At 28.4% G+C, this 58,744-nt stretch overlaps 1 protein-coding gene across 1 annotated transcript; it reads right to left on the reverse strand.

The window, feature by feature from the left end:
• Positions 1-1,331: 1,331 nt before the first annotated feature.
• On the reverse strand, positions 1,332-51,817 carry LOC129959492 (uncharacterized). The gene is made up of 4 exons (XM_056072346.1): positions 51,606-51,817; positions 25,941-27,867; positions 7,166-7,325; positions 1,332-1,710 (listed from the first exon to the last, which is right to left on the reverse strand). Exons 2-4 carry the CDS (start codon positions 27,590-27,592, stop codon positions 1,615-1,617), a joined length of 1,908 nt encoding a protein of 635 aa, XP_055928321.1. The 5' UTR covers positions 27,593-27,867; positions 51,606-51,817; the 3' UTR covers positions 1,332-1,614.
• Between the last annotated feature and the right edge of the window lie 6,927 nt (positions 51,818-58,744).

Genomic DNA, 58,744 nt, shown 5'->3' on the forward strand with positions numbered 1-58,744 from the left:
ATGTGAGTAGATGTATAAAGATCGAGAGAGAGAAACTCATGGAAAATGGCAGTGGGCAAACTGAAGGAAAAGAAAATATGAAAAAGGTTGATTTTCCTGAACTGTTAAATGAAATCTATCACAAAATAACAGCTTCAAATATAATGAGTAGTTTTAAATCAATGGAAATTTATTATTGTGAAACAAATTAAAGGAGTAAAACAAGCAAATAGGAATGCCTTCTGTGAAAAATATATTCATACCAGATGATCTTATATGCTAATGCAAAAACACAATTATGTGTAATAACACAAAGTAACTAATAGGATATTTATCAGATTTATTCATTTCCTCTATGCAAATAAATTGATAGTATCTGAAACTCTCTCAGGCAGTCTACTGTAGAGACAGAGATCAGAGTCACTTTCACTTGCAATAAAAGTGTTAAATTAAAAAAAATAACCATGAAATTAGCAAGTAAATATTTTTAATTAACACAAAAACAACACATCAGCTAAAATTATTATCTTTTGCTCTTTACTATTTCTAAATATTACTGAGAATATACTCATTTACTCCGAAAACTATTTTTGTATTTAAAGAAGAGATTAATTTCATAAAGTTTTATATACCAGTTTAAAGAGTAAAATGCACTGAACATTTTTATATATTACAACAGTACAAAAATCAAAAGCTGGTACCTTTTTACTCCACCTAATATTACTCCTTTTTTTAAACAGTCTTATCATATACAAGACAATGGTCAAAAGTTTTTGATTAAACACTAATACTGAAGTTCTTTGTTGGTTTGAAAGAGATAAAACGTACTTATTTTTTCAGAGTCTGTTTTCAAAAAGAATATTGTCAAGTGTTTTTAACTAAATCTTATACTGATATTCTCTATTGGTTTGGAAAAAAAATATTTGTTTCCACAAAATTAAATATCCCTATAATCCAGAAGGTGTTCAATTACTCCCTTCATAGAGTATTTTCATGTGTGTGATGAAATTAAAACCAGCAAGGATTCATACAGCTTAATAACTGAGACATAAGAAAATTATTATTTAAAAAAATTACTGCCTTCTTCATAAATTTATAACAGAATTGTCGAATGTGAAGACATAGTGAAAGACCATAATTACTTTTTACATAATTCTGTAAAACAAATTCTATTCCAGGCATGTTGTTTATGTTTACACTTCGTATTAAGTAGATTATTAAATCTGTTCACTAAAAATTAAATATTTACAGTTTTTCATGCATTAAAGTTCTGAGTCAAAGAGTAAAAAAAAGTTGCTCAATATCTGTTGTTTTAGAAAATAACAATATCAACAAAAAAGATATCACAAATGTTGAAACAAAACATTTATTTCGATTTGAATAGCTATTTCCATGATACCACAAGAATGAATAAACATTAAATCATTCATCATTACATGAATTTTCTTTTAAAAAATAAGCATCATATACTTTTACCATTTTGTTAAAAATCACATTTTATAGCCTCAGTATTAAGAAAAACAAAACAGAAACAGCTTAATAAAAATAAATTTAAATGGAAAAATAATCTCGTAGGTGTGATCAAATCATCTGGAGGTTCACTTTCGTCGATGCCGATGTAAATTACACTATTTCTCATACTTGAACACCGGAGTTCTGAATTCTGCGTTCCCACTCTTCGATCAGAGTGCTGCGTCTTCTAGTTTGGTTCAACGCAATTTCCTGCATTTCCTGTAATAAAGATAGGATAATTATTTGCTTATTTATTATATGATAAGGAATTGCAACACGCAATTCAAATAGACAATGAGGCATATTATATATATATATATATTATAAAACAATTAAAATGTAAATTCCCAAAAGTAAAATGAGTAACATTATTGCTTAGGACATTGGGAAAAATCGTGGCTCTACTGTTTCATGCATTTTGGCGAGTGACGCTGAGATAACGCTGTTTTCATAAAAGTAGTAATTCATTTCTTTGCGAAAGTGTTAGAAATATTCACAGTTTTTGTATACCATTAGTGATAAGAGATAATCTTTTATTTAATGTAAACAAAGTTGAAGATAAATAAGAGGTTGTAAAGTTAATGAAAGACGTATCAAAATTATACTTCAAGCTCCTCTTTTCTAAAAAGAAAAGAAGGACTGTAATGCTTTTATTTTATTCTATATAATTTTCTGGATTAGTTCTGCATTTTAGAACTACAAGATCTGCTATCAAGACTTGCTATATTGATCCCCTCCAGTTTTTATTCAGTCTACGCTTATTTCAAAGGCAATGGTGTACTTATGTGTATTGCTAGCGAATGGGATGATCGAAAGACAAGTCAGGCACTGATCCAGAAAGAACTGATACAGCATATACGTAATTTTAATCAGCGATTAATTGAGAGGAACATATTGCTTTATTTTCTGAACTTGCATTTAAAAATCTGAGAGTGCAACTGAGCCACGATTGAGTTAACATATGTGCAAGCATACAAATAACGTGCATCATAGATGGCTAAGATAAGAAAAAATGAACATCTAAGCATGAAACTCATGATGCTTGAGAAAGTCGGAACCTTCCTGAAGAAATAAAAAATAATACTTGTTTTATCCAACTGTGATGATTTATGAAAGAGAAATTCTGAGTATTATAGAGAAACTCCGAGTAGAAAGCAAAATTATAAAGTAGAAGATCATTGCCGAATGGGAACGGAAGCAATTTTATGGAGTTGCTCAGTTGTTGTTCTGTAGAGCTGTTCAGTTTTAACTGATTTGGCTCTAAGTCTGATAAACATTTCAGAGTTTTCAATGAAATGCTTTAGAAACTAAAGACATTTATAGTACACTGGTGTTCTTAAATTAAAATTGTAAGTGGAAAAGCTACAGATATATAAAGCTTATAAATTTCTGATATACTGTATGAACAGTATCTTAAAAAGAAAGTTGTGTGAATGACTCATGTAATATATTTCTTAAAAAACACTGATAATAAATAATTTAATTGTGGTATTTTATAAAATTGGATCAAAATTTTGTAAATATTTCATTTATTTATTGGGTGAGTAATATTCAATGAACAAACGATTTTTAGGTGTTCTCAGAATCCAGAATGAGTTTTTTTAAAGTACATTCATGATGAACTTAATGATCATTTCTTCTTTTTCAAAAATGTACAAAATGCTCTCAACTAGAATATTAATAATTCACACACGTTAGCTGAATATTAATTATTCAAAAACTAATTTAAACATCGTGAATCATTTCGAACCGGTATTTGAGATTTTTTCAATTTCGTAAAACAGCAGTGACTCACATTCACGATTATGGAATAACAAATCTTATCTCAAGAGCACGTTAAAAAAACATGTCTTGTATAACAAATTGTGCTAATTGGTTCTATCAGTGTAATTAAATATCTGAGAATGTTGTTGGAATATGCTTATAAATTTAAGTAACATAGCTTTATTTATTACATTTGGAACATTAAAGTCCCAATAATATTTTAAAGAAATATTTTTCTGAGAGGTTATCTTCCAACTACAATAAAATAAAAACGTGTATAATATAGTATATTATATTCAGATATTATGTAAAAATTAAAAATAATAGCGGATAAGGTATTCAAATAATTAAAATGGTTTGTCAGAAATTTTCAAAGACAGAATATGATCTCACAACATTATCAAAAAATAAAATTTGGGGATTTATGCAAATGTATCTAAAACATGATTTAAAAATTAAAATATAAATAAAGATATGCTATTATCAGAAAAATTTCTATATACGCTGATGATATTTGTGGTATAAATTGAAAATATTATAATATTTAATTATATTTTAAGAGTTTTTCACGTTTTCTTTACCGACTGATTTATTATCATTCAACAGCTGTAATCATTTACTTTGAAATAAAAAAAAAGAAAACAAAAAAATCGCTATAAAAAAGATGTTTAAATATAATAAAAATTGAAAAAATATATACATTGAATATTTTGTTTCAACAATATATAGCTGTATATGAAGTTACATTCTTTGATATGTTTCAGTTAAAATAATTTACTATTCCATTTTCCTGCTGACAAATGTTTGTAATAACCAAAATTAATGGATAATTTATAATGTCGCTATCGTTAAAATGGAAGTTTTACACAAGAAATAACAATAAATTTTTTCGTTTAAGGATATTTATCGACGCCATAATTGCATAATAGACAAAAGATATTTGAAACTGCATGAGTAAATTAAATAGTCATTTGAAATGGCCATGGAGATAATTTGAAATTTCTTTTTATTTAATATGAGTTATATGCCAAGTATTTTTTTTGACACCACACCTGTATCAATGTCTAAAAAAGGGAACCAACCACACCTTTTCAAGAGATTAGTCACGTTTCGAAAGTTCTACTCTTAATAAGAAACAAATGGACTTGAATTAAGTTCGAAGTATATTTGCTATTTTAGAAGCTCATACAGTTAATAGATATTTAGTCGAACGTAGAAAGCATTTGAAATTTATTAATGCTTTCAATGAAGATGTAAAAAATAAATAAATAAAGAGATAGAGGCGTGCATTAAATGAAATTCAATGGAAGGAAAGCTCGAAATGACTTTTTATGAATTGTCTAAATCTTAATACAGTATATATGATACCTTAATATGGGAAAAGTTCTTTTTTTTACCGTTATGAAATTCAATTAAACTTTAGCAAACAGAATAGCAATCACGCCCTAAAGATATATAGTTGAATTAAGATATTTGAGGCGTTCAATATATGCGGTCAAAAGTTGTAGCCGTATATGGACTGGTTATACATGCACTTAAAATTTTATTTTAAAATTAAGTGACCCATTGTTTCGCTTTATGGTATAGAAATGACTTTCATATCCAAAGTTTAATATAGGTTAACTAAGTTTACCTATCTCGTTTTGTTATTAGACCAAAGTTCAAAAAATAATTCAAACCCTGTTTTCTTTGCAATCCAAGTTTTATTTTTTGGCATACTTTTGAAATGAAACTGTATAATGTAGAATAATTGGTTTCTCATATATTTTGGCATATATGCTAAATAATGATTGCAAATACCGAACAAATGTGTGAAAAGGCATTTAAACCTACTCAACTAATGTAGTTATTTATTATTGAAAATCAGGTTGCTTTTCGATACAATATTTCAAGTTATTCTTTCTGTTTCATACATTAGAAATGAAGCGATAGATTTACTAAAGCATGTAATTCAAATTTAAGTACTTTTATGACAATAAAAAAAATAAAAAAACCTCATTGATCCTTGATTTTTTTTAAAGAAAATGAACTGTACAGCATGACACGTATTGGTGGAAGAAATCTATGCAGTTTCATAATGCCAAGTGGCGATAGTTAGTGCGCATCAAAAATCTATTAGAAGGAGGAAAAAAAAAAAAAAAAAAAAAACCATTAAGAGTGATACATGCAAGAATTTGTTGTTTGAGGATTAAAATTCATTTTTTTTTCTTCAGATTCATGATGAGTTCGGTTGCAGATAATGTATAATTACAGCTTAAAATTGAATAACGTTCGTATTTGTTTGTTTTTATATTTCCTTTCCCTGAAGTCTTTCGGCGAATTCTTGTATATCCAAGTGAGTGATTAATGGGGATATTATTTTAGTTTTGCTATCTGACTCTCTGTCTTTAGATTTACAGTTATTTGTGATTGTGAATCAAAATTAAGGCGAGTCCATAAAATGAAGATTTCCAGAGGAGTTTTCATTTTATGGATTCTCCAATTTCTGAGGAGAGTCCATAAAATGAAGATATAACCTTTCAGATTCAATGATTGTGACTGTCAAGTGAAATGACATGTCCTCTGAAATTGATTCTCGATTCAATTCAACTCCTTTTAGACTGATCTTAACTTTTTATTGTTAGAATGGAGTGCACCTGAGAAAATCTTTCTACTGACTTTCTCTGTGGCTACTTTACATTTACAGCAAAAAATACACATCTGTAAAAAAATATTTTTTTCAACGCATATTTGTGTTATGACCCAACGATAGTAACTATTCACTGAATATAATCCTCTGTATAGTAAAATATGCAGAGATTCACTATGAGATTTCGTAAAAATAATTAATGCAATTTTAAAATCTTTTCAAACTATTACCGAAGTTCAAAACATTGATTTTTTTTTTTTTTTGCCTTTTATTTTAGGAATGAAACAGCACTACAGCTATGATTACAACCTTTATCAGAAAACAATTTTAATATTTTAAAAATAAACAAATTATTATAATATACTCAAAAATTCAGATTTTAAATTAATATTTTGAAGCCACAGAAGATTTCGAGATCAGGAAAATGCTACTAAAGATATAAGTAATGCACTTCAAGGCATTAATAAAGGTTTCGGGTTAACCATCGTAAAGTTTAGGAATTTAACTGGTGAAAAAGTAACAAAAATTAACAAATCTTAAAAAAACAGCATGAAAAAAGTAAAATTATCATGCATAGACTTGGTTCACGGCGTAGTTTAAGAAGTGTTAAGTTAGATCAATGTTTTATAAATTCTTATTAATGCTTTATCTAAATATTATTTATTGTTTTATTGCTCGAATATCGGTTTTACTTTTTTATTTTCATGCAACATCTTTCGTGTATTAAATTCTGAAATTATTATCATGTTATATATGAATTGTAATAGAGATTTTTATTCATAAACAGAATGATAAAGAAAAATAAAGTTTTCCAGAGATTAAATAAATATCCATAAATTTGCATCATCTTTTTTTTTTTTTTTTTTTCAGAAATATCAGTTCTTTAGAATTTAAAATGATAAAATAATTTTTCATCGTTTAATCTCAGCGTCCTCTAAATGTTTTGATATAGCAAATGTAAATTCTTCTGTATGTGATGTAACAAAATAACAATAACCTTTTTTGCAACCAAACATATTATTCAATACTTATCACTTTTTTCAAGTATTTTGATCATACTTTTTAACGTATATCAAATACTAAACATTATAGCAAACAGAAAACTTCAGATAGTATTCGAATCACCCGATATCTACTGCGTCATGGTTAAGAACGAAGCGTAGTAAGGATCCTTCCCCACAACAGTTGCTTCATCAACTCAAGTGATAAAACGTCAAAAGACCTTTCGTAACTTATCAGAAAAGCAATTTCGGAGTGATAAGCCAAGAGTTATCGACCTACCTCTTTTTCGATTTCGTTTGGAATTTCTTTGTCATTCTCTAGGAAATCTGGACTGGAGCAGATATCCGTCGAGGAATTTGTATTATGATTCACGTCTTTTGTCTCTGGTGTTAGATCCGTAATTTGTCCGTTCAAACCCAAGAGCCGTGCTCGTTCTTTCCTGCAGAAATTTAATGAAAATTATTAAAAGAAGGATATTTAATTAATAAATGAATGATAAAAATAAGTATATAAATACAAATAAAAATTTATATTAGGGTCAAATGCTATTATTTGATTGAAATATAGGATAATAAATATTTAATTAATTCAAAAGAAATCAATGGCGAAGACTGAAAGCTTTGAAGCTAACAGAGCACACAAATTTTAATATTTCAAACTTAAATTATGTGATGCAATGTAATTTTATAATTAAAAAATAATAGTATTTTTTTGTTGTACATTTACAGTTTTGTGTTGTACAACTGTACAGGATTACAGTTTTTTTTTGTTTTGTTTTTTGAGATTTGTTGCATTAACCTAACATTTTGAAATTACGTGCGGACAGAATTGATCATTTTGTACAGTACTAAAGAGACGAGACTGGACCTGCATCGGTATCCTACTCTCTTAACTTCTAAACTATATCAGACTAAAGAGATAAAAAAACCATCACAGCAATTGATCATTTATGACCCTGGATTTTTTTTATTTGCATATTCTGTTTCATTTTATTTGACTATTTGTGCATAAGAATCGGAATAAAAAAAAGTGTAATGGATGGAGTAGATTGAGTAATCAAAAGTTAGCATATAAAGGAAATTATTTTATGTTCAGAACTGGTTATACTAATAGAAGAATTTTCAGGTTGGGTTGGAATCAATTTAAGCTCACAAGATACAGGTGAAATACACTGAACCACTTTAATTTTTGAAACCATTGTACATCTTGCATGAGGATAAAGGGCATGGAGTCAGAGTAAGACAATGTGCATTTAAATGTTAGATGAGCAATAACTATGATATGTGAATGGATTTGATTATATTTGAAGTTATGTTACATTTTCATTGCATGGATGTGAGATTAAATTGCTTATGGTATGGTAATCCACAGTAATAGACTAATCTTGTATTTTAGACCGAAAATAGTTGATTTTACCGGACATGAAAAGAATACAAAGCTGGATCTTATTCACAACAATGTATTTCTACCTTGCTGTGAATAAGATTCAAGCTTCACATCTGCAATCATGTTTCCATTAAAAAAATCCTCTTTGTTCCTGTGAATATGTGATTTTAACTCATATAATGTTAAAATGAGCAATATGTTGTTTCAGGAACCTCAAGATATGAATTAATAGAGATCTAATAATTAGGGACTCGAATAGATACCTAATAAAGATAAAGAATATGAATGAATGTGATTCTGAAAGTTTCATTGAAAACCAATATTAATGTATTTGCTCATGGCTGATTTGACAATGCATACTGCAAAATTACAAAATGACATCGAGTTCCAATAACTATGCTTCATTACTCTGCATGAGATTACTTCAATTAAATGGAACTCAGATCACAATTAAATAATTGGGAAAAGATACAGGATAAACTTTCTGTCATTAATTACTGATTGATAAGACAGTTTTTATAACGAAGTTTCAAACTTAGTCGAAGAGAAGATATATAACGCTATAGAACCAGTATAAAATCAGGGAACATTGTTGCGAAAGTACGATTGTTTGAAATTGTTGTCTATTGCGTTTGAAAGAGAATATTTCTTATGACAATTTCATTGAGAATGACTACTTTGTTGTGGCATAATTATATATTTTGTTCCCCCTACTTTCAATAAAGAAAGTTTGATGGATGCAAGTGATTGATTTTTCGACTAAAAAACTCTCAAAATCCATTAAAAACTAAAATTAAATATTAAAAAATGGTGGGTCGTACCCTTTAAGTAGGGGGGGGGGTGATATATATAGGCTGCTCTGTAATGGGGGGTGTATTTTGTGACCCTCTCAGTGTCCGATTAAATGCCGTCATTCAGATTACTCTGGATGCGTCTGCACGGCGGAGGTATCTCATTTATGGTTATGGTTATGACATTAAAAACCTCCAGGATGTAATTGTTTACAGCTTTAATATTGAAATTAAATTGGATAAAAGAATTTTTCTTTTCCACGATAATTTTGATTAACTATTTTTGTGCAACCTATTTCTTTTTTCCATTTGCTGGACTCCAGATTGGTGAAACATGCACTAATAAATCTTGTTGAAATAAAATGAACTTATTTTTTACGGTTATTATGCCGTTTTATTCGATGAGAAAGAAACATGAGTAATATTAAATAATTAGTATATGGTGTTCTGTGAGGGAATAAAGTTTTAAAATGCACGATTATTTTATTATCCATTCATATTTCCTTTGTGGTCCATTTTCAAAAGAATTAAGACTTTATTAGTAATTACTGCATATGAATTGATTACATATCCTAATAGTTTAAAGTAGCATTTTACGAGACGAAGATAAGCAACAAAACATTTTCCCAAAGAAAATTCCTTTTTTATTTAATAGTTTAAGCAGTGTTAGACAGTATGTTTTTGCTTAAGGGTTAAGTCACGATTGTTAACGACTAAATTCAATAAAGTGGACTTCTGGTTTGGTATAGAATTCAGTTTTATTTTTATTTTCTCTTGTTCTCTCGAATACATCCGTGCCTGGAAACGTTAACACAAAAACAGGTTAGAGGTTTCCTTGAAATTTGAGTTAGGTAACGTCTACTATCTAATTAATGCCAAACCGTGAATGAATAGACTTTTTCATTCTTATTTAATATGTTTCAGCGGAAAAAAAGCATTATAGATATGAAATGTTTTGATTTAATAGAATTTTTCAAGGTCTTTTTTTCCGGAATAGAATTTTTAAAAAATTAAGCATTAACACAGAATAGTCATTCCGTTCAAACTCTAATGGAATAAAATGTTATCCATTAATATGAGATAATAATACTACACATCTTTTGCCATTTATAGTAACTTCAATAAACATGTTTTTCATGTAAATTGTTGTTGTGAAACATTTGTTTGAAACACGATTAATCACAGCATCGAAGTTTTGAGATTATTTCTTCTAAATAATTTTATTTTTGCTTCCTAAGCATTTTCATTCAGTATAGAAATTAAAAACTAAAAATTGTTTATGTTTACTGTGATTTAGTCTGAGAACCTCGCTGTTTCCTGGTACATCAGTTTTTTCAACTCTTATTTATTTTCTCCATATAAGGCGTGAGAATCATTGAATCGCATGAGTACTGATATCCCGAATAAATTTAATTTTAAATCTGGATTAGAAAAAACAATGGCCTGTAATAACCTTTATTTTAAAATAAAATACCTCGGAATTTTTTCTTTCTTTTTTTACTATTTTCATTTTTACTATATAAAGCGCGAGAATTATTCGCCCGTATCTGTATTGATATCTTGAGTTAATAAAGGAAGCTATGTTCAAGATGCTTGAAATCGTATCCAGGAACTCACGAATTTTCATCAAATATTTTTTTTCAGTTAGCTATGCTTCTGTGAACTTATTCGAAATGTATTCATCAAAAATTATACGATATCAATTTGAGACACAGAAAGAAAAATGGACAGATATGATTTGTTCCAGAGATAGATCATCCAAAAGAAGGTCGAAAGCGAGCTTCGTGATGATTTGTGAAAGGAAGTATGTGTCTGGGAGATACTATCTGTAGCACGTCTGACCACGGCACAGAAGAACGATAGTCAGAATTCAATTTTGGACAGAAGATGTAATAAGTGCTTTATATATGTTACATCCCCGAAGAGTGATTTTTACGATATTAAATTTTCTATCCATCTGAAATTTGTTCCACATCCGTCTCATAATCCAAAGCTGTAAAAATCTTATTTTCATCCCCCCCCATATTTTCATTTTTTCGAAAGACAAAAAAGAAACGATGAATATAAAACACAATCTATTATTATATTTAAAATCATGTGAGGTTTTGAAAGAATAATATTAAATACTAGTTAGTTTGATTTGAAATACTTTTCACTCCTATATAGATGCATAACTTGAAATTATTTATGCGTCATTGCATGAATGGTCTTTTATTTTTCTGTTTATCATCACCACGAAAAAGACATTAATAGCATAAAAGTGATAAGATTGTATAAATGGCGGATTTTACTCCCGGAAGATATTTGGAACTACTGCTTTTCATTACTTTATTCAGAACAATTATATTGCAAATCTAATAAGAAAATTTCTTAATCACTATCAATAAAAAATATCGATAAAAAATGGGGGAAAGTCCATGGCTATATCGTTGACTGTGAATTCTTCCTTATCTTAAAGTTTTATTTGATTAAATTCTTTATTCAAAATAATTAGTAATTGCTTATCTCCTTTCAGAGTTAGGAAACAAAGGAGGGGAAGATAATAGTAATTTATATACCACAAACCTATTAATAGATTTTCCAATAAAAATTTATTTACTACAAGCATATAAATAGATTTTTTGATGCCATGATAATCTAAATTTAACTAGTCTATTCGTTGTAATATATGAAATCACAGCTTCAACAAAATTCAATATAATTACAAAATCTCACATATAAGTGAAAATGAAGTCAACTTATGATTATTTAATGTACGCCAAAGTACATTAAATAAGCAGAATGTACTTCTGTATGAAGAAGGAGGAAAAGGATATTATGTCACAGTACAGTAAATCCTAAGACAACGAGCAGATAGATGTTAGAAGTTATGAGTAACTGCATTTATTATGAGATGATAATTGTATATCACGTGATAAATGCAGCTATATTTATCACATGATGTTTAGAAAAATCGGTTCACTTCGAATAAATCGAAAGAAAAAAATGTAATGCAGGGGGGAGGAGGGGAATGAGTTTGTCACTTATTTAGTTATACATCACTTCAAATTTTTGTAATCTAAATTTTTCGAAAATGTAAAACTGAACCATTAAATTCAGTCAATTAAACTATTGGATTAGTTAAGGAATATGATTTTTAAAAATATTTTGAAATGAAAAATACCCACTTTATAATCTTTGTAAATTGTTTTAGCTTAAATATACTACCATAAATGAGGGGGGGGGGGAACATATTCTGTAGAAAGATTTCAAAAGCTGCAGACAAGAAGTGAGGAGAAAAAAAATACTACAAATAAGACAAAAAATTTAAATAAAAACATAAATTCAGAAAGTTGAGGGAAACGCAAACTTTCAACTATCTCGAATCCAAAAATACAGAACTTAGAACTCATCGGTTCATAAATTGCATGAACCGACATTCACAATTGAAGAAGGGAAAAATAGCTCTATTGTACAAAATGATATTCAAAACAGCAGACATGAGAGGAGGGGAGGGAAAGGACTAAAATTCGCATAAATAAAGCGTAAAATTTTGCGCTTGACACTTGACCAGTTTACTGGCCTCGTTGGTTCAACGTGACAAAGTGAAAAACCTTCACTTGTCACACAAATTTAAAGCATTTTCTAGCTAAACAAGTAGAATGAAATATTGTGCTCTACTTATGTGAATTTTCTTTATTACCTTAGAAGCCTACATCTATGAAAAAGTAGAGGTGATTACAGAGAAAGAATAATTCATTTAGATAAAAGTGACTTTTAAACAAGTTACACACATTTTTATTTTCTCTTGTCAAAAGCCATCGCCGTTCTATTGTCAGAAGAGAATAATAGATTGCTCATGTGTTAGTTAGCATGAAGAAAGAACTGAAATAAAATACACAGCTGTAGTTGTTTGAAGATAGAAATGTGTAAAATTATGTTATACGTCTGTAGAATAATATTAATATCAAAATGCGGAGGATATGAATTTCAACTGTAATAAATCGGCTGGTCAAATAATACATGAAAAGTAAGAAGAAATAAATAATGTGATAAAAGATTTTGGATTGTATACAATTCCAAAATTTTGATGCTCATTATCTTTTGATTATTGAGCCGATAAATTCCATAATTAGAATTTTTTCATTGGAATTTTCTAATAAAAAAATTAAGAATGATGATTTCTTTTTCAAAATACCGTTACTTTTTTCCCTTAAGAAATGACACACACACACAAACCGCAACAATTTCTGATGCATTACGGAGTAGTTTTCTTGGATCACAAGGATCAAAATTCTTTGAAATCTCCTCAGGCTTTATAGTTTTCCCACGTTCTATAACGTTGAATAAAAACTTCTGATGAAAAAGTTTTCATTTCACCATACTTTTTCATTTAGATTCTAGTTTTTATTTACGATATTTTCAAATGATATTGACAGTCGATTACAGAAATGTTTAGACCTCTAATGCTTATCAAAGAGATACATAAATTCTGGAACTCATATATTAATATCCAAATAATGCAATCATAATTTAAATTATAAATATTATTTTAATAATTATTTTAATTTAATAATCATTAATTTAATATTTTACCAACATTTTCTCTGGTTATCACATTATTGCAGCATTCAGATACACTAATTTGATTGAATTTGATTTGCAAATCGGAACTGTCCTCGCTTGACTCCATATTTATATAATTAGATAACAAAACAGGCAATTATAATTTTAATTATATAATTTTATTTATATATAAGCATATATATATACACACACACACACACATATATATATATATTACCATTAGGCTATAATTAAATCATCAATATAATTTGTAGTTATAAAAATTGTTAAATTTTTAATATAGAATTAATTATACAAGTAGTATAAATATCATCTGAATGTTAAAAGTCTTAAAGGACATATCGACAGAACATCCTGTCTCCTTAATACTCCTCCGAATATATATACCTGTCCAAGAATCTCCAATCTTTAGAATAATCCATTATAATTTTAACAATGTATGAGTATTCATAACTATTTTATATTTCTCAATCTTTAATTTATTTGATTGATTACAGATGACTTATGAAAATGAACCAATTGAAATTACGGCCTGATGTTAATTAATGAATATTTTTTTAAAAATCATATTTAAACTCTGTATAGTAATTAAATACTTATAAATTTGATGGAATTTCTTAATGAAGAATACATACTTTATAAGCACGTAATCGAAACAGATTGTTATGATATCAGATATTATGTTTAATAATAATTTTATTTTCACTCAGCTGATGCGTGGAATTTTAAATGACAAAATAATAAAGAGGAGTATCTTCATTTTTAGTTGTTAACAGATTTAAGTACAGTTTTTAGCTAAAGTGGAATTCAAAGGTTCGATTAGTTACTTTTTTAATTTATTTATTTTACCAAAAAAACCTTTATTTATAATGAAACATTAAAAATGCATTTCTTTTCAATTGAATTAATTTTTAATGCACCCTTTCCTTTTTTTAATGCAAGTTTATACGTATTTATTTAAATATATCGTTCTTAAATTTTATAATACGTATTTTGTTTTGGAAACTAAGGAAAAAATAGCATAATAAAATAGCATAAATAAATTCTTCTAATAAATATAGCATAGATAAATTCTTTACAGACACAAAGCTTAAATAAGCGCCTTTTACAGTACACTTTTAAAATACACATTTCCTTGATTCTATGGGTAAAATAATATTGGAATTATAAATACTCATTAAGTATTTTTGTGAAGAGTATTTTTACAATGAAGCTCCAATGATACAAAGAAAAAAGAAATCACGTGATCTAGCTTATTTTTTTTCTTACTGGGGGAACAAATGCTTTACCAAAAGTTATCTTTTTGTGCAGACGATTACATATATCGTATACTAAGTCAGTAGAACTCTATTTTCATCGAGTATATAATTTTAGATCTTTTATCCTTTTTGTACATATTTCATTCCACTATCTTATTACAACGGCTCATGTATGATTATTAGATATAATTAGATATAGATCAGATATATAGAGGGTAGAAAAGACTAGGTAAGACGATTTTTTAAAATTCATCTTTTAAGAGAATAATAGGCAATTTCGTGAGTCCGTATTCTAAGGTTTAATGAAAAACGACATTAAGATTAAAAATGAAGAAAGGTGCAAAAATTCAAAAATTATTTTATTTTATAATTTTTTAATAATTTTTTTTATTACAGTAAGTGAACGAGTTTAATAATTGGATATTTAAAGGCAAATATCTAACAATCATTTAAAAGTCATTTAGGAATTTTTTTTATTCAATGAATTTGTAAATTTCAGCTCGGAAGTTTCAAGATTATTACCATATAGTTAAAATCTGAAATATTCTCTTTGAAAAGAAAGAAGTCATGGAGAATCAATGCTTGAATATATGGAAAAAACAAAAAAAAATTTAATATTTGATTTTTTTTTTCTGTCATTTGTATCACCAATAAAAATTAAACAGAAATAGAAATTTGGATGTTTGAAATTTAGATCAAGAATAAACAAGCATTTGAACTTTTGCTTTAAAGAAAATATGGAGAATTTAGAGAAAAAATGTAATTTAAAAGAAGATGTTCATTTGAACTGCTTATTTGTAAAGATTTCACATATTCCTTTCTCAAAATTGAAACACACACACACACACACTATTCTAAAGAAATAAAATAAGTAATACATTTTATAAAAATATAAAAAGAGAAATAAAGGGTGAGTTAAAAGCGACTTTAATTGCGCAATGTGTCGTTGTAAGCAAATATTATCTGTTACTTGTCGAAATAGGTAAATAAAAGGCAATTAATCAATAAAGTATTTTGCAATCCGATTTCATAATAAAATCTTATGAAAATCTGTTCAACGGTGAAAAAAATGATTTTCATTACACTTTCGGCATTTGTAGTTCCTTATATCATTCGATAGAAATTAGTTTTAGAAATAATTAATGAAAAGTCAAGTTTACAAATGATTATTACAATGATTACTTTTCTACGAAATTTAAATAAGGGATCACTACTAATTTATTTTAGTCATTTTCAAATTCGTTCTCTCAGAAATAATATTTTTTAGTACTCTTATTTATGAAATAGTCGAATTTTAAAGAAAATAAATGATTAAAGTCACTGTTAAATAAATTTCTTTCTTAAGTTTTCTTCTTTTAATGATATATGTCTTGCAGTAAATAAAGCTATGAAGTGCATAAAAATGCAGAGAAATTTGCTCCATTTTGTAAAAATCAAATGATAAAAATTACTAAAACACATCCTTGAGTGAAATTTGTTCAGCCGTTTTTTAGTGTGAAAGCAGATTGTATCTAAAGACTTCTATTAATAGACTAACACGCAAAGATCACATCTACGTTCAGAAACCTGCATTTAAATACCTCGACATGCAGCTCTATAATTCTAACCTCTTTAGTCGATGAAAAGCTATGTTTCTTGGTTTTTGAAACGAGCTGTAATAAGGCATATAAAGTTCATTCGTATAACGTGATTAAAGTTACGTGGGAGACTATTTTCAAAGAACCCTGCTTTCAAACCATCATAACACAGCATGCCAAAAACAAACAAAGAATACTTTACAACTGACCCGCAAAGTTTAAAAAAATCAGAAGGAAAAAAAATAATAATAAGGATCAGAATAGCATTAGACACGAACGAGTGATCTGGAGTTTGGAATCATGACATTAAGTCACGCAAGATGAAACAAACTGTTACTGAAAACGCGGTTTCCTGACAGAATTGGTAAACGGTTGAGGTTTTGGTTCCGCTTTTGATAACAGCAAAATTTTGACAATTCGATGAAACTAAAACACCATTTATCGCTTATAAATATTACACAGCTAATGTTCCTTACTAAAATATAATTACCAAGATAAATACGAAAAAAAAATTCTATAAAAGTTTTGTTAATTCTAAACTTACATTACCATTCAACCCTTCTGCTATACCTTCTCGACTTTCAACTATTTAAAATTGCTGGTATGTGAAAACAGAGAAATTTCTTTAATGACTTTTACCTTTCTCTATATTTAAAGTAAACTTAAATTTCTGCCTTTTTATAAAAGGTAAACAAGAATTATTGGGCAATTTCGTATAACGGAATAATTGTAAAATTTTAGAATCAGGTACTACTTCATTAGGAAATTCGTAGTTTCAAACATCGATATTCTGAGTTGAGGAAAGGCAATCCTTGGAGCCATTAGTTCATATCTGAGTGATGCTCAATTCGCGGGTGTTAATCATTATTTCTATGTTTTCATAACGACGAAGGCGTCCAACAGCGTTGTAAAAGTGAAATGATATCTGGAAATTGATTTTGCTGCAAAAAAACAGCAGAATCAATTCCTGGACCTTCAATAGCCTTCGAAAATACCAGAAAAGTTCATCGAAAAGAGACACGCACTATATTTGGTTCGATAGACTCGAACATTTTCACAAACGTGAGACAAGAACTAATTTACCGATGGTATATTTTTAGAGCAAGAAGGTTTATTCACGGTGAACATTTGTGAAAAAGGAATATGTTTCTAATAATTATGGATCCCTTCATATTTGGTGGAATTACTCATTTTTTAAATCATTAAAATAATAATAAATCATTTTTGGGCCCAGTTAATTTGTGTCAACCTTGCACAAAAAAACCTGCGCATAAGATACTGTCTGTAACAATTAACCTCCTATAGTGAAATTTTTTTTGGTCTAGGTAGAATTTTTATTTACTGAATGAATTTTGGAATCTATCTACAGCGATAATCATTTATTAGATTTACCTGACTGTATTGATAATTTTTTTGTCTTTAGAAAGCTGGTAAAGTGTAATTTCGATTTCCTTCCCCCTGACAATGGTACTTTATGATCCAGAATCTGAGATATTGTGGGAATTAGATAAGACAGAAATGGAAGCTTTCTGTCACAGGGAATCGAAGAGGCAGTAAGTGATTGAAATATGCATATATGTTTATATACTACATCGGACTGATCAATTGTACGATAGATCAACTTAATGGAATTTTAATAGAAGGTATAAATAATTCCGAAAATTATTTATATCTTATATTATTGAAAATATATTTTAAAACTCCAGTTATTTGAAATTATCTTTTATGATAGAAATAATTACAAACAATAGAAATGAATGATTCGGAAATAAGGATTCAATTATTGCATTCAGCTTAAAAATTATTGCTTACGTTTACAAAATAAATGATAAAAAAGCCATAAAAATTTCTTTTATTTTAAGATTTTATTCAGGCATTTTTGTAAAAGCCTGATCATAATTAAAAATGTTTAAAAGAAACGAAAAAACAGGCAGTATGATCATAACTTCACATTAGATCACATTAGAAAAAGATTTCCCTAAAGTGTTGGGGGCAATAATTCTTGATTTTCATAATGACAAGAGATTTGTTTTTAACTCTTATTTTGAGAGTTAAAAATTAAGTACATGTTAAAAAATCAAGTACATGTTAAAAAATTAAGGACATGTTTGAGAGTTAAAAAATTAAGGACATGTTTGAGAGTTAAAAAATTAAGTACATGTACTGCGAGTACGTTTCGATAGAAAATATCAACTTTGCATTGCAATTTACATCCTTGTTTCATTTTCAATTAATTTTGAGTACTTAATAATTGACTAATAAAATTATTTGGTTAAACAGTTTTGACCTGAAGATGGGAAGATTTTTTTTACAGATTCTTATTTAATCAAAAGAAGAAATAAAATTGTATTAAAACATATTGGGTAATAATTGGGTAACTATGACAACTATAATAAACGATATACCCTGTTAATAAAATATTTTCTTTCTTCACTAATTAATTATCCCCCAGGGGGCACCTCGTAATTGAGGATGAGAAGCTTCCGGCATGGTGGTTGGTTCTTGGCACTCTGGAGGGTACGCGAAAAGGTGGGAGTCCCAAAGGTGGGCTCATCCCATCGATGACGGGACATACTTCCTTAGGGAAGGGTTGCACCATGGCCAGTCATAGCCTTTAGGACTCAACCACAGTTCCCACCTGTGTTGCTGTAGCGGTGGTCCGGTCGTTCATCTATGTCCTTCGAGGCGGGTCGGAGAATCAGTGATAAGACTCCATTAATTAATTTATCCTTAATTAATTAATTTATTTATCAGAGATCAGACATCTTTCTATATTTTATGAATCAAATAAAAAGGGATAACGTATTTTATAAGGCATATAAAGTAGTTAAATAAAATTACTTTCTTTATCTTTTAGAAAAGGGCAACTGAAAAGGTAGTTTTTTATAACTTTTATATAAGCATTTAATATTATCATTTTATGAAACATTTTTTTGATAAGTTTAAATATAGTATAATGAAGTGTTAGTATAGGAAAAGCAAAACTGCTTTTTTTTTCAGTACTAGTTTAGTTTAAATGAATTGTTTATTCAGCTTACGTATCTTGATGGAAATAGATTCTCTGAAAAAATTTTCTTTCATATAAGATATTTTTTAAAGACAGATAGCGACAAGACAAAGATTTGTTAGAAAGCTTTCTTAGGAAAAAAAAGAAGAAGAATATAAAGACGGAGGAAAACATTTGTATGCTAAAGTAGTTTTAGTAAATGTTTCGATTATTTCAGAGTATGCAAACGTTGCCTTTCAAAATAAAGCAAACATATTATTTAAATGTGTTAAGGTATTTCAAGCACGGAAAGGAAGTTAAAGATTAGTAAATAACTTTTACTGCACTTTTTGACATAGTTTTACTTCCTTCAAAAAATACTTTTATTATCTTGTACCATCTATTTTTGGCATCGAATTTTAAAAATTCACCACCTTCATTCCTTATTATAAGATAAAGTACCTATTAAAGATATTTGAAGAAAAGGATTTTTTAAAATGTATATTTTAAAATGAATTTTCTTTGAATATCTTCAATTAATAAGATACATCTACAATTTCAGATAAGAATAAGAATCTGTAAAAGCTATTTAAAAAAATTAGATCACAGGAAAATTTAAGCTCTTATTGAATGCAAATTTTCTTTAAAAGAATTCAAAATAGCTTTTAACACATTTATTTAAATAAATACTGTAATGGACGAAAAAAATCCGCCTTAAATTGTGAACTATTGATCAGTATATTGTAAAATTTTTAGAATTTATTTCTAGTTAGTACATTCATGTAGTAAAATTCAAGAATAAGCTTAAATTTCAATTGCAACATCTATTTGAAAAATGTAATTTTGAGAAAAAAACCTATAAATCCTTAGTGACTAATGTTATTTTTTGTAATTTTTTTTACAGATTATTTTAATTTGTTAGTTTGAAACAGCTGATGCTTTAATGCAATTAATATTTTGTAATTACCTTTTGTTTAATCATAAAACAAGATAACCACTTCTGATTATTTCCAATTTTGAATTATCATTCTATTTTGAAGTACCATGTTATATATATATTGCTAACCATCAACTGTAAATCATGTAAAAAATTAACCTGGTCATGATGAAAATGATAGCTTCAAATTGCACATTTCATTAAAAAAATTTGAAAATGCATGTATTAAATTATAATTGAAATTGAGGATATATTATCTTTTATTGTTGATTCACTGTTTAGAATTTAAATTTTTTGCCCGATTGTGCTACGTAATGAAATTTATTTTGTTAATAAGAGCGTTTCTTGTTATTTGCAGTAAATTTAGTAAATTATGGGTTTTTAGATTTTTTTAAAAAGATGAAATATTCAATATTCATTTGGAAATTCTGTTATTAAAATACAAATAAAACATCTAAACGGTAATTGTTTTACAATGGTGAAGTTATTTGCTTAATAGAGATTATAATTTTATCATAATTTAGATGCGTAAAAACTTTTCTGTTACGAGAATTTACTATAGAGTAACTGAAACTTTCATATTATTCAAAATTATTTGCATATTTTCTCAATAAGTATACTAATAAATATAATTCTCTTAAAGATTTAATAAAATAATTTGATTTTTGAAATCAAATTGCCATTGTTTTTCAAGACAAATAAATATATTTATGTCATGCTAATATTAAAAATATTTTTAGTATAAATAAATTTTTAATTTTCAGTATCAATCTTCAATATGCATGCTAAATATTTGTAGTATTTTATTTATATCTTTTTATTTTTATGCATACGTTGATTATCTTTAGAAATAAAAGGCATGTATAAAAATAACTGAAAAAATTATCAATATGATTTTATTTAGCTAAAATTACTTAGAAAAAATTATTGAATAAAAAACTTTCTTATTTCAATTTAAAAAATGTTACTACCAAATTTTATATTAATTAGTTAATTTAAAAAGCAAAAAGTATACAACATTGCGTAGTATAGACTTTATAAAAGTAAACGTTAAACTATCAGTTTCGTGTCGTTTGTTTGAATGCCAGATGCTTTAAAAATTCCTTTAATTTAATTTTTATCGTATTTATCAATTTAAAGCTTTCGTTTTCTCATATTATCGCAATGACAAAGACGGAATATATTAGCAGATAAGAAAGATTTAACCAACAATGTACGATTTTTTTTAAATTTTTAAAAAATTCAGCAAATATATGTAAATGAAAATAAGGAATGCAAGTAAAATAATTTTAATTTTGAGCTTGAGTTTTTGAATGAATTGATAAGTTAAAGATGTTTATTGTTTAGAAAAAAAATCCTTTCTGAAACCATTGCCTTTTCAAACTAAAATGAAGTAAATATATAAATTTGTCCGTCAATTATTAAATTATCAAATTTAAAATAGGCTGAAACGCAAAGTAGAATCACCGCTCAGTGTATGGTTAAGCCGCAAATAATTTTCAGAACAGTGTACTATCATTAGGAAATAATTTCTCTTTAACGAGATACTTATAGTCATTATCAAAATAAGGTCCATTATTATTTCATGATGTGCGAGACACAGCCTAAGGAGAGTAGCATTCTTCTGATAATTCACATGAAGGCGATGCAATCATAATAATTGTCATGAAGTCTGATCTAACGACCTGTATGGGAATTCATCACGTTGCTACCTTGTTGTGAACAAAAAGGATAAATATTTTTATTATGATTTATCAAATATTAAAAAAAAAGTCGTTCCCACATTATATATAGCCGTCTTATTTTTACAAAACAGTTATTTGAAAAATAAGGATTGAAAATAGTACAGCATAAATTAGGTAGCTAGAAAGATTTAAAAAAAAATGTAATTATAGGAATATTTAGAGACTTTTCGAATATGCTTCAGTTTTAAAATAGAAATATTCCCATATAGGGAAAATTCTAAAATTTAGGAATAATTGCGATGAAAATCAGAGAGCATAAATTTCGAAACTCGGATAGTTGAAAATAGGCTTTTGTCACGGTAATGAAAATTACACATACATGCAATACAAGAATATAAAGAATTACTTTATTTTATATCTTATTTAAAATGTATACAAGCAACGTTAGCTTACAAACATAAATTTAAACCTACGCTGTAATTTTTTTATATTAATATTTTAATTTTCGACAATAATTGGATAAATATATTTACATAAGGAATACAGAGAAAATAATTGAAACTAATTTTTCTTTAATTTTTAAAAAATTAAAATGAGTTAATTGAAAAGCTGTAGTCGTTTTAGTCAAACTTTCGCTGTTAAAAATCCTCTAGACCTCCAATAAAAAATCTAATAAGGGAATTATTTTAATAATTAATTCGTACATTATTCAGAATTAACTTTATAAAGTCAAAGATCTAAGTGATGCAATATGAAAGATTATGGTCATCAATTGATATAACTGAATTTATTATATATGCAATTATACTTTGTAAGTGTCATTAACATTCAAGGAATCTAGCTAAAAAACACAATGTAATAGGAATAATAACATTACCATTTTAATTGCACTTTTTATTTAATTACTTTTATATCTGTACAACAGGACAAGAGGACAACAAATTGACTTTTTAATGCTATTAAGATTTGTTGACGAAACATTACAGAAAGAGTTTTCTATCTTATACCCGAAAAAGAATTATTGCCGTAATTTTCTTATAGCGAAGATTTTTTGTGAGGTGTTCCTGCTCGCATTTGTTGAATGTCGAATTGTCTAAGCAAATAGACTCTGAAGGTTTTTTTTTTTTTTTTTGCTAATATATTGTTTTTTAATTAAAACGATGCGCCTTGGAAATTTAATTATTTTGAAGAGGAGACAATTGAGCCGCATCCTTTCAAAGGAATGTTTTATGCCGAAAAAAGCATTCTGTAACAAATTTTTGGTAAAAGCAGTCATTTATTATATTCATAGCTATCAAGAGCTGGTGCTCAGCAAAATAATATTTCTTGAAGTAAAACTTCTCAAGGGGAAAAAAATTATTTTGTAACAAAGGCATAACAGCCTTTTGTACAAGTATATTTAAAAATTTCTCCATGGTATTTAAAGACTTGTTGACCTGCAATTTAAGAAAAAGTTTGTGATCTTGAGCAGCCTTAGGTATTATAATAATTGAGGCAGTTTTCCATTTCCCAGATAAATGATTCATAGTGAAGCATCTATTATAAATTTAGAATAAATAAAGTGCAGCATAGAGAGGCAATCTTTTGATGACAATATAGGGGATTTTATTTGTCCCTGATGCTTTCCATATATTGAGATTTTTGTTTGCTTAGCTTATTCTATTGATGTGAAAAATGCTAATGAACAAGTGCATTTACGTAGTTTTTGATATTTTATCCCAATTTTCTAATATTATCATTATTGTAGGTATCATTGTCTTCTTGGAACAATGCCTTGGAGCTTTCTCTTTGTTGAAAAGTACAAGTCCTGAAGGGCATAGCAGTGGAAGGATTTTAGAATATTTTCAAGTAAATTTTCTGTTTGCATTGAACAATGTATTATCTTCAGGATTAAGGTTTTCAAAAAAAAAAAAAAATGCGTCAGTTTATTATCAAAATCATTTACATCCTTTATTTCTTCAACGAATTTATTGTCCGCTACTTTATACAGACGATAAAATGTAATTTTCCACAATTTGCGGAATCTTTTTTCAGAATTATTTATCTGTAACGGGCTTGGACAGTTTCTGTTATAGGTGTGTTATCACTTTAATTTTATTAGAAAGACTTATTGTTGAATAGAGTGAACTGATAAAAGAGCTCACTGTATTTTCAATGTCAATGCTGCTTTTGATCAGGGGTTTGGCCGGAAATTTTTTTTCAATAATTATGTTGTGAAATTTGTTCTAATATTTGGTATTAAACATCCTATGGGGGAGGAAGAATGAAGTTTGGAATTGGAAGTAGACGGGGTTCTCTAACAGGTCTTGAAAGTTTGAAGGTCGAAAATTATAGACACAAAACTCTTTACTTCATATTGCATAATCGAAATTTTATTCAGCATAAAGCGTTAGTAAAATTATTCAAGAAAACTGACGTTTTTTTTACTCTTAATCTTGCCTTTACTTTTCACCCTTCTTGTAGATCCAGGTGAAATAAAGATTTTCTCCCATGTCAAACAAAGTATACACATTTTTCTCTACAAGTTTTAAGCCTTTGAATGCTTTAGTACAAAGTAAAAAGGCTTAAATGGTCACGGTCGGCAGAAAGTCTTTTTTCAGATTTAAAAAGAGATTACTGGCGCCGTTTTTTTAAAAAAATTTTTTAATATATTAGTTTAGTCTTGAAAGCATTGGACTGTTCATCCGAAAACATAGAATTAAAAAAAAATCATAGATGTTTCTACGCATCTAAGAGATGAGATTCTTTTTATAAAGAAATAAATTTATGTAATTATGGATTAATGACATGCAAATAAGATTAAATAACGGATAGACGAAGGAATAATTGTTTTGTTTTATTATATATGCATTTTTAAATGCATTGTTTTCCAGGAAGTAAATGCAATGAGATAATTTTTTGTAAAAAAAAAACAGCTTAAATCACTGTATTATATTTATTATGTATATTTTCATAATTTCAAGGAAAGGGATAAAAAAATAGATTTAGAAATATGCATGTGAATATTTTTCTTTAACATTATCTGAAATAGTCACATTCCTTTTTGTTTCCTTTTTTTCAAAGTAGTTTCAATGTTCAACCTTCAATATTTTTAAGTTCTATGTCACCATTTGAAAAAGTACAAAAACTATCATAATGTTTTTGATTTAAAAAAGTGTACAATTTTGTAATATAGAATAGTGTTTTGTTAAGAAATGAAATATTTGTCAAATTGGACTCACGATTCTACCTTATTATGGATTTTTGCAACTCTTGTATACGAAGAATATTTTTTTAGTGTTTTTTAACACGTTGATTGCTTTGTCACTCACTTTCGTGTGACTGCAAAAGTCTTCAGTCAATGTAGAATTTGATATGAGTAGAACAAGCCTATGTTTAGTTTATATCTCCTGTTTTTAACATGTGGCTCAGTTGCTCTAACATGTTGCACGTGAATCGCCTGCGATTCATACAGACTCTCTAATTAAATATTTTCTTCCCTACTGCAATTAAAAGAGAGCAAATAAGTAAGCATCCTATTAGATAGTGATCCGAATCACAAGCATCAATTATGACAACGAATAGATTTGTTTCGCAGCACAATCCAAACAATAATAAATTCGAAAAAAAATTTCTTCGTTAGAATAAACGCGCAGCTATACAAAGAATATGGAGACTTTACTTTAATTTTTTGACTTAAAATTATAAATTCATTAATGCTAAACTCTCTTTAAGAAAGATAGGTTGGAAAAATAACTATAAACAAACTTAAAAAGTGCATAACGTCTTCGAATGATTGATGGAAAAGGGTTTTGCAACACCAATTTCTGTTACATAAATAGTTTTCCAAATTATTAAAATACAGAAATTATAGATATGAAAACTTACTTTAATTCTTCTTCCCTTTCTTTCATTTCTTGTAATTCTGTTTGAATTTTAGAAGCCGCTGAGACAAACTTCCTCTGCGATTTCTGGTCACTTTTCTTTATTTGAGGTGGCTTTATTTCCATGTAATCGTTATTCCCAACAGCATTGATTGGCGAAGTATTTTTGAAAACAATTTGCTTTCCTTTGCTGGCGATAAACCTCTCCATGTTTACATTTTTGCTCTGAACGATTGAACCTGATTTCTGAGCAGCGAAAGGAAAACTGATCTTCGAGATGGAAGAGCTGCTCGTCGAATCAGGTGAAGGAGATCTCATCGAATTACTATGAAAAGTTGAGTTCTTCAAAGAACTTTGGGAAAACATTTTTTGGAGTCCATTAACATTAATACCACGTTCACTCTGAGAGATGGAGTCAAGAGAGCAAATACTTTCGGCAATGGATGAGTTGCAATACATTTCATTGATTTTATTGTTCATGCTTGTTGGTGAGAGAGAACCATCGAAAGGCTTTTGCTCAGGTGTTGTTAATTTAGTCCCTGAATCAAAAGATGAGTCGCTACAAATGCTTACAGAGGCAAAAGTATCAATGGTTTCTTTGTCATCATCGCTTAAGTCAGCATTTAATTGACAAGATTCTAACTGCATTTTAATTTTCAAAGCTTGTTCTCTTTCCCTTTTAAGCTCTTCTTCTCTTTGTTTAACTATTCTAATCTCTTTTTCGATAGGCGATTCGTAAGTAGAAGTGGCACTTGATTTTTTATCAGCTTTAGGAGTGGTTTCGGTGCTTTTAGCAACATCTTTGCGCTTATGACCAAATACGCAAGCTATATTATAACTCTGTCCACCATTTACTGTATGAACTTGAGTTTTCGCAGGAGGTGGCTTTTCCTTTTCTGGTTTTACGATCTCTTTAGCCTGCTTAATCGTTTCTTTTTTTGCAACCGGAACTGCAGTATGAGTATTTTCAGATTTTGTTGACATTTCTTTTGTTAGCATCTCTCTCATTTTACGCAGGTCTTCCTCTCGCTGTTTCATTTCCTTTATTTCCTGAGCAATTTTGCTTTCAACTGTAAAAGCAGAGACTGGTCCGGCGCTTCTCGGTTCTCTTCTTGCTACGTTGGAGCGCTTCGGACCATCAACAGGCTGTGACATCTTATTGTTAGGCTGAATGAATTCCTTTTCTGGGATGTCGCAGTTTAACAATTTCAATGTACTTTGGCTGTGGTTTTCGCTTGTTGTCGTTTCATTTACATTGTTTATGCAATCGTCATCCAGGTTTATTAGAGTTTCGGTTGCATCTCCGTTGGTTTGGACATGGTTACCGATTGTTGTTTCAAAGGTCGAAATCACCCGTTCTTCATTGGATGAATCATCCATTTTTACTTCTACATCAGCGACAAGAGAAAATTCCGAGGAAAAATCATCAACAGCCTGGAAATTTATCAACTCGACAGTAGAATTTCGAGGAGATATTCTTATATCTACTCCTTCGGTAATACGATCTGTAGCCAACGCTTCTGTTTCTTCAACCATTTCATGACAGTTATATTGTGTTGTTGTAGACACAGTTTCCACATCATTCATAGTGCTTGAAAGAAGACTGTCAGAGTCCAAGTCACTTGAAAAATTTTCTAATTTTTTATCTTGACTCATACTGTCATCAAGGGATTGATCTAATAATTCTGGCAAATCAGGAGTCTCCGTTTCGTAACAAGTTTGATCTTCGTCTTCTATAGCTATATCAATTTCTTTGGACTGATCTTCGAAAGAATTTAAGGAATTACTGTTTTCATCTTTGAAAACAGATCTTTGTAGGTGACTATCAAACTCAGCTTTAAATTCCAACCATTCAAAGTCTGAAGTAACTCTGTAATTTCCTATGATCTGGGCCAATTCATCTTCATCCTTTAGACTACAATTTTTCTGACCTATAAAACAAAAAGGTATATATAAATTGTAAAATAAAGAAGAATTTCATGAAACATGCATAATCAATCAAAAATAGGATCATTAGCATAACAGAGCAAATAGTAAAATCAGATTTGCAGAAAGAAAGATTAACTTTTTTAAAAAATTCTACCAGTTCAATTTTTATTTTTTTAATTTCTTAGGTATGGAGAAAATGAAAAGAAAATATTATAATCATCAAAATCTTTGACCTCGAGATTTTACAGAATATTCACGTTTAAGGCCTCCTGGAGTCAGAAAGCACAAAATACAATAACTAAAAACGAATTAAGCTAGAGTCTGTGCGTCTGCGTTTTTTAAACATACTTGTGTTTTGGTTACTATCTGGTTTGAACGAATGTTTGATAGACAATCAAGTAATTCTTTTATAAGGCAATCCATTTTGTTAATCGAAATATTAATCATTATTTCGATCTCTAAATTTGGGAGGAATTCAGCGTCCATTAAGAAAGCAATGTTTTCAAACTTTCTGAAGAGCAAAAGAAGTGAAAATTACTGCGATAAAATTGGATATTTATCCTATCAAAACACACTAAAATTAAAGAGCATTCTTTTGGAAATAAATTTGTGGTTAATACTAAATGTGGTAGTTAATAATTGTTAATATTTCTTAAAGAAAACAATTGTATCTTATCAGAAAGGTTAGAAATACTTTATTCAAAGTATGCGCCAGCTCTAGCTATATATTTTGCCTATCTTTTTTTCAAATAGCGAAGAACAGATAGGCAAAAGAAAAACTGTTTACATTTTTAGGCCATCCATTCAGCAAGTCATTTCCCAACATCTTTGTAATAGTTGAAGTTTTTCTGGGAACGTGTGCGAGTCATCGATGAAAACAGATAGTAATCCTAAGAGTCCAAGTCTAGTGAGTACGGCGGGTGGGCAAGAGTTCTCACCCATGCGCAGAAAGGATGTCTCTGACATCTATCTATCAGTGTGGGATGAGGCGTTGCCTTGTTGCAAAATAACTTCTTCGTGTCTTATAGCCTAATCTGGACTCTCAATGAATGTTTAAAATTGGTCAATTGTTGATGGTAGCGGCATTCATTGTTTCACCTGGTTTTAGAAGCTCATAATACAGCACACCCATCTGTTCTCACCAAATGAAAAGGCATGGAATCACCACTTTTGAATCATATAAACCAACGCACACTCACGTCTTGCGTTCGAACATTGTCAGCTTAAGATTCCTCAAAGATAAGACTGCTTACAGTCGTGTTTTTCTTTTGATTGAAGAAGAAAAGCAGTACTTTCTGCATATGCTCTTTATTTTGTTTGAAACTAGACATGTTTACAACACAAACACAATATCACGCAACCTCGAAATCAGTTGTACATCAACGACATTTTAACAGGTACCGTTTTAGCAACAAACCGACATAACTGCGAACTTGTTACTAGCGTCATTAAGCGAAGAAACTCATAACTATTAACAGGCATGCCTAGTAGAATAAGACAATATATTGTATGGAAAAACATAACAGACTAAATATAAAACCATCTAAAACGAGTTTTTTCAAAAAATATTTTACAAAATGCAAATAAAAAAGAATTGTGAAATGTCTGATTTTTCTTTTATAAAATGTAACATTGCTCGGGAGTTTTATTTGAACGGACCGAAGAAATCTTAAATATTTAAATTATATAATTAATAACATTTTATTTAAAAATAATGTGTATACATCATTTGTACATCTACCCACTGATAATTCAATTTTGGTATTAAAAAAAAGAGAGGAAAAAAGAAAGACAATAAAGTGTAAATTATTTTTTTAAAAATGTTGCATTTCAACATTAAAACTATCCTTTTCTTCTAATGAGATATTCTACTTAATGAAATACTGCAATTTTTGTATCATGCAAATAAAAAAAAATATTTCATTTTTTAAAATTCAAATGAAAGCCTATTTCGTATTAAAATCGTTTGATCTGAAAATGAAATTAATATTTACCTAACAATAATGGCTATTAAAGCTCTAGTTCCATGGATGGTAGATAGATAAATAAAAAATAAAAATAATGCATGGACTTCAAAAAGTAGGCGTTACTGGTCGACTCTAAAACATTTTCAATTTTTCACATAAATTTCGATAGCTATAACATGTATGTAAACAGTTTTTCGATTCCGACATCTTAGCATTTTAGCTTTGCTCTTGTGTAAAATGTTCGTAATGCTTCGTTCTCATGTTCGTAAATTTGTAAAAATATTTAACTTCCTTATTTATAACTTTATTTTATTATTTTGAGTTGTAAGATTATATTCTTTTAATGAGCATTAAAAAACATAAAATAGTTTCTGAGATATCGTCAAAAAATTCATGCCTCGTTTAACATAGGAAGTATCATTTTCCAAAATCTTCTAACTTACAAAATTTTCATCAGATATGTATAAAAAAATTTGTGTGCTAATTTTAAGTTGAGAAATCGATTCTCTGGTAAAAGTTCGATAGGTGCAATGGAAAAAATTCGAGATGGCAGTTAATTAACGAAATTTATTAACTCTATTAATCAATTTGCCAGTTTGAATAAGCCAGTTTCCAATACTCATTTCCATTAATACCAATTTGTTAAGACTCAATTTCTTATAATTTCAAACATCAAAGAATTCAAACTCGAGATTTCGACGAATCTCTAAGTTTCAGATCTCTCTAAGTTCGAAAAATACATTCTTGGCATAATGACTGTCTGTCTGTTTGTGACAAAAAAAAAATGTTTTGACTTATTTCTAGACATATGAAATTTGGTATACGGCCTTAACACCAAAATTATAGATATCTATGAAATTTTGAACAAAATCCTTTCAGAGGAAGTCTGTCTGTTCGGCTATTCGAATGCGAGTTAACACGATAAATATAAAAAGAGGAAAGCTAAATGTTAAAATTCTGTACACAGACTTAAAATCTATAATATAGACACCTGTAAATCTAAATCCAACCAAATGTTGACTGTCTGTCCATCTGTACTTTCAGAAACTTGTAAAAGCGATAACTCAAAAACGATTTTGAGACTACAAATGTACTTCTGTATCCACATTTCGTTTCAATCGGTTGAAATAAACGCGTCTAAAACACAAATTCGATTTCGGATATATGAGCCGCATTCCAGGGGTTAATCGCCAAAAAATTCGCCAAGGATCACATGATAGATTCAGTAAAAATGTTAAATTCACGTCAAAGGTTACTATTTAGTAACTACTGTAAGCAAGATGTTTTTTGGGATAACACCTTTTTAGAAAAAATTTTGGGGAGACCACTCCCACTTGAGGGTTTTTTTTTTTTTTTTTTTTTTTTTTACGATTGCTTCAAATTTTTGACCAGTTTTTTAGATTGATTGATTGTCTATTCGATTGCATACGATAGCTGAAAAACGAAATAAACTTCATAGCAGCATTTTGTTTATGGCCTTGACACCAAAACTGTAGACATGCTTCAAATTTTGGAACTAATTGATGAAAAGGAAGAGTACAAAATATATACTCTATTCTCTTATCTCTACGACAAAATCCATTGTGTTGAAATATGTGAGAAAATCGAAGGAAGAGCAGCTGTGCTAGATCTTTTAAAAATTAATTAAAAACTTAAGATTTTGCTTCTATTAAAAACCACTGCAGGTTAGAATTTTTATTGAATATAAATTTATCATTATTGGTTGCAATATAGGCTGCCAAAAATAATGACAGATTGTCAGCACATTGATAAGTTTGCGTAAAAAAACTCAAAAGTAAATAAAACTAAATCGCATGGTATAGAAATATTTAGTTTAGAACAAGAGTTCAAATGCATTATCATCTTAGGAAGATTTTATCGCGAAGTTGTGAAAAGTTTAAAATAGAATACATATTTATTTCATTTATTCAGGGTTATTAATTTATTACAAATAAATAAATCAAACAGTTTTTTTTTTAAAATTATAAACAAGTGTTTTTGAAAATGCAAACAATTTAATAAATTAACAAACAACAATTTAAGAAATGTTTTTACATTTTTAAAATTTATTTATATTCGTCGCCTATTTATGAAAAAAATTTACTCCTGACTTTCCATTTCCATATATAATAAACATGTTAAGGATTTTTTAAAGCAATTTACAAAACATTTTAGTCTTTATAATTCTAAGAAGTATGCGGACAAAAAATTAAGTATACAATGGCAATATCTTGAGACAATTATTAATACGCAACTGATCATTAATTAAATCGAATGAGCCGGCTTGCGATGGTAATAATATCACATTTTCTAACTACTTATCTTCCGCATTTTCAAATAGATGTGCCAAAAGTGAAATTTAATACCAGATTCTTTAAACAGAATTAAAATAAACTGGGAGGTAAATTTTTTTCTTCATTTACATTAGATGAATACATTTACTATCACTGGAAGTTAATCCAAAAGTTATCTATCAAATGGCAATGAAATCGGATACTACGAAATTACTAGACTGCCAATTTGAATTAAAAAGAATGATATTATACCTACTTGAGGTTACTTGTCAAACGTAAAACGTAATATTCAGATGCATATTGAGTTACTGTTTTCCTTCTGAAAGTTGGCCAATGAGCCGACTCACCTGTAAGCATGTTTTTCTGCCAGAATTGATTTTTTTTTATACAAAACAAATCAGTTTCATCTGGGCTTCTTGAACTATGGATCTAGACGCTATAGGCAATCTAATTCATGAATTTTGAAAATGTGGAAACAGTGAGATTGCTTCTATCAGAGATTCACTAGTTATAAATTAATTCAGAAAATAAAATAACTAGTCTGAAAAAACTGACAAAAATCTAGACAATCCTTTTGCTTGTGATTAATTAATGTTTCATTTCTGCATTTTGAGGCATTTGCGATCTATGGACCACGGAATGGGAGTTACAACCTGAATGATGTTGCGATTAGAGAAAGTTTTTAAAAATCCTGCTTTAAATAAAAATTTAGTTTGAATATCCAGCATCAGGTTTATATAATAATGATAATGATATCTGAATGTACCTCATTATGGCATCATGCTCAATTTTTTTATGCTTATTATTAGAAAAGTTCCTTATTTATTTCACCATGAGAGACATGAATTTTGTCTTTCAAAATAAATTGGAAGCATTTAAAAAATAAGCTTGAATGAAACAAAAGATGCTTTAGGAAGTGGTAAAAAAAAAACAGAGAAAGACTAAAACATATGTGTGATGATTTGAAATATCTGAATGAATCATGTGTGAGCTTAATTAAGGATTTCAAGAATGTCGAAGAATGATCTTAATTCATATGCGACGATCTCCGCAATTAATCATTAAAAATATCTCGAAGAACAATGGGAAAACATTCTTTCACCACAAATAGAAATGCATCATGATGCCTTTCGAACTTCATTACTGTACGATAAGGACAATAAATAGTTGTCATGAGGTTAACAATAATGGCATTGTTACTAGCGCCTAACTCTAGAAGCACGCTACCTAACTTGTTCTGAAGCAGCTCGAAGAGACTGGGTGTGACCTATTTGGTATTTTCCCTGCGGCAAGAAATGAAGTCCTTGACTATCACGAATCGCTTTGACCTAGACACGGAACGTGTGGGAACTTTCCCCATCTTCCGTTTGGCCCTTCTTTCAGAGGCATCTTTGAAGATTCATTAGTGCATAAAGTCATTCCTAAGGACGAAGCATTCACATGAACATGAAAAAGGCTTACTCTTGTTCATAAAATTAAGAAAACCATCTCATTTCAAACAAAGATGCATTGCGGATCAAATAAAGAATGAATGAATGACGAAAAGAACAGATTTTATATTAATTGGTAGATTCGAGTTATAGTATATGGAATGCAGTTTATAAAAGGAAAAATAAAAATGAAGCTATGAACCAATACCTTTCAGATGACCCAGTGCACTTTGTTTTGTAATATTCTGTTTTAATTAGTTAGTTTTTGTTTCATTATAAAATGCAGTTCTTACATTTTTTTTTTTTTGTGTGTGTGTGTGTGTGTGGAATAATAGGTTTGATTGAATTGATTAGTTTTTTTGGATTAACACACTATTTTAGAGCTACATAAAGATCTTTTTGGGGATGAAATTATTTATTTTTAATTTTCGTCGAATAACTTGGGCAATGTGTTAAGAGTAATTGGGAGGAAAATTTAACAGACATTTCAAAATGCTTTTAACATTATGTTTTAACTAATTAGCAATATGAACGTAAAGGGAAAAGTTTCTTGATGACTTTCTTAACATTATTGAACAATATCGATAAGCAAAATGTATTTTCCTTATATTTCATTTGTCCTATTCTTAATGTATTTATAGTCTTTTACAAAACTTTGCTAAATGGAAATTGAGAGTATTCGTGCTGAATAAAAAAAGAAGAATGCATTCTGTTTATATATTGGAGAATTAAGTGCTATTCGAAACGAAGTCTGATAAATATAAGTGAAAGTGAGGATACTGGTTCAATTATTTTTGTCTAGCTTTTATTCTTAAAATTGTTTTAATATATCTTTGACTTGAGAGTATATCCAAGCAACAAGAAAAATGAGACCTTTGGTTACAAATTTCAGAATAGTTCTTGGAATCATTGGAGAAATACTAGAGGGCAGTTTAAGTTCATTAAATCAGTGCCCGAGTCAAAAAACGCCGTATAAATTAATACTATATCTAAATGCTTTATTTCACTTCTTGTTTCTTTCCAAATAATTCCCGACACTATTTCTCATTGTTCTACTACAAAAACATGCAGTATCTCTTAAGAAAAATTACAATTCTTTTTAAAAATAATTCCAAAATAATAGGAAGAATTGGTAAAATGCTTCACAAAGTTCCAGGAGAGGCCCATCTTAATGTCTGTAATTTCACAAGACTCATTAATTCTGCTCACTGAACCAAAAAGAAGAGATTAGAAACGCATAATAACAAATGAAGGTGAGCAAGCATTGAATTTCAGAGTATTACAAAATCGGAAGAACAAAAGATTTAGACGCTTTAAAGTCTGCAGGAAAAAAAAAAAAAAAAAAAAAAACCAATCAACAAACAAAATGCAAAATAAATATAAGAGGAAATAAAAATTTTGTCCTTGGAAATGTTTTTGTATCTAAAAATATTTTGGCTGTCTTAAGTTTTTTTAAAATTTATTCAGTATCCAAGGGATAAGGGAACAAGAGAATAAAGTGACAGTGGAATTATTCTCTATGCTTGTTTTATCTCAAAAAATTATTCTATTAAAAAGCCGCTCATCAATAAGCTGTCCTTTGGATGTAAAGGAAGAAATAAAAAATGTTAAGCTTTATTCTACTTAAATTGAAACTTTGTTTGAAATTATAAACTAGCCTTCATCGGCAGCCAATTAATATCACACCGTATTAATAATTTAATCAAACCAACCAATTTTGATGAACTACATCTTATTACAACAAATAATATATATATATATATATATATATATATATATATATATATATATATATATATATATATATATATATATATATATATATATATATATATATATATATATATATATATATATATATATATATATATATATATATATATATATATATATTATTATTTGTTATAATAATACTTGCACAAAAAACCCAGAGCATTTTGATTGGCTAGCTATGATTATAATGTGACAAATGTACTTGTAGTAATCATCTGATATTGAGAATGCAGACTCTGCCAAAAGTTTTATTTAGCGATGTGTCTCGAAAATTGAGAGCGACCATTTTATATGTATCTAGTGGTCATGAACTTTCCTATAAAATAAAAACTGGCGTAATCAGTGCAGTGGTTGCGGATGGGGAACTATCTTTTCTCACATAAAGAATGTACAGTGCAATTAACGTTTTTGAGAATTTCTAAAACAAATGAAGAGTGGTGCAGGGCAGTCGATGACATATTTGGAGAGCATGGTCTTACATATCAGATGAAAATTGTCAAAATCAAACCTGTGATTCTGGCTGAGAGGGGTTGGTTCTTTGGTTCTGCCAATTTTTAAAGTTGCTTTTAATTTTAGCTAAAATAATCGAAGATCTTGCCAAAAATTTTGTTTGATTATCAGAACTCCAAGTATAAGAATTCAGAAATGTTACTTTTTAATAAGTTACTTTCTTGTTACTTTTTAATAAAAACTTACATCCATAGCCATAACTTGTGATAATACTTACCTCAAATAACTATAATTCAGATTACTTTGGAAAAAATATACAAATACCAGAAATGTGGCAGTTTTAATTACATGTTAATTTTTTTTCAATTGAATATTGAAACATCTCATATTTTGATTAAATCGATTGATAAGATGTTATATCTCTTGTTACGAATGTCGCTTTGAAATATGTGATTTACATTACATACATGTATACATTATAAATTGAAATTATAAATGTTCAATAATTCAATAAATTCATAAATCTCAAAGTTTTAATTTTATGTGATATAAATTTCAATTTTCTATTGATAAAGTTTTATTTTCTTGCTGAATAAAAGAATATGAGCACGAAAGAAGTAAATTTTGACTTAATTGTGTGATCTCTGTTTACATATAACGCTATGCTTACTAAAAGGAAGGTAACTGATTAAATCTTTCATGTCGCCTTTATTAATATCAGTTGTTATTTATGTTCATCTAAAAGAAGATATCAATCTGTGTAACAAATATCGCAGTTTTAAATTTAAATTTCGAAATTTCAGAAAGAGATGGAAAATTATTTGAAAAATAAAAAGCTTGAAATCTCATTAAAATTTTAAATACCATGAAAAACATTTTGAATTGTATACAGCATGAGCAGTATTTCAAAGAATACAGAAACAATAATCATCATGTTGTAGCTTTTTGTAGTTTTTCCTCGTATTAGTATAATCACATGTTTTCAAATTTTAGTCAAAATAAATAATAACAATCAATTCAACTGGAAAGGAATGAATAGTAAAATTAATACGTCATTTTAACAATAAAGAACAATTTGAATTTTTAAGAAGCTGTTACCAATAAGAAACGTTATTATTCATTCCTTTTACACAAAAAATTAAAAATTATTTTCACATTATTAACTCCTAAATTGTGGCAAAATTATATCAGGTTTCTATAAGTATGAAGCATTACTTTTAACTCTTCACCTCGGAATGCTATAAAAATTCGAAATGCTTACCCACTGTTTATCCAAAAATTAGCATTCTGATATACAGCATTACTAAAAAATTACCCACAACAGTATTAAAAATCATCAAATAAGCCATTTGGATTTAGTATAAGAGTGAAAAGTAATTTTAGCTCTCTGTCTATAAATGCAACAACAATTCAGCATGCTTACCTATAGCTCGTCCAAAATTCCAGAATTATTCTCAAGTTGTTAGAGAATAATAATACGTAAAAAATAGTCTTAAACCATGGGGAAATTGAATATCAACTGCATGCCACAAGAGTATGAGGAATTATTTTCAAAGTTTTGCTCAGGAAAGCGACAAAAATTTGTCATGCTTATCTGTTTTTTGTTTTTTCCCTCAAAAATAAACAATTATTTTCGAACTTTTATACAATATATAAAAGTTTTCCATGAAACTATCCAAAACCATATCAACCGAATTCATCATAAGTTTTAAGAGTTAGTTTTAGGGATTCCATACATTCTCATTATTTGTCTAAGAAGATGCCGAGTTTTAAGGTAATTTTTTGGAAGTAGAGCTCGGAATTTCTTTCAATTTTCAGTTATATTAGAAATAAACAACAAATCAAATAATAAATGAATAGATCATGAAAGAATAATTTCTAAATAAAGCAGAATTGCTTAGAAAAAGTTATTAACAAGAAAATCATCTCTTGTTTATTTTATACATATATCAACAATTATTTTCTCACTATTATACAACTTAAAAAATTACCTTAAAGCACGGCAAAGCCGAACCAATCGAATACGGCATGAGGACGAGGAATTATTTTTAACGCTTTGCCAGGGATTGCAACAAAAATTCGACATGCTTACCCATTGTTTGTCCAAGGATTACTGTGTGGGAGACAAACGGTTAAAAGCGCGGCAGTTTCAGCAAATGATTGTTGGATGACTTGTATCTCACTAGTATTCATGTTCGATGACCCGTGCACAGGAAGAGAACCCTAACAGGTGGCTGATTCACGAATATTTGGCTCCGAGGGAATCGGAGACAGTTTATTTAAATCGCTTCTGTGGAATGTGTGTCGTTAGAGTGTTTTTAACTAAGAATGCTATGCTTGATCTTGATATTACAGCATCTGCGATATGTGTGATCTACAAACACTTGAAGGCATTGCTAGATTGCACTTTTTTTTCTTTTCTTGTAGCTCGAAGTATTAGATTAGATGCAATATCGATCGGAAGAACTAATCATTATGATAATGTCAATTCTATGTTTGATATGCCCCAAGTTGTAGATCAATAAGCAGGTAACACATGAAAGGAATATATAGAAGCAAATCGAAAACTTCCTGTCAACTTAGCCTGAAGAACGAATTATTCATTTTGTTTTAAATCTATGTTGTTTACATCCTCTTTGAAAGTCGGTATTTTGCCAATATTTTAAATAAAAAACGTGTGATTGGGCCCTTACAACTGCATCCTAAGATATTTACAAACATGTGTATACCTAATGAGCAGAATGAAATTAGATTTAAAAATATTTTAATTGATTCTAAAGATGTAGTAGGAATAATTTTCTCTTAAACAATATGATTTGGATTTTTTTATGGTTATAAACTGAATATGGAATTTATTTAACGAAATTAGATATTTAAAATGTACTTTTCATATTGATTATTGCACACATACGACAAAATTTTTTTTATAGATATTTGAATATTGAAGGAAGGAAAGGAAGTCTTAAGTTCTGACGTTTTTCCAAGAAAGCATTTGCTATTTTCTTTCGTAAGTTTTATCGTTTTAACTCAAATCAAGCACATGCATTGTTTTTCCCGAAATATTTTTTTTAAAGTTAAGTTGGAATATCAAAAACGAAAATCAAGAAAACAAAATTATTAATTGAATCCAATTAAATAACTTGTTTGTCTAAGAGACAATAATAACAAGGTTCCTTGCCATATATAGCACGTAAGAATAATCTCATTAAACCTCTCGTTAACTTTTATTTCAAGTGAACTAATTTTCACCAGACAGCGAACAGGTTACGCATGCCGACGCTGGTTAATATCTAGTTGCGTGGGCCTCTAAGTAGCTGTAGTACTTCATGAACAATGATACTTCACTCGGTGGTTAAGTTGTTAAACATAAAAGCTCATTAACCTATTTGAATGATGAGTTGCATAGAGAATTTGGAATAAAGCTTTCAAAAAAGCTTTATTTTAATAAAACTTAATAAGCTTTATTAATAAAGCTTTTAGAAAAGAATTTAAGGTAAAGCTTTCAAATATGCATTTTTGATTTTTAAAATTCACGTTTGACAGACTTAAGTGTCTTGGTAAAATTGTCTCATCGTCTTATAATGAGTTTTTAATTATATATAAATTATTTTAAAAAGATTTAAGATGATAACATTTGTTTCAAACTTAAGTTCAAAAACCCATGTTTGGGCATTGCACTTCATTTAGAATGTTCCAATTTCAAATTCAAGAAATTTTTTATGGCAAATAGAAATCTTGACTTGTGACATCAGGATTTAGTATTTTGAATGGTCCCTTCCTGTTTTAAAATTATTAAAGAAGAGTACGTTCTTTGTTTCTTCTAATTGTTTTAAGTAACAAAATGGAAGTATCGTATAAATAAGGATACAAGAAATAAAAAAATAAACAGTATGCCGTATCAGGACCTTAAAACCATCCTTTCATTTGCTTACCGATTTTTCTTCTTGGTCTAGAGTCTTTGTATACTAAGCATCACCGTATAGTATATCGAAAAAAATTTATACAGTTTATGAGATACAGAAAAAATCCATTACTGTTTATTAAGGCAAAAAAGTTGTTTCATTTTGATTCTTCAAAACGAAATGTTTGTTCAGTTTTGAGGCGCTAAAAATCAAGTCGTGGTCGAACATTTAACATTCATATAACCGTAATAGAAATTACACCATAACATACTTAAAAAAAGGCATCAACTGAATTTCATATATCAAATCATAAATGAACATTTAACACTGAAATACATAAGATGCCCATAACATATTTCAAAACGGCATCTATTGCGATTTTATAAATATAAGAAAGAATCTATAGAAGTACATTGCAGCAAGAAAATGCAAGAACATTATTACTCTACTATCCATCTTTTCCACCAAAATTAACAACTTAAGCACTACCTTACCACTTAAAAGAAATATTTCAAGTACCATTTTTTAACAATCCCTTTTCTCACAAGGAAGTATTAAAAAACTGAACAAACACAACATCATGTATTCGGAAGTTCTGTAAAAAACCATCAAGATTTATTACAGTAACTACTCAAGCTGACTGCATGTAGAGAACTATGAAAGACTACATCAATTGTGAATGATGTAAGAATTTAGTAAAGTGTATGAGAAATTATATAACATTAATATTAAATACTGAATTTTAATGCACAAAATGTCACTTATTTACATTTATAATTGAATCCTACTCAAATAATCAGCTGTGTTTGAAAATATTATAATTATATTGAGGATCATTTAATTAGACATAATGAAAAACCGCACAGCTTTCATTATATTACCAACTGAATTGTCAAAACTGACACGCAGTGCTTGATATTGGATCATTTGTTGGAGCGATTCTCACCTTTCTAACATTAGCAAAGCAATAATGTGAGCAGTTTGTCCATGCGATATATTAAGTCAGTGATGCATTCATCCACATCTTAAGACTGACCAAGTTAAGAAGTCCTGCTGAAGAGATTATCAGTTGTTGTGTAAAACTCATCCATTTTAAAGCCTCGAGCAAGCTCGACTTAGAAGACTTAATGTGGATCTTTCAATTTGACTGTTTTCTAAGCAGAAAATTACAATGAACTCTCTAACAATAACGCATTCCGATAACACTATTTATGTATAGTACAGTAATCAATAGAGCATTCTAACAACGTGGTGCAAAAGTACCATCTGCCATACATTCTAAGATTGTCCAATACATCGATACATCGCGAAAAGAATTAACCATGAGATGGGAATATTGAATGCAACTGCAAGACATTTACCTCTTATATATTTTATATTTTTTCTCATATGACATATGTACATTAAGATGAATCAAATATCACATTTTTTATAGTCTGAACTTTTTTATCAAAAACCTTTTAGAAAAGAACTGGCTCTAGGTTTTGCGCAATAGAGTATATTTATACAGTTTTATTCAAATCGGAAACTTCAGACAGCTTCGGGACTATATCCAGATCAGGCTTGATGGGTAATATATATAAACAAATATGAATAATTAAATTTTTTTTGAGAAAGGAAATGTTTTGATACTTCACTCAATGGAATATATTTGTACAGTTTCATTCAAATAGGAAACTTCATCTAGTTTCTAGACAATATCCTAATAAGGCCTGAAGTATGATGAATTTGAAATCGAAATTCCCGGCAAATAGTCTCTTCTATGGCGTATCCAGTTAGTCTAATTCTCTTCAAGTTTAAAAGGTATTATATCAAGACTTCTTCATTTGGCAATCGTGATTAATCAGAAAGCAAGTGAAAAAAGTGTTTATTAAATAATATAACAAATCATAATCATTCAAAATTAGGATCAGGAAACCTGACTATCTATAAGTTGTAAACTTATTTCTATTTTATATTAGGATTAGGAAACCTGACTATCTATAAGTTGTAAACTTATTTTTATTTTTTCGCCTAATTAGGAAAAGTAAAAAAAAAATTATTGAAAGACCATGTAGTATAAAGCATTCAGCTAAATTATGAAGATATTGAAATTCTATCCTTATTATTATTCCGAGTCTAAAAAATTTTGAATTCTATAAATTTGGAAATTTTAAAATTCAGAAATGCTCTTCGTTTGGAAAACTGTTTTTGCAATTTTAAAAGTTTAAGTAATTTTTTAAAAAAATTCTTTCTATTTGATATTTATAATTTATTCTATACAGAGGAATTACAATAGAAAATCTTCTAGCCTTCAACATCAGAAAAAACGCATTCACCTTACTTTTCGTTCGAAAAAGAGGAATTGCGAAATTCTGCAAACAAAATCTGTCTCTTTTTTACTTTATTGTCCTCAAAAATGAAATGAATTGAATAAAAGCACTTATTTGTAATTATATTTCATTATTTTGTACTAAATTTAATATGCAATTATGTATAATTACTCAAAGCTTTTAAACGAAGTCTAAATCAGAAAATTTACATCAAATTTTAGATTTAATTAAGTTTTGAAAAATGCAAGAATATAAATCAGCTTTTAATTTAATAGATACAAAAGATCCAATTGGATATGCAACTGGAAAATATCTGTATTATTATGATGTTTTTTTAAGGAATGGGAAAACTGCTACGTTTTAAAATTTATTATGCTTCGAAGAGGGATAATTTATTAGTAGTTTGATTGGACTTTTTAATTTACATTATATAAAAAAGGAATTAATAGTAAGAGTAACATATTTAGTACAATGCTTAATATTAAAAAAGTCAACAAGAAAGTGTTTTTCTTTTGGAAGCCAATTGTTTCACAAACAATAACTCGTTAAAAATATGATTTCTGATAATTTTTTATATTAGTCGATGGTCGATTGCTTGGGAATACAAATTTCATTTCGATGGTAATAATTCAGTTATAATTCATATTAAATATATTAGATGTTAAAAATATGTCAATTGAAATTATCAAATGGAATGTGCATTTCAAGATTCATGTTCAAATTCCTTCCAAATAGCATGCTTATCAAAATTTATGCTGGCAGAAATGATAAATACATTAGCCAATTTCAGTTAATTTTTTTTTAAGTTTGAATTTCAAATCAATAAATATTATACTCATACACACAGTAGTTAAATTATTAATTTTTAATGAATTTATTTATTCTTATTATTCAAGCATGTATTAAATTAACATTAAAAATGCTAAGTGTGCAACTTTTAAAAGTGGTTTGTTTTAAGAAAATAAAAATAAAAATACAATTTACTAGAAATAAAGCAGTTCCCCTACGAAAAAGTCTACCTTCTGTTTCCCCATTGTGTTACTAAATTCCTATTCACAAACTGATTTTTCTTTTTATGTTACAATACCATTCATTCAATGTCGCGACTTACGTACCATATTTTATTCTGTGTATATTTAGAAATCTGAGCATTCATTGTTGAAGCATGCATTACGAAAAAGAACGTAAATCATGGAAACCGATTGAAAGTCTGCTGCATCATTAGAAAAAGATCTCTGATCCGTGTCATTTCAATGCAAAATAATACACAAAAACCAGGAAAGATCTAGGCAGAAGAAAAAGGGTTGAGACTTTCGAACCTGAAGCCTGCGCCCCCGTTCTTTCAGAACAATTGCATTCTCTCAGGCTGCCAGATCAACAGATACCTTATCTTGCATTATTTTTCGTCAGAGATAGATTCGAAAGATTTCGTAAGAATTTTAGAATGAACTGTGAAATCAATCATTTCTTTGATTGCAACATAGCAAATCAACAGGAATCAATCTTGCCGTGTTCCTAGATTTTTATTTACTTATTTATTGAGTTTAACAGCCGTGACTCAAATTCCTTCCGTGAATCTAGATGTTAATGATACCTTTTTTAGTAATATCTGTCCCGATGATAATACTTCAAATGATATCAAATGAATCTTTCAATAATCTAAGAAGTTAATCATCTTTCTGACTGCCGCAATAGATATTAACAACTATCGTCGCAATCATTTTGCAATTCTAGAATTTTATTTATTAAACTATAACCGAAATTCTTTCTTTGATTTCGAATGTTACAGTACTTTTAGCAAGTGATTTTTTTTTTTTTTGATGGGGATAGTTTTGAATGATTTCATGAGAATTTTTAAATGAACTGTGAAATTCATCATTTATCTGATTGCCATAAGCCAAATTATTGAATCGAACCCTACTAAAAATAAACTTCAGAGCTTTAAATATTTTTATATATTTTTCTTATGGTACATAATACATACTATGCCTTTTTCTTAAAGCACATTTCTTTTATTATAGTGTATAATAATCTTAACTTAGATTCGTTATTTAGAATTTTGGACTTTGATCTTTTTGAGAAAAATTTCACTCTTAATAATTTCAATTATTTTGAATTTCAATAACTGTTGTTAAAATATTTAATTATTATTATTTAATATTTTTTGTATTATTATTATTATTTAATAATACTTTCACTTTTAGTATTTACAGTGAAATATCTTCACTGTATTATTGCAGGGAGCATATCAGAGCTTCAAGCTAGTGAGAATGTCGTACTATTGAATGTCGTAAACTGCATACTTCACAAGTCATCACGTGATACATTTATTCAGCCAATAATCGTACAATTATGAATATCCCTCACATGAGCATCGAACTTCAGGAAAAAAAAATGTATAATGGCATGAATATCTAGAAATATTTTGCAACAAATTTATTTATATTCTATAAATTATTTGTTTTTATTCTATTAATCACAAACAAAATCACAACTTTACTTGTTTAGAAACACAAGACGAGGTATGTAGTAAGATAAAGTTCAATATCCATTCCTATTACATACTTTTTACTTCAAAAATACACAAGTTTTTTCAGGAAAAATTCTAATTAAAATTCTGATCCAAAATTCTGAAAAATTCTGATCCAAATTTAATTCGTATCTCAAAAAGTTTGTAAATTTTGAATCATATGTGCCAATGTAAGTCAAATGTCAGAATGCAGAAATCTGAGTGATGCATATTTACATTACTATGTAAATACTGGGCTGATTATTAGACAGAAAATACCGATACAAAATTAAAGTTAATTTTGGACTACATTTCCTTCTGCAATTTCCGACAATAATTATCTGAAAAGAATAAGAAAAGAAATTGCTTTAGCGGGAAGATACGTTTGATAACAGCGCAAGAAGCCAGACATGCTCAGAATTCTTCCGAGGTTCCTTTTTAATGCTCAAAAAGGCTCGTTTCTTAACGCATGAGTTGCGTTTGATTGCATAACGGGATAATTCTGATATGAAGATCATTATACAAGTCCCGCTGTCATCTTCCCATGACCAAATATTGATCCCTTGATGTCAAGTGCAACGCATTACGTTGACCCGAGAAAAACCAGCTTTTAACACAAGGCGTCGAAACAAAAAAAGAATCCTCAAGATGCGCACCCAGCAAGACTGGGTGCAAATCTGTGCGTTGAACTTCGAGAAGAGAATATAAGCATTCTCTTTATTAGTTAAAATAGTGATTAGGAATGCTAAAATACGGATATAAACTCTTTTTCCCCCTTGCATATTACCCTTAATAATTCTAAGAAAAGACCTTCATTTTAGAATGTAGATGGTTTTAAAGGATTACAAATGAAAGAAAAAGAATTTTTCATTGAGAAATATAAATATTTCATTAATAATATTGGAAATGGGCAATGGATTTTATGCATAATTAATTTCTTTCATAATTCTATTTATATGGAAACCAACAATTAAAAATTTGCAATGATTTATTTTTATGCATTTTTGCTGTGATTTTTGGTATTGAAATTGCGATAATCTCTTGTTAATGTTGCCAGTTTAAACTGTCAGGGCAAAAAAAATTATTTTAGCTTCTTTCCAAACACTTGCGCGTATGTTGAAACTAATTATAGAAGACTTTTTTTTAATATAGATGAACTTTCTTATGCAATTATAAAAGAGTTCCTATTCTGAAGAATAAAATATTTTTATTCTAAGACTTTTTGCTTACAATGTTACAAGAAATATGCAATCAAAGTTGGCAGAAACAATGATCCAAAGCTGAACTCTATCTGCAGGAGAAAGATGGCAGATTCGGTGCCCTATTCCACTAAAATTTCGCTGTATCCGCAGGGTACAAACACCTTAACCCTGATGTGGCCCAAAAGTTGAAAACATGAAGTGCGGTTGAAGCGTCGACCTCCACTTCTGTGCATGAATGAGATCTGATATGTTTGTCCAAAAAATATCTTGCGTATAGCTTCAAAGCAGGATGTCAATTAAGCAACGATGAGAAAACCAAATTAAAATTTCAGATTCTGAGCATTATTCATACAGTTTAGAGGAAAATTAAGCAATTGTAGGATTCAATTGTAACATTTTATTATTTAACTACATTAATAAAATTAAGAAGGATAATTTCTGTTAAATTTTATTATCTATTAAAATTATGATTAATGTTCCAGTTTAGAATATCTATACTTTGATAAATTTTTGGAAAGATTTGAATATCAAATTTTTAAACATATTTCCAAAATTTTTAGAATACTTGGATATATATAATCTTGTTTTATTCTGAATTTTTACTGACATTTTATTCTTCGAAAGTAATTATCTTTATAACTGTCATAACAAAGGTAAGTTGGGCTCAGTATATTTTTCTATTCATAATCAATGACATGAAAAGAAAAGAACAATTTTTGAAGTTTTTGCCTTTCTATACCCTCTTGCTCCCCTTTTCTGTTGTTGTGCCCTTTATTTTTTGTTTTTGCAAGTGTTACAATGCTCGCTTTATTCAACAACTAATCAATTTTCAACTAATTAAGAAAAAGATTTATGGGCTTAATTTTTAAATAAAATTTGGAAGTTGCTATTATGAGTAACTGTTTATGAAAAATCTTGAACTGTTCACATAACTTCTATCGGATTTATAAATGGTGGGCATAAAAAATCAGTCATCTTTCTTAAATAAGTCAAATCTTTCTCAGTCGAAAGAAATAATTACATTCATTAAATTAATTTCTTATATTCTTGTCAAATGTTGAAACGAAATTTCATGTTTCAGATGCAAATAGTTTTTCTCCCTTAAATCCGCAAAATCAAAACTTCAAATTACAATTAATTTTTATGTAAAGATTAGGATGAAAAATTTTAAAACTTACGACCAAATACCAACTTTCCTTTAGAATCACCACCATGGAACAGAGAACAATTGCAGTTTTGATTGCGTTTGAAATATTAGTTAACGAAAAAAAAATACTTCCCCTTATGGTATTTTATAAACATCTATTGTTTAGTAATTATTGGAAAAACTAATAGTTTCGCTTTCCGAAAGAATGCGTACAGCTGCAATAATTACTAATTTACCTACAAGCAATTTTCTTTTTCGTTTTTTAAAGTGACATAAATGAGCAATTGTTTCACAAGAACATCGAAATCCTTGTTCTCAATGAATGTTTACATTAACCATTTTTTAATGGATAAAGTAAATTTTTAAGTTTTATTGAAACCCATTCATATGAAATACAATCAACGGAAAACATTTCGATATTGTTTATTAGTTTTTAACGTCGAATTGTTCAATTGTATATAGGAAAATAAAATACGAAAACAGGAAATACCGAGCTTTAATAATTATCTATCCGCCTACGTGCTAATTTTTTTTTTCCATGGAAAAGTTCAGATGAGTAATTCACAGCTTCAACTTTTCATAAGAAATAACAACTATTTTATCAGCCAAACTTTCTGCAAAAATATTTGCATTAATTATTTAAAGTAAAGTACGCGATTAAGTGTCATAAGGATCAATTTATGCGAGATACTAGCAAGGAATCCATTTCAAATATGCCTTTTGTAATTAGTTTATACAGAAGTACTAAAAATGGAAACAATTAAATACATTGAAAAATGTTTAAACTTTTAAATTTCATTTATAAATTCAACAATTTTTTTTTAATTTCATTTTGTTTTGCAATTGACATTTGCCTTTTCCCTGTTTAAAATTAATTCTGAATAATTTAATAACTAATTTGCTTGTTAGATTCTTCACTTGAAGTAGAAAACAGTTGTGACAAAAATATTAATTAAATACTTAGAGTGTTTTAATGATTTAATTTAAATTAAAATATAAACTCAGAGAATAATTATAAAACTCTCTGAAAATTGTTGTGCAGTATAAGGCTAATGAACAGGTAGCAAATTTCATTGATTTTTATATGCAGGCTATTTCTCTTAAAGGTAGAGATAAACTATGGAAACTGTCTGTCTTTTCCTTTTATATTTCATTATCAAATTCACTTAATGTAATAAAGGGTGTAAACACATAGTACTGAAACAGAGAAATGTTTTAAGATCTTATATTTCCCCTAATTTTGATGAATCTCTCATTATAAAATTTCGCAGTCTTGTATTTTGGACGAGGCAACTCCAGTGTTAAAAAGTATTATTGTGTTGATTGATGCTGGAAAAACTGTTATTCTAGAAGATTAAAACTTTAAAATAAATTTCTTCGATATATTTACTGTAGTTTTCATACTTCCGAAGAATTTATGTTTCGAAATGAGTACTATACCAATCCTTAAAAAAAACTTTTCTTGGATCAGTAACAGCTTATCTTATAACAAAGAGTTCGGTCTAAAATAACTTTTCGTCCATTTTATTCAAATTTATTTATTAATAACAGGTGACGTATTGTTAAATATAATTAATATTAATAAACTAAATGGTTTAGATATCATTAAAAGGTCAGTAATCAGTTGGTTACCTTATAAATTTAGCTCTGGATTTGCATTTTACATTAAAAAATTCCAAGTGAACATTTGATTCTTCAATGTTGTTAGAGATTTAAATTAAAGATTATTGTTATCAAATTATTAACAAAATAAAGAAAAATTAATTTGATAAATTAGAATAGAAGATCTCTTTTAAAATTCCATTTAGTTCATTTTAGCCTATTTTATTTATTTAATAATCTTAATTTATTAATCCCAATTAATATTTAATATGTGCATTAATTATAGTATATTCCTAACAATTGTTTTGTAATTCTTTTTAGGAACAATATGATCTTACTAATAAATGGCTTTAGAAAAATTACTAATAATGGCTAATAAATAGCTTTAGAAATATTGCCTATCATATTATCTAAAGGCATACCTTGAAAACTATTTTTCTTCAATTTACAGAATAGTTTATAGCAGCAATAACAATAACCATCTATGTTAGTACAGCTTGAACTCCGTGGATAAGGCTATTAATATTCCGATCCTTCCATAGGTAATGTGAAGAAAATGTCATAAATTAACATAAAAACCTGGAGGATAGAAGCCGTTTTCCTTGAAGACTTCCACAAAGTATAACAAACATTTCGAACCACATTCCGTAACATTTCTTGTTGTTCACAAGACACTTAATCTAGGAAGCTCATAGCCAAGTTTCAGAGAAGATAAATTACTTTGATGGTAATAAGGGCTGTGGAATAAAGATAATCGCCATAGAAGGAGTTATTTTCTAAGTGTTTAGGTATGGCTACATACTTTGTAATTTCTCTTATCAAAATGTAGTCTTGTTTCATAAAGAGGAAAATTTCTGTTGGAAAAGAATAAATGGCTTTATAAGCATCATCTTTAAAGATCCTGAAATTCAAAAATTAATTCAAAATCTGAAAGACTTTGAAATTCGATGGCATATTTTTGTTAAAAATCATTTTAAACCACATTTTGGAATATTTGTTATTATAGGTTAACTGTTATTTGCGAAACTCATAACGAAAATTCTAAATATGTGTTTTTTTTAATACTGAAGGATTCTTAAGCATCAATAAATCAGCTATTTCAAAGCAACTAATTTTTAAACTATCAACAAACGGTTATATTCTTCTTAACATCTTCTAATAAAAGTGCAGTTCTTTTTCCAGAAAAAAGACAAATTTTGAATAAGAAAAGATAAAATATCTGTTAAAACCGAAAACTAGTGGAAATCACAGAACACAGAAAAAAAAATTATATTATAAATGTAACTGAATTTTTGATGAAATTTTTCTCGAAGACAATGGTATATTTATACCTTAAAAACAGCTGAAAAGATTCAGATGTTTGATGAGAAATATCGATTGAATAACAGAATTTGAAATTAAACTACATGTTACTTTTGAACAACAAGTAATTCGAATGAAAAAGTTTTCATATCTCAAAACAGAATTATTTTACTCAGAGAGTTTAAAACGTTTCTTAATTTTTTGACAAAATTTAAATTGAAGAAAAAGCATTTTTCAAATACGCAGCTCTGACAAATTTAATAGCAATTATTAATAAAATCTTTATGAAATGTAAAAATGTCTGATCATCAAATATCAAATAACATGAAGCATTTTCAGGCATTGATTTTAAACAAAATCCATTGATTCCTTTTAAGAAAATAATTGAGAAATGTTCTCACAATACTAATGATAAACACTAAAATTATGAAGGCATTTCTTATAAAAGTATGGAGGAATTATTATAAAAGCTAAAAAGTGTGGAGAAACTGCTTTAATTAATATAAATTTTATATTTTTAAAGAGTTTCTTCTGTTATTTTCAGCATCATACTTGTCTCCTCTGTTTATTTTATTTGCCACGCATCACCTATTGATAACTATGGAAATTTCAGTATACCGAACTGTACATAAGTGAAACTACAACACTTTTATAAATAACGTCAACAATTTTTAAAGTATTTAATAAATTAAATGTATTTCTAAATTTCTTTACATATAATTAAATATTGAAATAATCATTAAAAGGAAAGGCACAAAACTTTTATAAAAATTAAGTAGATAAAATTTCCTCCAGTCAATGAATTTTCTAAAGAAGAATATCCAGCTTATACAAAAATACAGAATATAAAAATTTGCTCAAACAAGCAGTATTCAAAGTAGGATAAAAACAAAACCAAAAATAACAGTTTCCTATGTAAAATAATGCAATTTCATACATAAAGAAACAATATTTTAATTTCATAATTTAACCAATTTTTCTTTAAATAATTATTTTATAAACTTCATATAAATTTGATAACTGATTTAATTGCTCGTTATTTAAATTCTTATACAATGAAAAGCGGTATCACAACTGCATAAACTTGTTAAATTTCATTTATAAAGTAAAAATTTTTTATATTTTTACTTTATTAATGTTATATTAAAATATTTTTATTTTATTTTATATATTGGTCCATCAAATAATTAAAATAATTTGTTAAAGCTTTAAATCTTCATAACTATTTTATGCATTTTCCCCAAGTTTAACAGCTACGCATTTCACAACTCCTCCAACAATTAAAAGTTTATAAAACAGGCTCTTTTAGTTACATAAACTCACAAAATCTATTTATAAAATAATATTGTATTATCTAACAGTTCTTTAAAACTTTCATTTCATTATCTTCTATAAATATTTTTTCAAAATATAATTGTTAATTTAGTTACTCACCTCATAAATCATCTTATCACAGTTCAAAATTGCGCTGCCAGCACGATAATACTCGTATCACTACAAAACGGGATATGAAACTGACAAATCAAACTAACGATTAAAAATCCATAAAATAAAAATCTATCATTACATTAACCAACTTCCCAACACAAAGCGCACGTTTTAATATAACCAACCAAGGTAACTACATTTCACACCCATATCTACCAACAACGCTTTTCTCAAATATTGAACGTTAGGTAGATACTAACAGACAACAAGAATACGATAAAACTTTCCCCGCCACTTTCTAACGACATTTCAAATTATCTATCATGAGAAAAATTCCGTGTGGAGTCAGGTAGATATTAACAGCACAGTTTAGAGGACCAACAAAGGAATCTCACGCTACCTGTCAGGTAGAGCGTACTTACCTACGTGGTCAGCTGCGGGGAAACCTACGGATTATGAATTTAGCGCCGAGGGTCACCGGCCACATCTGTTGAATTCTCCCTTCTGAACTGTCTGTTTCGAAGTTCCACTTGGCCCATCAGATAGGTCGGCGACCGGATCGGCTAGTTCAACTACTACCTCCCCACGCTCACCTCCCGGCTCATACATACGTTGGATCTGGGTAGCGTTGGTAAGGGGTCAGTCCGGTTTTTTCCACACGACCGAACTCAGAATTTAGTCTGCGTCTAATGAAATAAATAAGCTTCAAAACGAAGCTGTTATGAAGTGTAATGATTCTGCATCCAAGGCCGGCCTTAAGGTGGGAACCTCGAGCGCAGCTTTTTTTAAAAAAGAAAGCGTAATTGAAAACAATGATTGTGGAATATAGGGAGGAAAAAAAATTATTTAATATAAGCTTTCTTAACAAGTCAAAATGGACTGTTTATTTCTTAGGTTATTGAAGCTGTTTTTAAAATTTGGAAGATAAAAGAATGGAAATGGTGACCAACTTTACTTTCATTCAAAAGCAAACTGTTTTTATGCTTAAAATTGGGTCGTTAGAAGAAATATATATATTTTTTTACGCAGTGAAAGTGCTAGTTAGTAAGATTTTCTCTTTGAAAGTGTAGCTTATAATGTCAGAATAGGCATGGTGTTTTGACAATTGATTGTTATATTTAATATAATGATAATGCGCTTTTCAGTTACAAGAAATCTGGTTCTTTCAGTTATGTTATTTGATTTTGTTTGAAAAATAATCCTGAAGAATGTAAAAACAAGAATAATAAACGGATATATTTGATTCAATTTCTTATCAAGAGTTGAAAGTATAAAAGTTTTTACTTCGATATTTAAAAAGAATTACAGGGAAGAAAATTTTTAGCGCATGATAAGCGTTTGGAAAACGTTAGAAACAGAAATCTAACTACTGAGAAAACTGACAGATAATTTTGCCTTTTCTTTCTTCTCTCTAATCTGCTTTTCCACTTATTTCCTCTGATCCGATTTGCCCACAAGATTAAACATTCGCTTTAGAGGAATCTTCGTATAGGAAATGCATTAATAACAGATATTAGTGTTTCATAGCAAAATGATTTTTAAAGTTCTTTTTCAAATACTTATGCTTCAATATTAAAAAAGAATGAAAAATTCTTGCATATTAGTGAATATTTAATCTTGATAAACGCTGAAAAACAGTAGAAACGTACTTAGTACGAAAAGATATTAATTTAAATTTAAATTTCATAAAGCAATGTGAAGAAGGCAGAAAAACATCACAACTATTGCTTGTGGAAATAAATTAGTTAAAAATACCTAAGCACTAATCTAAAGTTATCTACAATCTAGCGAATATTACTTTTTAATGAGAACTATCCATTTTGATGATCTTAAAAAAAAATAGTTTTAAAAAATCCTATAAAATTTCGACACATCAATAAACATTTTTCATATAATGCAGCTAACAACGTAGATAAAACTCTCAGAATCGACGATATCTATTATTATATCGATTCTTAATTGAATAAATAAAACAGCATATTTCAGAACGGAAAGGTTTCATCTAATTAGATAATAAAAAAGTAAAATTGTTAAGGGGTTAAAATGAGTTCATAAAATAATTCAAGCAAAAAAAATTTTTAAAATATATTATTTTTGCTTTATCACAATTCGGCCAGACATTGATAAAAACAATTCATTTCAAAGATTTCAAAACTTTTTACTGCTGAGTGAGATAAATACATAATTGATATTCAACTATCATTTCCCATCCATTTGTTTTCGTGACGTCCTAAATCGTAAAAAGACCCATTTCGGAAGATTAGTACTTCGTGCTTTATCAAAAGGATATTTTGAAATTAAACAATTGAAAGATTGAGGTTAGATCTGACGAGAAAATAAATAATTATAATCATTAATTCATGTCCTTTTTTATTAACGAACGTCAGTCGTTGAAGCAGTAATAAATATTTGTGTTTTAGGGTGATAACAATGTAAGACGATCCTTTCAAAAGGCCATCAAATTTGCATTGATTGGTAGAATTGCAAAGATGGCAAATAGCATCAATTCCCGTTTATTACCTGTTTAAAGGAGATGTTTTATGTTGAGGATTAGCACATAATTAGTAAGATTCATGCAATCATTTTGGATTACGTCGGAATGATTGATGTAGAAAGAGCAGATGGTTTTTTAACCTATATAAAATACAATTATTGAAAATTTTATTCTAATCGTGGTAAGTAGATGACATTGATCATCCAAGTCCAACACTTTCGCCAGTGATTACTTGACAGTTAGAAGCATGCATCAAAATAAAGTTATACGCATTATTTTATTCGAATGGCGTACTTTAAGAGGATACTTTCAAAAGACCATTACATTTTCATTAATTAGTAGGATTAATGAAAATGGCAAACAGCTTCAATTCTCATTTATGCGTTTAGAGGAGGTGTTTTGCCTCGAGGATCAGCGCATAATTACTAATAAGACTCATGCAATCCTTTTGGATTACATCAGTGATCTACATAGAAATGAGAGATGAATCCTTACCTTACATAGAGTACAATAATTAAACATTTTGCAACAATCTCATATAGATGACATTTATCATCCATATCCAATACTTTCATTAGAAGAGATTGATTGATAATTAGAAGAATATAACAAAGTAATTTTCTTGCCGTTATTTTTTTATGGGTGACGCATTACAAAAGGATTTTTCTAAAAGTCTACCAAATCTCTCATTAGTAAGCTTTCTAAAGTAGTAAATGAATAAATGAGTAGTAAATTGGTGTCCAATTTTTTAAGTACTTATAGCAGATGCCTTATTTTGAGGGAGTTAGTAAGATTTATGCAATCCATTCGTATTATAAATCATTGTTAATAGAATCATGCCTTGCTTGTGTGGTACTTATTAAATGCATTTCATCAGTTTAGTTTGGAATTCAGTTCGTTGGAGGAAAAAGGATGTGAAATTAGATGGTATGCGCAAATACTGTAAAATTGCAAGAACTGCTTTCATCTTAGACCCTGAAATGAAGTTCTTTTTCTTTTAACAATTATAATGAAAAAAAGAAAATTATTTGAGATATTACAAAAAGAAAGGTGTTAAATTCAAAGAAATAAATGCTATATATTTTAGTATTACTATTTATTCACATTGTTTGCATTCACTATACCTATTTGAGTTAGTTCTTTCTCGTTTAAAGACATTTGTAGAATTAGATCTAGCTGCCAGTAAAATTAATCTTGCTCTTTTATGTTTATATCTGACTGAGAGGATTTCACTTTTCTTCATATTCGCATTGTGAAAAAATAATCTTTAGGTAGGTTAATTTTTCTCAGAAAGAAAAAATATCTCCTTTTTTTCTTTTTTTAAAAAAAAGACTAAGTAACAGAGTTCATATTAAAATGTGCAATCCTCTTTCTGATGTCAATATTTTGTAAGAAAAAAAAATAATAAGCTGCAGAAAAAAGTTTTTTTTTTTGAAATTTTATCCGCAGCTGCATAGATTTGAGCATTACTCCTCCATTTGCCCCCCTCTCTTTTCTGATTAGATCGTTTTAGAAAAAGGCGATGTACTATTTTCTATGTTTTTTCATTTCGTTGTTTCTTAACTAGTACATCTTCAACTCTTTAAAACAACTATTGGCCCATAAAGCTACACATTCAAAAATTGTTTCGTAATAAGAAGTGAAGTATTCTGAATTTTTCTGCATCATCATCAGATGCTTCTGAAAGCCTAAAAAACCGTTTCATTAAAGTTCCAAGTGTACTAAAGGCTGGGAGTAAGAATTATTCAAAAGCTAATTTATTAAAATTAAACCTAGTTGAATCTATTTTTTATTTTAAGTGCGAACTATAAATCTATAAGTACAAAGAGGGGAAATTCGTAATGCTTTATAAAAACCAGGACCTATATTTAAGCCAGAACTAATATTTGAAAATCAGGTCTGCTCATCTGGAAACGTCTGGACATTTAAGAATTACGTCGAAGTGGTCTACATAAAAAAAGAAAGGATTCTTTAACCTACATAGACGACAATAATAAAAAAAGGTGCGCCAATCACGGATTATCAAATTGATGATATTCATCATCCTTGTCTATCACTTTCTCTAAATGAGAAAGATTAATTGTCAATTAAATGGATACAACAAAATCAATTTTGTTGCTGCTATTTAACCTCTTTAAGGTTGACAGATTTGATGTAAATACTTCTTAGATTGGGAAGAGTGTGGGAAGAAATTAGGAAAGAAAGCAAGATAGATGGGATGAAGAAAGAAAATTTAGAATGGTCGCATTTATTTCTTTTTCTCCATCTTTATGATAGATAGTTTTCCGATTTTAATTTTGGCTATTATTTTTTTTTGAACGCATTGATCTTTTGCTTTTTGAGCAAAAACAAAATTGTAAGTAAATGAAAAAAGAAAAAAAAAAAATAATCTTTTTTACACTTTAAAACTGCTTCAATGGTTGCCATTTTTGTATTTTTCGGATAAGTTGGAATGAAACTTTTTGAAATTTCCGTCTTTTAACTACCCATATTTAAATGATAATTATGAAAACGAATTCTAATAAATAATAATAAATAACCAGAACTGCTCTATGTAATTTAATGAGTTTTATTGAAATAGTTGCTTACATTAGCGAAACATTCATTATAAATAAGACTTCACAATCACTCATACAAATGGAGGGAAAATAAAATTTGATCGATGTGATTATTAAATTTTTTGTTGAGTGAGAAAATTTCAATCGTATAAAAGATTTTTCAACCACAGATTTTTCTTTACTTTTATAGCATAAAGTGATGGCAACTTTTAATTGCCAATTAGCATTACTTGTGAAGAAGTCCAAATTCTTTTGAAAAAGGAATGAAAAGATATTTATGTTCATCTGTATAATAGCACAGCTTGACAATTCTTATAGTTTAATTGACATTTCAAAGTTGTCCAATGTAAAAGGATTAATAACTAAGCAAAAGAACTGATAAAAAAATGACATTTTTGTACAAAAATTAGTACTATGCGCTTGTAAATTCATAAATAAGTTATTAGCATTGGTTAATAGCAGGAAAATTGAATAGTGCAAACTGGCTGAACATTGGCCATATACAGATTCAATTAATATATCGTGATAAACTAAGAGTAACTCTTTAAAGATAGAAGGCAATTAATGTAACATGGCAAATAATAGGTAAAATTTATAAGATATCTGGGGCACACATCTGCTCATAGTAGAATTTTGAGTATCTGTTATGAAGCTAACATGTTTGTATAATTACAATTAAGAATTCTGAAAACTTCCCTGATAATTATTATACAGTAAGCTGTTTTAAGCAAAATGTTTTCATATTTATTCAGATAATTTTTAATTCTATTATCTTTTTTGAAATTGATCAATGGAAGGTTACTGAGAGCTTCGGCTTCAGGGTCGAAGTGCAAGCATAATCTGAGATTGAATTAAATGTCCTTTCATTCGTTTAATATGAAAGCTCGATCGGCTCAAATATCATTTTTTTTTCATTTCATATTTTTTTCATTTCAGAATAACGAGATTTGTTCCTAAATATAGCCTTCAAACAGGACTCAAATCAGATCAGTCCTGGTCAACATAAAACACATGCAAGATATTGCGTTTAAATTTTTGAAAAGAATGCAAAAAAAATAATCGTTTTTTCAAAATCTTTTGATGGAGCTATTCAATCAGAAAAATACATTATTTTTAGTTTACTTTATTAAATATTTAAAATTTAGGCTTAAAAAGTGGATTTTCTGAGTTTTCAAAGCAAAGTTATTCTTTTGAAGAAAATAATATTTTTCCCATGTCGTATTTTGCAAAGTTTAAGTAGGGAGATCGGTTTGCTGTTTGATAAATGCTCTCAAAATAAAACCTCTTTAATATAAAAGTTCTGTGGGAAAATTCCGTTCTGTAGGGGCTATCGAATTAAAAAATATTTTAGCTAACTAAATAAAGAAAATAAATTGGTTTTTCACATCCACCAGAAAAAGAAAATCTTTGCCTTCGTCTTTTATTATAAAGAACAATATCTACGGTCCTTGTAAAATTAATTAAAGCTATTTTATTTTAGATTTTTTTTTACAAAACTTTAATAATGCTTTTTAGAGTGTTATAAGAATCTTTTCGCTTAGAACACTTTTTAGAAAACTTTGAGAATACTTTTTTATACTCTAAATTACATTACTTTAAAATAGTTACAAAGTAAACTTTAAATATATTTTCGTAGACGAGATTTTGAAGAAAATTTAAATCAAGAAATCTCACGAAATTAAACACACACAAAGGAAAATGTTTAATTTTTTTAAAAAATTAGTTATTTAAAATTTTTGAATAAATATAAATTTTTACATCCTCCTGAAAAAAGTAACTTTCATCTTATGGTACAGAATAACATAAGCCACCCGTGTAGAATACTTGAAGAAATGCTTATATAACCGCTTGGCAATGTTGCATAAAGAAGATCCTCAAAAGTTCAGTGGCCATTTCGAGTTATTTACAGATGCACTAGAATTTAGTTTGCTTTTTTTGAAAGGCAATCTCCAGGCCACTTTGTAGTGGAGAAAAGCAATCGTTATTCATACAAAAACTTAGGGCGTGCTTCACTTTAAACATTTTGGAAATAGCTCGTTGCAAAAATTAAGGACAAGACAATAGCTAGTGACCACAATAATTTACTACTGCTCACAGGGTGCACTGACGCCCAAAGTAATTTAATAAATTCCCAATAAGGCGGGCCATAGTCTTCATTAGCAATCACGTGGCTTCTAAAATCATTTAGTAAACAGGTACGTGAAGTTCGTAGAGCGCTCTCGATATGCTATTCATCAAGTGGTTTGCGTGGGTGTCTTCCTGGTTTTCTCTGCATAAAATAGAAATGTGGGCCATCTACCTCTAAAATGCAAGTGACACACCTCTTTCTGTGTTGGAATGACGGCAGGCTTTTTTTCAATGTTAAATAGGTAAAGAATGAAGGGAAATGGAATGGCAGAAGATGGCATGAAACGTTTAGATTGTTTACAAAATACATTAAAAATAATTTTTTGGTGAAGATTTCATCTTTTCCTACATAAATATAAGAAATCTAAAGTTCCTTATATAA

This window comes from Argiope bruennichi, chromosome X1 (assembly GCF_947563725.1).
Source record: "Argiope bruennichi chromosome X1, qqArgBrue1.1, whole genome shotgun sequence".
Taxonomy (NCBI): domain Eukaryota; kingdom Metazoa; phylum Arthropoda; class Arachnida; order Araneae; family Araneidae; genus Argiope; species Argiope bruennichi.

Coding starts and splice junctions, on each gene's coding strand:
- LOC129959492 (XM_056072346.1), bottom strand. CDS start 27,592: ATGAGTCAAGATAAAAAATTAGAAAATTTTTCAAGTGACTTGGACTCT. Junction 7,326..25,940: donor GAAAGGGAAGAAGAATTAAA/GTAAGTTTTCAT, acceptor AAATTTCTGCAG/GAAAGAACGAGCACGGCTCT. Junction 1,711..7,165: donor CAAACGAAATCGAAAAAGAG/GTAGGTCGATAA, acceptor TCTTTATTACAG/GAAATGCAGGAAATTGCGTT.